The sequence below is a fragment of the Myxine glutinosa genome, chromosome 13, assembly GCF_964187855.1.
Source record: "Myxine glutinosa chromosome 13, kmMyxGlut1.1, whole genome shotgun sequence".
NCBI lineage: Eukaryota > Metazoa > Chordata > Myxini > Myxiniformes > Myxinidae > Myxine > Myxine glutinosa.
The window spans coordinates 34637274-34709362 of NC_136273.1; the positions used below are offsets into that span (position 1 = coordinate 34637274).

General features: G+C 47.4%; 2 protein-coding genes across 2 annotated transcripts; both read right to left on the reverse strand.

The window, feature by feature from the left end:
- Positions 1-3160: 3160 nt before the first annotated feature.
- Positions 3161-37882, reverse strand: LOC137438334 (cilia- and flagella-associated protein 157-like). Its single transcript, XM_068133452.2, has 6 exons — positions 37703-37882; positions 31876-32147; positions 17213-17366; positions 13717-13984; positions 3448-3578; positions 3161-3317 (listed from the first exon to the last, which is right to left on the reverse strand). The coding sequence occupies exons 1-6, from the start codon at positions 37765-37767 to the stop codon at positions 3161-3163; spliced, it is 1047 nt and encodes a 348-aa protein (XP_067989553.1). The 5' UTR covers positions 37768-37882.
- A 2326-nt stretch (positions 37883-40208) lies between these two features.
- On the reverse strand, positions 40209-53397 carry LOC137438336 (fatty acid-binding protein, brain-like). The gene is made up of 4 exons (XM_068133453.2): positions 53323-53397; positions 53038-53210; positions 51423-51524; positions 40209-40259 (listed from the first exon to the last, which is right to left on the reverse strand). The coding sequence occupies exons 1-4, from the start codon at positions 53390-53392 to the stop codon at positions 40209-40211; spliced, it is 396 nt and encodes a 131-aa protein (XP_067989554.1). The 5' UTR covers positions 53393-53397.
- Between the last annotated feature and the right edge of the window lie 18692 nt (positions 53398-72089).

Sequence of the window (72089 nt, forward strand, 5' to 3'; positions counted from 1 at the left end):
GGGAGAACTGGAGCAGTTTGCACAAGAAGAGTGGCCCAAACTGCAGGTAGAGAGGTGGAGGAAGCTCATTCGTGGCTAGAGGAAGCGCTTGACTGCAGATATTTTGTCCAAAGGTTGTGCTACCAAATATTAAGTCCAGGCTGTCAATAATTTTGTCAATGCCATTTCTTTTTATTTTCTGATTTAAACGGATTTATTAAGTTCTGAATCAAAAACAAAGGTTCTGTAATATTAACAGTGAAATAAAGAATTGTGCAGACGAAATACTTTCACAAATTTCTCTAAAAATAAGTTAAAATTGACAAGTTATTTGAAAAAAGTGCAAGGGGTGGCAATATTTTTAGCCACGACTGTACATGACAAATAGCTGACAAAAAGCATGAATTCTAAAATGGCGAAAGTGATGTGGTCATAAACTTCAGTGTGTTATTCTCTTCTGAGCAAACGCACAGTTTGGATGCACCTGCTCCAACAGCAACAAGCAATTCCTTCACGACGGCCTCGTCCAGTTTTCCCTCCAGCTCCTCTAACGTTTCCTTTAGCAGTTGCCCTGCTGTGGGATCCTACATCGAGACAACACACACACACACACACACACACACACACACACACACACACACACACACACACACACACACACACACACACCCATTAGGCAAACTGCAGTTCATTTTATCCAACATTCAAAAATAATTCATTCCCATCACCTCTCTATGCAGCAAACCTCTATGCAGCAAAGACTATTTTATTAAAGTGAAATAAAAGTGACATTCAAACAAAATCTAAAAATTACTCGATTTGAACTTTTTCTATTTTCACTCAGAGGAGTAACCAGCATTGCCTGGTCTATTTTTTGTGGGCGTCTAAAATACTTCCCTACACCCACTAAGGAATGGGGTCCCCACACACTTCCCTACACCCACTAAGAAATGGTGGCCCTACACCCACTAAGGAATGGTGATCCCTACACACTTCCCTACACCCACTAAGGAATGGGGTCCCAACATCCTTCCCTTCACCCACTAAGGAATGGGATCCCAACACACTTCCCTACACCCACTAAGGAATGGGTTCCCTACACACTTCCCGACACCCACTAAGGAATGGGTTCCCTACACACTTCCCTACACCCACTAAGGAATGGTGATCCCTACACACTTCCCTACACCCACTAAGGAATGGGTTCCCTACACACTTCCCGACACCCACTAAGGAATGGGTTCCCTACACACTTCCTTACACCCACGAAGGAATGGGTTCCCTACACACTTCCCTACACCCACGAAGGAATGGGATCCCTACACACTTCCCTACACCCACTTAGGAATGGGATCCCTACACACTTCCCTACACCCACTAAGGAATGGGGTCCCAACACACTTCTTTACACCCACAATAGAGTGATTGAAATATAAAAATCCAACTTTAAACTATTATTTTGCCGAAAACACTCCTCTGCACTCAATGATAAACCTCTGAAAGTTTGACGAAGATCCGTTCAGTCATTCTCTGAGAAAAATGGTGACAGACAAACGGCTCTCTTATGTAGTATAGATTACAGGATCTAAGGCTCGTGGTGTAACTTCTCACACACATCTCACACATGGACATAAAAACGAATACATGAAACACAACACAGGACTGTTAAACAAGACAAACACAGCCACTGAGCTTGGGGGAGATGCTGTCACTTCCCAGGGCACTCCAGGTCGCAGCAACATCACAACAAGGGTGTGGCCTTTGTCACCGCACTCAGCGTGAAACATGGTGGTGGCAGCATCATGCTATGGGGATGCTTTTCAGTGGCAGGAACTGTGATACTTGTAAGGATAGAGAGGAGAATGAATGGAGCCAAATACAGGCAAATCCTTGAGGAAAACCTGGTTCATAGTGCAAAAGATCTTGGACTGTGGTGAAGATCTATGTTCCAACAAGGACAGTGACCCCAAGCATACAGCCAAAGAAATACTGGAATGGCTTCAGAACAAGAACATGAAAGTGCTTGAGTATCCCAGCCAAATCCCAGACTTGAATCCCATTGAGAATCTATGGAAAGACTTGAAGATTGCTGTTCACCGACACTCCCCATCCAACCTGACAGGGCTTGAGCAAATCTGCAAGGAAGACTGGGAGAAACTCCTCAAATCCAGATGTGCAAAGTTGAATACTTATGTAAATAAAATATTTCTGTATTTAATTTTTAACTATTTTCTTTAAAAAATTTAAAATAAAATAAAATAAAATTTACTTTGACATGGAGCATTATGTATAGATCAGTGACAAAATAAATCTCAATTTAAGCCATTTTAAATTCAGACAAGTCAGGAGACGACGATGTTTCATGAGCGAGCGGTATTCAATGACAAAGGACAGACTATAACCGAAACAGGCCAGGCCCGGAAATGTCAAAACGAAGGTTATTGACCTTGAAATGAGATAGAAAATAATGTATAATCAGTTATGAGGTTAGTTAGCTACACAATACCGAAAATTTGGTTCGATTCCGACAACTTTGAAACTTTGACCTTTGTGACCTTCAAAGGTCAAAGGTAGAAGATTCTGAAACTTGTTGGAAAACTTGTATTTCATGATGTATGTGATAATATAAGATCATGTATGACATTTCACCCTATCAGGAAGCGAACAATGTAATAAAATGATAAAAAAATCGATTTTTCTAAATTTTGTGACCTTGTGACCTTGACCTTGGGGCGAAAATGAAAAATCGAGCTCCGTGGGGCTAGACACATGACATTGGCCTAACCAAATACCGAAACCCCTGTCAGATTCCACCAACTACCTCGGAGAAGATGTAGCTTGAACTCAATTACCCCCTAAAAATACATCTTTTTCGGGCGTCGCTCCGCCCACAATGGGCGCAATACGCCCACTCTAGGCGGGACACAACTAGATCATGAAATCAACCTCCCACCCAAGTTTCATCAAGATCGGATGATATCATCGGGTAGTTATGCTGCGGACAGACAGACACACAGACACACACCCATGATGAATATAGTGGTCACTTGATAACTCGTGAACCAACTGTAACAAAACAATGTGAAAAAAGTCAAGGGGTGTGTAGGTGCTGTATTTACATATTGCAAAGTTAGTCTCCCACCTGATCCCCTCCCCTACTCCCCCCTCCGGCTTTTAGCCATCATGCCTTCAATCCAGCTTGCATAGCGGAGGCCGTGGATGCGAGAAAGCACTGCAGCTTCTGCATGTGGCTCCTCTCCTCTTGGAACAAACTGAAAAGTTCCTTCTGCTCCATGTCCAGGTGCTGCACCTTATCCCGCAGCCCTTCCATCTCGAGCCTGTCAGGTACAAACCAAATGCCTGACCAAGAGGAACAATTACATCCATCTGCTTTAACATCTGCTGGGGATTTCAGAAACTGAGGCTAAGACGGAAACTGAAGGGTTGGTGTTTTAAATACATAATAACCTGAATTGTTCATTGGCGTTTGAAAGCTCAGCGTTCCGAATCTCGAGCTTTCTGGTTTCATCGGCATGCTTGAACTTGGTTTCCTGCTCCTTGTCTTGCTTCTTACAGCACTCCAAAAGGGAAGAGAGCACCTGATGCACAATTGCATGGTTAGTTCATTACATGTTCAGGTCCTAATTTGGATGCATTTTGCTCTAGCAGTGCAATCTAACACCCTAAACTCATCATACTAAAACACACAATTCGGCCGGCGTCTGTCTGTCTGTCTGTCTGATTAATTTTTGACCCCAATACATTCCGTCGTTACTTATCCAATCTCAACCAAACTTGGCAGGATGACCAAGGGTTACACAATGAAGGTTGCAGCACATTAATTTGCCGCCCTCCCCAAGGGGGTTTTCTCCCCCGAGTGGGTTTTCCCCGCCATTCCCGTCAATTGGGGTTGTATGTTGAGGTGTATATCAATGTTAAGTTAGCTTTATCGTGGCGTTTTTCCAAGGCCGTTTCTAATAACAAAACGACTGATAATAGTGTAATATTAATGTGTAGACAGGCCGGTTTAGTGTTGTATATTTCTTTTTTTTTTTCCTTTCTTTTAAATAGCTCCCCGGATATGACGTGAAGAGTTCCGCTCCGGGGACAGGAAGTGCTTGACCGGATGGCAGTTGGGCGGTTCGTTGTGGGGCGATTCAAAGAAAGGGGATTAATTCGTTATTTTCCAAACTGCATAGTAAGAGTTTTATTTTTCCCTAATTGTAAATACCAAACGAGTGGAGATGCTGTTGTGGAGGGTATGAATGATCGTTGTTCAGTGATTTATTTGTGGTTGTTCTAGCTAGTTCGCGTTAAAATGTGGTTTCGTCATGGAGGCGTGTGGGCCAGGGTGTACCAACATTGTGTCGTGGGTGTCAGAAGTGGGATGTGAAATGGTTGTCAACTTGCAAGATATACTTGGCAAAAAAAGAAACGCAAGTTTTTATGTCAAAGTATATACTATATATATAGCGAGTAAAATTTACAAAATCGCATGAACATTCAATTACAACAGATTGGTCGGTAGGGGATTTGAAAGTGGGTGTGGTTCTGTGAAAACGGTGGTGTGGTTCTGTTTGGTGTGGTGTGGTGAATGATTTGAAAGTAAAAAGTTCTGTGAAACGAGATTGATATGAAAACATTTATGTTGTCTTTGTTGCTAAATTTATTCTGGTTTCTTCAAACAAATCACGATTTTAGTCCGCGATGTTCTTACGTCATACCAACGAACATCCGAGTGTATGCGCATGCGCTATTCAATAATTACACCTAATTTGTGTCAAGTTCTGTGAAACGAGATTGATATGAAAACATTCATGTTGTCTTTGTTGCTAAATTTATTCTGGTTTCTTCAAACAAATCGCGATTTTAGTCCGCGATGTTCTTACCTAATACCAACGCACGTCCGAATGCATGCGCATGTGCTATTCAATGATTACACCTAATTTGTGTCAAGTTCTGTGAAACGAGATTGATATGAAAACATTCATGTTGTCTTTGTTGCTAAATCTATTCTGGTTTCTTCAAACAAATCGCGATTTTAGTCCGCGATGTTCTTACCTAATACCAACGCACGTCCGAATGCATGCGCATGCGCTATTCAATAATTACACCTAATTTGTGTCAAGTTCTGTGAAACGAGATTGATATGAAAACATTCATGTTGTCTTTGTTGCTAAATTTATTCTGGTTTCTTCAAACAAATCGCGATTTTAGTCCGCGATATTCTTACCTCATACCAGCGCACGTCCGAGTGTATGCGCATGCGCTATTCAAAAAGGCACCCCAACAACAACGCGGTCCTGTCATAGAGCTGCTCATCCCAGCTAAAAATGCATCTTATCAACTTGCGTTTCTTTTTTTACCAAGTATATATACAGCAACACGTAGATGTTAAACCAGATCACCTGTTGTCGTGCTGCCATCACCGTAATTGTGTGTGAAACGCCGTGTTGCTTTCCGAATGGATCAGTAATATAAACTACATGATAGCTTATTAAGACTGTAAACCACTTCCTGTAAGATGCCACTGAGGTGTCCATTTCGTACATTGTTATACCCGATATACATTGTAATATATTGTTGCGGTTTTGAGTTTTGTACAATAAAGGTTAAATTTCCCCCTCATAGTTAGTCACATTACAACATGTAGCCTCACGATAGTGCAGTTATTTCTTAGTATTTGTGAGCATAGTCCTTTTCCTGTGTTAGTTTTGCGTTGAGTAGAATAATGAGAGTAGGTCCTTTCATCGCCTCCATTGCCTTATGCCGCCTACGCCTCCTTGTGCCTCCTTGTGCTGCCTTTGGCTTTTTGGCGTGAATTGACACGAGTCGGGCCTGGCAAATCGAGCAGGGACCGAATGAGGGCGGCAGAGAAGCTGACGGTAAGCGCGAGCCGCCAATCAGGGCTCAGAGGGTGTGGCTGCAGCACTGCGTTACAGGGTGTGGTTGGAACGTTCGAGAGGGCTCAGGGCATGTCCATATAATCCGTTGCGCAAAGCCCCCACCAGAGTCGAGAGTTGGCAGTTGAAGAGTGCGTTGAGTGGAGTTCGGGGAGAGGTGAGCTTGTGCATTGAGCTATTGGAGAGGCGCGTATTGATGAGAGTTACGAGATCGGAGAAAGACGCGCATGAACCAAGTATAAGCGCTCGTATTAAAGTGACGCTTGGTTGAGCTTGAGGTTGAGCCTCTATTGCATTGGGCTATGCGAGTGATAGCGCGCCGGTGACTCAACACGCTGTGGAAAGCCGCCGAGAGACACGTACATTCCCTCCCACCTTCCTGCCTCATCATCTGCCCTTTTGTTCGAGAGACGCGCTCCGAGGATCCTTTCCACCACCTGCTTGCCATCTTCGCGGGACGTGCTTGGACCGTGGAGAGCACGCCAGGCCGCCGATCCTGGATGACCAAGGCAGCGCGTGAACATCATCCTGCCTGCAATTCCCCTGTGTGAGTGTGACCGGGCCCGTGTCTGGGATTTATATAAGACTGACTAAGTTCTGCTCTGTCTGCTTTTTACCGAATTGTACATTGTGTAAATAATAGTAATTGAATCCTGTTATTCCTTTATTCGACCGTCTCGTCCCTTCCATCATTGACAAAGCGTGGTACGAATAGAACCGCTCGAATTGGGTTCCAATACTGGAAAACTGCACGGACCACGTGGTACGCAATCCGCTCGGTGTACTCAAATTACACGTGGCTCATGCGAGGCTTGCTTCCCCGCTTCCGTGGTGGCGCAGGTATTTAGGTACGTGCGAGACTTGGTCCCGAAACCCTACCTTGCATTTGCCCGGAAGGGGCGTTTCAAGTCTCGGTTACGCCGGCCCAGAAAGATCAAGGGGTTTAATCTCCCCTTGGTAAGGGTAGGAAGGGCAGCATAAAACCGTAACAATTGGTAGTCAGGAATGGGGATTTGGAACCCTGGACAAAATTTTTGGACACCAAAATTCTCGAAATTACGAGCGACCGAAATTTAGTTATTAAATCCAAAATTTTGTATTCGTACCTTGGCTAGCCAAGACGGTCGAATGTCGGTGGGGGTAGAAGACGAGGAAGAGGTAGAATTGATGACCCAGGACCCACAGGAAGAGTTGGTAGAAGAGGAGGAAATTTATGAGGGGGCGGTAGCTGGCGAAGAAAATGGCGGCGCCTCGCACGTGGCGGTGGCAGGCCCGGGTTCGACATCGAATTATACCTAATCCAAATGTCCGCAAAGCTAAGTGGGAAAATGGACACCCAGAGAGATGAAGCCAGGTGTAACATGGAAAAATTGGAAAACAAAATGGGTGGTCAATTGGAAAAAATGATGGCAGCGTCAAAGAAGGGCATAAAAAAATTGGGGGAGGACATTGGGCGCAGGCTGAGCAAGGAGGTCGCATTGGTACGCGACGAGGTGACGCGATGTGAGGAACGCGTGGGGAGCGAGCTTGGGCAGAGCGCAGCTAAGTTGACCAAGGGTATGGAAATCGCGACACGGGGTGTAAAAAAGCCGACGGTCGCCGAATTGGAAAAGAAAATTTTATTGGCGCTGGCCATCGTCGAAGAAAAAGAAATAATTCAAATTGAAGAAATGATTGAAACCAAAGAGACAGTAGAATCGGGAAATAAATCGCGGGAGAAAGTAATGGGATGCGCACAAAATTTGTATTTGCACCGTGATGTCGGGCTTGCTAACTCAATAAAAAGGTTGCAGGTGCTGGCGGGAAAGGAGGTCCCCAAGGTGAGTAGAATTAATGGCGCGAATGTGTTTGGCACGAAAAGGGTTTTGGCGCGCTTGGGAAAGAAACGAAACCCGGGTGGTCGTGGAAGGTCCATTGTGCAGTGTACGAGGGCGACTGGCACGCGTGTGAGAGAAAAGTGCACACCAGAGCGTGTTGCAGGGTGTGTAACAAGAGAGTGCACACCCGGGGGTGTTACCGAGTGTGTAACGGAAGAGGGTGTGCGATGATTGGGTGTGCAACAGGAGAGTGCACACCCGTGGGTGTTGCGGAGTATGTAACGAGAGTGTGCACGAGAAGAGTGCATGGAGAAAAAGTGTGCGATGATTGGGTGTGTAACAGGAGAGCACACCCATGGGTGTTACAGACTGTGTGCGGGAAGAGTGTGTAACGGATTGTGTGGAAGGTATGAGTCCGCCTAGGTGTGCAGGTGCGAGTACGTACGGTGTGCGAGGGAGAATGCACACCAGAGAATGTGGAAGGAGAGTGTGCAGTAGAAGAGTGCGTACTGAAGTGTGTGAGGGGCGTGAGTGCGCCTAGGTGTGCGGTAACATAATGTATGGGAGGCACAGGGCTGGGTGTGCGAGTGCGGAGTGGGTCACGAGTGGTGAGAACGCGGCTCAAGCATCGACACCGACCGGGGTAGCGTTTAGCACGACGGATAGCCGACGTGAGCCCTTGGTGAGTTGTGAGCAGCAGGGACCGGCGGGGTTCGATGCCGCGGCGGTTTCACAAGGACCGCCGTGCACGACCCGTGCCGGCCCCCGCCCTGTATGGTTGGTGCCGCGCCGTGGCGGTAAAGGCAATCGGCAAGGTTCAAGGGGAGGTAGGAGAGTTCGGAGCCGCGCGCGCTGGCGGGTGCGGTGCTCCGACCGTGGGCGGTTGGGCCATCGTGCGTGGGACCGCGAGGCACCGCGTAGAGATGGGCCCCTGCACCTCGGCCCATCCATGCCTCCTCCCCTGGATCAAAAATGCCGGACGGACACCCCATACAGTGGAGAAACCACCCGCATGGATCGCTCGGCCTTTCGAAGCCGAGCCGTAATGACAACGTATTCCCACACGGAGAGGCTCAACTGTAGCGGACTGATGGAAATAGTGTACCCTACGTGGGGGAATGGTAGTTTAACCATTCCTCACACGATCAGGGCCCATGAGCATTAGATTAGGGGGATGGCAGTGATCGGCACATGGGGGGCCAGCGATGAATACCTCCATGGGGCACCGAAGCTAGCCGAGGGAGGGCTAGGATAATGTTAGGGAACTAGAGGACTTTAGAGACAAAATATTTAAGTAGTGACACTGTACTGTAGTGCGGACGTAGGTTGCTTAGGTGGATGTTAATGACGAAGGGAGTGCATAGTGTAAAGGGAAGACGGGGAAGCACGAGTTTTAGGGGAAAAGCAGTTAGATAGATGATGCTGTGTGTTTGAGGAATTGTGTGAGAATAAACAGAGTTGTGTGTGGAAGACAAATGGAATTGTGTTGGAGGTATGAGAGTGCAAATGGTGTGCGAGATGAAAGGTGTGTGAGAAAAGAGGTGTGTGAGAATATTTGGTGTGGAATAAAAGGTGTGGAATGCATGGTGCGAAGGAGTGGGTGGGGGAAGAGTGGAACCCGTGGGGGAAGAGTGGAACCCATTCGCGAAAGCCGGGGGGGGGGGGGGCAGTGTAAAGCCAGGTCGAGGGTATAGGCAAAATTTGTATGGATATTGACACCTGTGGTGCAGGTAGTGGCAAGTAGTGCTTTGGAGGGTGCATGAGTCAGTGAAATGGCTGGGCGTGTGGCTTAATTGGGGCGTATGGTTATTGCGGCACTCCGCCACTTGTAGTTTGTCAGCCAGGTGAGGCCGCAGGTAGGCTCTGAGAGCCAGTTAGGGTGGTTGTGAGTTGTTGAGTGGGGATCCGAGGATCCAAAGGAAGGACCCGGGTTGCCCAATGCCAAGGTGGGCATCAGGGGGTAAAGAGCCAGGAGGGGCCTTCCCCAGTTTAGGTAGTCGCAGGAGCAGGTAAGCTCGGGTTGCGACTTCAGTGGCGGAGGTGCGCAGGTAGGTAGACCTGCTCGTGGAGCCACACGACCCAGCCCCGAAATTGTGCAAGGGCACAGTATGAAAATTTGTGGAAGTGAGACCCAAATTTCAAGGGCACCGCAGAGTGGGCAATGGGAATTCGGTTTTTAGAACCACATAGTTTAAAGATGGCCGATTGGCAGGGTACCACCCCGGGTAGTTTAAAAGTAAATGTCATTAAAGTAGTTAGGATGAGAAACCCCTTTGCGCCATCCACAGCCATTCACCAAGGAGGACGAAGCTCCACACCAGGACCAAGTGAACTGTTTGAGTGTAAGACGCATCATGATGTAATGGGACATTGTGTTTGTTCCATTCCTTCTTTCCTGGGAGGGATTGGGAGACGAATTTGGAATTAGAGGGGGATATGGGAGACAAGACGTAGAGACGAATTTGTAAATACAAGGAAGGGCTAGGGTAGTGTAAGCCAACGATGGGGGGTATGGACGGCTAGGGACGCGCCTGCTCTGCTCGCTCCTCCGCACCCGTCATGCTGCATTACCTTGTTTTGCTGTGTACCTTTGTGCCATTTCCGCTTTGCTGGTCGTGCTTTGTCTCTCCCCCCACCCCAGGACCATTTTGGAGGTGGAACTGTGCAGCACCATCGATCTGTGCAGCACCCCTGCTGCACTTTGCTACATCTGTGCAGCTGAACGGCGCAGCATTTGCTGCCATGTCCTTGTGTTATAACTTTGCTGCACCTGTGCAATACTTTGCTGCCACAAACACTTTGCTGCACATTACACACACTATGGACCACAAGTTTTGTGGCCTTGCACCTCTGCTGTGCAGTACCTTGCTGCAGGATCACCTTGCATCTTCGGACCACTTGTTTTGAGTGGCATAAATGTCACGCAGTCGGACCACGTCAGGTTGGCCCTGCTGTGCAAAATAAAAGCATTTGTTGTGCATTTTTTATTATGGTGTGCTAGGGATGAGAAGATTTGTAAGTTTAGTTAGCCCTGAAGAGCAGGAATGGCCTGTATGCCGATCCGGGGGCTAGCCGGTTTGATATATGCACACAGAAGATGCAAGAAGCAAGCAGCAAATGTGAATTTATGAGTGTTTTTGTGATTTTGCTGTGCTTTCTCTCCCCTAAAATCTTCTTTCCAAAAAGTCAGTCATGGGTCCTGGGTTAGGTCCTGGGTCATAGAACTGTAAATAAGGTTAAGTTTTTTGTGCTTGTATATAAAAATGCTGCCCACCGGCTATGTGTTTAGTTTGACAAATTCCAGATTCGGTTAATTGTGGGCGTGATTCTGTTAGAGTAGCTACTCAACACAATAGGGGGGAGATATTTAGTGTTTTACAACTGTCGCACCCACGGGTTAGAGTAAATGTTAGAGGGAACCACATCTATATATCACATGTAAAAGTAAAAGTAATTTTCCAGCTCATTCTCAAAACCGGTCGTTCCATTTTTGTTGGGTTTGACTCAGGGACGAGTCTGACGAGGGAGAGGAGTAGTGTTGCGGTTTTGAGTTTTGTACAATAAAGGTTAAATTTCCCCCTCATAGTTAGTCACATTACAACATGTAGCCTCGCGATAGTGCAGTTATTTCTTAGTACTGTATTTGTGAGCATCGTCCTTTTCCTGTGTTAGTCTTGCGTTGAGTAGAATAATGAGACTAGGTCTTTTCATCGCCTCCATTGCCATATGCCGCCTACGCCTCCTGGTGCTGCCTTTGGCTTTTTGGCGCGAATTGACACGAGGCGGGCCTGGCAAATCGAGCAGGGACCGAATGAGGGCGGCAGAGAAGCTGACGGTAAACGCGAGCCGCCAATCAGGGCTCAGAGGGTGTGGCTGCAGCACTGCGTCACAGGGTGTGGTTGGAACGTTCGAGAGGGCTCAGGGTGTGTCCATATAACCCGTTGCGCAAAGCCCCCACCAGAGTCGAGAGTTGGCAGTTGAAGTGTGCGTTGAGTGGAGTTCGGGGAGAGGTCAGCTTGTGCATTGAGCTATTGGAGAGGCGCGTATTGATGAGAGTTACGAGATCGGAGAAAGACGCGCATGAACCAAGTATAAGCGCTCGTATTAAAGTGACGCTCGGTTGAGGTTGAGCCTCTATTGCATTGGGTTACGCGAGTGATAGCGCCAGTGACTCAACGCACCGTGGAAAGCCGCCGAGAGACGCGTACATTCCCTCCCACCTTCCTGCCTCATCATCTGCCCTTTTGTTCGAGAGACGCGCTACGAGGATCCTTTCCACCACCTGCTTGCCATCTTCGCGGGACGTGCTGGGACGCCGGGCCGCCGATCCTGGACGACCAAGGCAGCGCGTGAACATCATCCTGCCTGCAATTCCCCTGTGTGAGTGTGACCGGGCCCATGTCTGGGGTTTATATAAGACTGTCTAAGTTCTGCTCTGTGTCTGCTTTCTACCGACTTGTACATTGTGTAAATAATAGTAATTAAATCCTGTTATTCCTTTATTTGACCGTCTCGTCCCTTCCATCATTGACTAAGCGTGGTACGAATAGAACCGCTCGAATCGGGTTCCAATACTGGAAAACTGCATGGACCACGTGGTACGCAATCCGCTCAGTGTACTCAAATTACACGTGGCTCGTGCAAGGCTTGCTTCCCCGCTTCCGTGGCGGCGCAGGTATTTAGGTACGTGCGAGACTTGGTCCCGAAACCCTACCTTGCGTTTGCCCGGAAGGGGCGTTTCAAGTCTGGGTTACGCCGGCCCAGAAAGAACAAGGGGTTTAATCTCCCCTTGGTAAGGGTAGGAAGGGCGGTGGAAAACCGTAACAATATTATATAGAATGAAGTGACATTACACGTCAAATTGTGGGAATGCCAGACAGCCCCGTTTTTGATGCACTTGTTTTACCTCGAGAATCGGCATCAAATGTTCGTAGCTAAACCGCGATCAGTAATAAAGCATCACTGTGTGTGCATCAGTGATGGGTGATGGTGATTGATTAGTTTAGGCTTTGTGTGCATAACAGATTAGAAACGCTGTACCTGTTGTGTGGTTTATATAGGTTGATATCCACACCACAGAGATACTACGGTCATTTGGAGGTACTACGGTCATTTCATCCTTTGGAGCCTGGTGTTGGCTTAGTGGTTCGGGTGCCGGCTTGGGATCCTAGGATCCTGAGTTCGAATCCTGGTCGATCACTGAATTAACATCAGGGGGGTTGACTCAGCCTGTCATCCTTAAGAGATCGGCAAATTGAGTACCAGCTTGCTGGGATGAATGATCCCGGTGTGTACCCCGGTTTAGAATAGGTACACCGTATCCCTGCTCATCGTAAGAGGTGACTAAGGGTTGGCGTCAGGAAGGGCATCCGGCCATAAAAACTGCCTCAAAAAGGGAACCATGAGGTCATGGGGCCCGCAAGGCTAACCCCCGCCTTAGCGGGGAAAAATGGCCTCAAAACGATCATTCATTCATTCATTCAGTGTGAGTCTTTCATTCACCTGATCTAACATGTTATAATATCATGCACGTTCTGATCCTTTCAATAACCTGATCTAACATGTTTTCATATCGTGCACAATCTGATCTTTTCAATAACCTGATCTAACATGTTTTCATATCATGCACAATCTGATCTTTTCAATAACCTGATCTAACATGTTTTCATATCGTGCACAATCTGATCTTTTCAATAACCTGATCTAACATGTTTTCATATCATGCACAATCTGATCTTTTCAATGACCTGATCTAACATGTTTTCATATCATGCACAATCTGATCTTTTCAATAACCTGATCTAGCATGTTTTCATATCATGCATGGTCTGATCCTTCAATGACCGGATGGGAGTTTATCGCTGGGTCGGGATTCCAACCCTGGCTTTTTCAATATCGAATTGTATTTTGCTGTGAGTCATGCATGAACAAAATGATATTGCATATGTAAATGTTCAGACAACAGTGAATAATTGCTATGGCTGTATTTTACAGCATGGTGTTACATGAAAACGTACTCTTTCTTGGTGGACGGTCTTCTGTGCCATCTCCTTTTTGATCTTCTCCGACGAGCCAAGTTGGAGACGCATTTCCTGGTTCCTTGAGCGCATGTCGTCATTCTCACGTGCCAGCTCAGCTGCCCTCTTGGCCGCGTGTGTTAGCTGTACTGAAATGACCACGCGCTCCTTCATTGAGCGTTTCACCGTTCCCGCCATTTGGTGCTCGAAGGCCTTACGAAACTCGCTCATCGAGGTATTAACCTGTGCTGCCGTGTCCTTCTGCAGTCTGAGGAGCATGGTTGTTGGTTGACTCATTAATGACGTGCATCATTAGCCCGCCCCCTGCACAGCAGGGGTGTGTGTGGTGTGTGTGTGTGTCCGTCCGTCCGTCCGTCACGTAACGTCTTTACCATTTGAGATCAAATTTTCAACAAAGCTTTATTATGACAACAAAGAGAGGGCAAATTAATAATTTGGTCACAAGGTCGAAGGTCAGCATCACATAAAATCATTAATTTTCATCCAATTGACCTGAAATATATATTTACCATTTGAGTTTTGTCATCAAATTTTCAACAAAGCTTTAATTATGAGAATACTAGCAGAAGTACCCGGCATTGCCGGGCGGGGGAGGGGGAAGGGGAGGGGAGGGGGGGAGGGGAGAAGAGGGGGGGAGGGGAGAAGAGGGGCGGAGGGGGGAGGGGGAGGAGAGGGGGGGAGGGATGGGAGAGGGGTGGAAGGGGGAGGTGTGGGGGGTGTGGGGGGGAGGGGGAAGCGGGAGGGTGAAGGCAAATTAATAATTTGGTTAAAAGGTCAAAGGTCAGCGTCACATAGAATTGTCAACTTTCATCTGACTTGACCTGAAATTTTAAGAATTTGCATATTAGGTCACTGAATTGGTTCACTAATCAAAAGATAGGAGTCGATTGTTTTTTGTTTTTTAGATCAAAAGGTCAATGGTCAAGGTTTTTTTTGTTTTTGTTTTTTTGTTTTTTTTGGTATACTGAATCGAGGCTTGTGAAAGAGCTAACATTTACTTCACAAACAAATCAACCAGACAAACAAAATATATAAAAAGAGGGAGCGGGAAACAAGATAGGGAGAGAAGGGGAAGCACACAAACACAACATTTGAGAGCAGGGAGATGTGTGGAAGGGAGAGGGCTTGGGGGGAGGAGGCGTGGGAAGGGGGGGGGAGAGGGAGGGAGAAGTATAAAACACAGGGACACCAAGGACTTCCAGGACAGAAGTTGGTATTTCAAAAAAGTGGAATTGGGGTGAAATTAGCGGGGGTAGAAAAGATCAAGGTTTTGGATGGGGGAAGATAAGAGATGGTGGTGAACAGCTGTTTTAAAGACGTGGAGGGTAGAGTGGGATTGAAGAGAGTGAGGGAGTTTGTTCCAGAGGCGGGAGAAAAGAGGAATGAAGGAGTGAAGGTGAGCAGAGAGTCTTGATTTTGGCAGTTTGACCATAAGAGGGTTGCAGGCAGATCTTGTGCGACCTGTAGGAATATTTGCGGGACAGAGCCCAGAGAGAGCTGGGGGGGGCAAGGCCAGAGAGGAGTCGGTAGAAGACGGAAAGACCACCAACCTGCCTGCGGTGAGTGAGTGAGAGGCCCTTGGAGTTAGCTTCATCGCGGGAGATTCCAATGATTCTGAATGCTTTGGTTTCAACAGCGTGAAGACGAGCTAGGTGTGAGGCAGGAGCACCAGCCCAGAGGGGAGAGCAGTATTCCATTGAGCTGCGGATGAAAGCCTTGTATGTGGTGAGGAGCTCAGGTGTACCAAGGAAGGACTTCGCACGACGGAGGATGCCCAGTCGGCGACTGGCTTTGGAGGCCAGATTTGAAATGTGGTTTTCCCAGGAAAGATCGTGGCAGATAGCGAGACCCAAAAGCTTGAGTGACAGAACTTCTTGGAGAGGATTATTCAGAAAGTGGATGGGGGGGTTGTCCAGTCAGTCTTTTCGGAGAGACATCGTAAGAGTGTGAGATTTGTCAGGATTGAAAGACATGTTCCACTTGTTTGCCCAGTCTGTGATTTTGTCCAGGTCTGCAGAGAGTGAGGAGGCTGCAGACTGCCGATCTGAGGGATGAAGAATGGAGCGACAGAGAGTAGAGTCATCAGCAAAGAGATACAGAGGATTTTCAAGAGAGTCAGAGAGATCAATTGATGAAGACCAGAAAAAGCACAGGGCCCAGAACACTGCCTTGTGGAACTCCAGCCTGAACAGGAAGAGGAGATGAGAGAAACCCATTCAGGGCCACACATTGACTACGACTAGAGAGGAAGTCCGCCAGCCATGCGTGGAGATTTCCATGGATACCAAAAGAGGAGAGTTTGGTGAGCAGAGTGGGGTGCCAGACCGTATCGAAGGCACGTGATATGTCAAGGGAGACTGCTCTAATTTCCTGTTTGGCATTGAGGACCTCCATCCATTGTTGAGAAAGCAGAAGCAGCATGTCCAGAGTAGAGTGTCCAGGTCTGAAACCAAATTGATGATCAGAGATCAAGCCATTGGAGAAGAGGAAAGATTTCATATCTGAAGCAATGATGGATTCCATGACTTTGCTGATAATTGGGAGAAGGCTGATTGGTCTGTAGTTGCTGGGATCTGTTTTTGCACCTTTTTTGTGCAAAGCGGTGATGTTGGCATATTTCCAAGCAGATGGAAGATGACCTTGAGCAAAAGAGAGGGTGAAGAGAACAGAGAGAGGGAGTGAAAGAGCGGAAGAACAGGATTTTCGGACCCGTGGGCTGATGCCGTCAGGTCCAGTTGCAGAATCCGAGTCGAGGGTTGACAGAAACTTTTCCACCTTGTTAGGAGGAAAGGACACAGAGTCCAGGAGCAGCTGGGTACGGTGGGTACAGAGAGGGATGGGTTTGGGACACAAGATTTAGAGGCAAACACAGAGTTGAGGCATTCAGCTTTTTCACGTGCGGAGTCAGCCGTGTGGCCATTTGAGGTGAGGGAGGGGATGGAGGGGGAACAAACACCAGAAACAGATTTGACCAGATGCCACCAGGATTTGGAAGAGGGAGACAGATAAGAGAGTTCGGTCCATAAATCATCAATTGCATTGAATCATCATAAAATTGCATTGGTTGCATAAAATCATCAATTTTTGTCCAATTGACCTGAAATATAAAGAATTTGCATATTGAGTCACATAATTGGTTCACCAATTAAAAGCTAGAAGCTGATTTGTTTTGTTTTTTTTAGATCGAAAGCTGAAAGATCAAGGCTGCATGAAATCACAATTTTCATTTTGTATTTCCTGTTAAACTGTTTTCGTTGTTTTGGGAATATGGAAGAAGAAGAAGAAGAATGTCTTAACACAAACGGATACAGACAGGCTTTGCATTTTCAGATGCTTTCTCGTTATTAACTCAGAGTTGAGAAGCTTCATTCATAATTTGGTACGTGTATGCTGTAGATCTTTCCATGCAGGGATATGCAGAATGAAGGTGTATATAATGTGCCGTGCAGATGTCTGGTGAGGATTGGCCTTTTACCTCTCTTTATCCATAATGGACTTCACTTCAAGGTTGTGCAGTGCATTTCTATGCTCCTGTTGCTGCTCTTCTTTGTTCTTCTCCAGCATAGCCATGTGAGCCATAATATGCTCCCTCTGATCATTAAAGTCACTCAACATGGCCAGCTTACCACCTAAGAGACCAATAACGAACAATGGGACAAGAAAATGTTAGATCATAGGAGAGGTGAGAGTTAAAATACACATACATCATCATACTAAAATACGCCATTTTGTGTCTGTCTGTCTATCTGTCTGATGAATTTTTGACGCCAATACATTCTGTCGTTACTTATCCAATCTCAACCAAACTTGACAGGATGACGAAGGGTTACAAAATGAAGTTTGTAGCGCATTCATTTGTGCCCCTCCCCAAGGGGGTTTTCCCTCCCAATTGGGTTTTCCCTGCCATCGCCGTCAATGGCGTTGCGTGTTGAGGTGTATATCATTGTTAAATTAGCTTTATCGTGGCGTTTGTCCAAAGAAGGAGATTTATCATGCCGTTTTTCCAAAGATGCATTTAATAACAAAATTAATGATAATCCCATATTGTTGATGTTATTACAAAACAATATTGATACTAATAATGTCCCACTTCCCCAAGGCGTTTTTCCTGCAGTGATGACATGTATAAATAGCTTATAGCCGGCAGAGCCGGTGTTGTGAATAAACGCGTACGTATTATGTTGAAAACCAGATTATGCTGGATCCCTTGGCTTGAGAATTCCGAAGCTGTGACGCACCAAATCGCTCAATGGAGGCCACCATCTTGTGGATGCGGAAGTATGCATAACAAATTGAAAAAGTTCAATAGGAGTTTGTTTCACCCATCTTTGTTTGATTCACAATCTTATGCACCTCTAATGTGTAATTAAAATACTTTGAGACCAACCTCGTTATCTTCAACGAAAATCGTCACCAAACACCGGAACCAATGAGATTCGAGCATTTGAAAAAATATTTCTAAAACCAAATAACTCAATGGAGGCCGCCATCGTCCGGATGCGGAAGTATGCATAAAAAAATTGAGAAAAAGTTCAATAGGAGTTTGTTTCACCCGTCTTTGTTTGATTCACAATCTGATGCACCTCTAATGTGTAATTAAAATACTTTAAGACCAACCTCGTTATCTTCAACGAAAATCGTCACCAAACACCGGAACAAATGAGATTCGAGCATTTCAAAAATTATTTCAAAAAAGCTTATTACGCGTTTCGGAGGGTGAAAACGGCGTCAAATATTCTAAAATTGACGAAGAATTATTTTTTAGAAATCTCGCGGCCGTAGGGGATAGTTTTTCACGGCCGGAAATATCCGAAGTTGAGACGGAATTCACCGAATTAATCAAGAAATAAATTTTATCAATTTTAATCTCATCCAGAATGCAAATGGTGTCATTTTAGGTCTGAATTAGCGAAATTTTGTGAGCTGACCAATCAGCGATCGCTTAGGTCAGCCAATCAGTGCCATCGACACGGTTTGATTAACGACAGACACATTGCCGTTGAAACGGCGCTATCGTCTGATCTGTCGGCACTGATCTTACTGCAAGCTAACTTCTTCTGGTGGGGGAAGCCGCAGTGCCCACAGAGAACCAGTCCTGACCGACTGAAGTTAGAAGACTACACACATACTGTGAAAACGTATGTTAAGCCCAGTTAAAATTTCTTAAAATAGGCCTTAAGCTAGCACATCGTATAGTTACTTCCTTAAGCTTCTTGTGACATTTATTGTATGTAGGTATTGGGGAGGACTCTGCTCTTCTCTTTTACCAAGTCTTACCAGGTACGGTACCTACTACACCTACCTACTACCAACTACCTAACCTACTGATGCCATAGTGATGGGTAAAATAGTGGCAAGAGGCTTTGGCTTCGCCGGCTCATTGCGGCTTTGCAGTCGGGTACTAGTCGTAATAATAGCGTTTCCGTGGGAGCAACGGCTTCTACAGGAAGTAAAAATATTATAAACCACAAACACGTATGCTTAGCTTTTTAAACAGTCGCTAATGCTCTTTATAACAGTAAATGAAGAAATTTGGAGGAATCCCGACATCCATGAAGTAAACTTTATTTACAGAACTGAGCGAAGATCTACTGTACTCGAAATAACCCACAATGTTGGGTTAATAACATTGCCCTTTCTGCCGCTACCGTGGCATTTTTCGTAGCGAACTTTTGAAACTCGCTCCTGCTGTTTGAGACAAAACTGTAAGGGAGAAGCTCGGGTTGTGCTCATTTACCAAGCAGCTAGCTAGCGCTTGCCAAGCCAGGCGTTCTTTAAGGGTTTTGAATGGAGTGTTTGCTCGAATGCTTAAACCACTTGGTGATCTCTCCACAAGAAACTTGGTAAATGAACACACACCCAATGTTCTTGAGATCCGACCTTAGATCGATTGTAATCTACATACCCCAAAGAGGAATGACCCTTTTTCTGCTCCCGTATTGAGCGGGTGTACTAGTTCATTAAACCCCCTAACTTGGTGAAGCGGCATCCCATATCAGCTATTGCCACACGATTTGTGAACAGCGATGGTTGTCCACCACATGAGCGCATTGTCTCTGCTCTGCTGCTCACCAGATAGGAGGTTTAGTTGCAGCCGGGTGTGATAATAACCTAAAAACGGTCCCTCCGACCCAAAAGTGTCATGTCACGAAACATCATGCGGATGTGCACCATCACTTCATCTCCAATTCCGGATGGCTTCCTTGGGACGACTGATGTCTTGATCGACATTTAAAAGTCACAAGTAAAAGAAAGCAGAGCCATTGACCCTAATTTCACTCTTATTTGGGCTCGTCAAGATGGCATACCACATAAACGTTTGCTTGTGACCAAAGACCAAAATGGTGAAATTATGAAATGAATCCCCAAACTTGGTGAAGCAGCAAGGCACAGATCTATTCTCGGAGTTTTAAATCTTGGACTTTTGAAAGACCTGAGTTCCCAAGATATGGAACTACCCAGACTCTTCCTAGAGCTGGCCATCTGACCAGACTGAGCAACCGAGCAAGAAGGACCTTGGTCAGGGAAGTGACCAAGAACCCAATGACCACTCTGACTTCAGAGTTCCTTGGCTGAGATGGGTGAACCTGCCGGAACGGCAACAGTCTCTGCAGCACTTCGCAAATCCCGGCTTTATGGGAGAGACGCAAGTCCCTCCTGAGAAAAAGGCAGATGACAGCATGCCTGGAGTTTGCAAAGAGGCATGCGATAGACTCAGAGAATGAGACAAAATATTGTTACAGACACGACTTTGATGTTAAGGTGGGCCGAGCGGAATGGCCGTCGTGTCCGCACAAATTACCCGACTATACTCGACGTTGACGAAGTCGCGCTACGCTGGCTCAATAAGAAAAAGAAGACACCCGGCTGGATTACAATAACACAATACGACACCAATGTTTCAATTCTCAAGTATATTCGTACGGAAAAGGTTAGATTACAGGGGCTAGAGGTATATTACAGGAAGACAGGCACTTAGACACACTCTTATATTAACCCCGGACAGACGACAGACACACGGGACAACGGCTGACTCACACGGGGGTTTGATGGCTAGGAAAGGCAGGCAGTCGATGGCTCAAGGTGCACTCTTGGCTCAAGGCAGAATCGACTCGGTCCGGTCCAGAGATGCGGGGAGGTATCGTCGCGCTGGGGGTGGCGGTGGCTTCTCTCTCCAGTCTGGGGGCGCATCTGACGTCACATCCGGCGCGGGGCCACGTATATCCGGCGGGGAGTGACACGCCCTCGGCTCGTTAGCTCCGCCTCGTGGAATCGGCACGTTGCTTCTCATTGGGTGCGTGGGGGGGTTACTGGCTCCGCCCCTGACGAGGAGCTGACAGCCAGCCCCTTCGGGGTAACCCCGTGGAGCGCATGGTCTGGAGCTAATCGAGCCGGTGTGAGGACGCATCCTCCCCCGCTCCGCCGCCATCTCCTCTGTTGTTGTTGTAATTGTTGTTGTAGTTGTTGTTATTGTTGTTGTTTGGGGAAGAAGATGGGAGGAGGTATGGGAAAGGTCCTAAACTCACTACTGATGCCATATAATCACATTCTGGTGCAACGAAGAGTCATAATTAATGGAAACGAGGCCTTAACTGACATAGATTAAGAATAACTAGGAAGATGTCCGAAAGTTGTCTACGTGTGGTGCGGTGGACCTGGGCACGACATTTAATGGGGGAATAAGGGGAAGGTCGGCTCTACTGATTGTTATTTACATGCAATGGGACTAGGGAATGGGGGACTGGGGAAAGTTGGGGAGTATTGGAGAAAATAGGGGAATATTTACAAGCGGATATGGAGGCCAAATTCCATATTCGCAACATTGCACCCTTCTCTACCCTCGGGGCGTCCCGACCCGATAAATTTTTACCTACTTTAGTGTGGCACGCAATGTAGTTCCCTCTACTATTAACTCTACCCTGAGTGCGACAGTTTTACAGATATTCACAAATGAGTAAATATGTCCCCCTGCGACGTTGCACCCTTCTCCTCACAGAAACACACCCACAGGATAACCGAATCCGGAAAGAATTCTCAAACTAAACATACAGCCGGTAGGGAGCATTATTTACAAGACTACGCTGCTATTTACACTACGATCCAGGACCTGTTTTTGGAGGAACACATGCAGATGTTATGCATAGAGAGAGCGCGCTTGCCAACATCGATACACCAACCCACGAGTGCTCTGTGGCCGACGGCCTTTAATAACGTGCAGAGCACCCTTCCCGAGCATCAACAGCACCACCCCACCACCAATCGGTGCAGTCACCATTGTTCATTGGAATAAAAATAAATTCGACAACCCCTAACCCTGCAGGTGTCTCTTGCTCTTCTTGTGGTGCACTTGGTGGTGTTAACTATTAGTGGTTCACCTGTATGGCATAGGTGCCACGTTGATCCATAGGTCCATCCCCGGGTGGTGCTTGGCCGCAAACGAACTGCGGTCCATTGTGGGTGGCCACAAACATTGCGGTCCATATGGTGTATCGATCCCGGCAGCAAACAGCGAAAGTGCAGGCCCACAACTGCGCAGCCAGCACCTCTCTCTCCTCTCTCTCTACCCCAAAGCCAGATCCTCGGAGGTGGGAGACAAAAGAAGAAACAAGTGAGTAAGGTGGTAAGGGCGCAAAAGTGCACGCAATGTAAGGTGATGCACACTGGGGGCACATGGGAACCAGGTGAGACAGGTACGTTCCTATCGTACGCCCCCCCCCCCCCCCCCCACCAGGTAACCTACATGGCCCCTCCCTTACCCCTTACTGTATCCACACAACACAACACTACCCATAAACATCTACTTTACAAATCAACAAACATCCCTACTGTCTTCCCCGTTCCTCCCATATACCAAATTCGTCTTCTCTCCCTCCTAACCAATCAAATTTGCCATTTTCAACTCTCATCAAAATTTGCCATCTCCAACTCAACATCAAAATTTGCCATCACCAATTCATCATCAGTCCCTCCTAAGGAGGGAGAGATGGAATCACCCCAATGTCTCATCCACGTCGTGATGCGTCTCACAAATCCACAGCAATCTCATTTCCTGCACAAAACAAAGAAAACACAGGTGTGGAGTCATCATCATCACCACAGGTAAGTGGCTGCGTATGGTGCGACAGGTTCATCAATCCTAACTATCTCCTAAATGACTTTAACAACTTTACACTACCCGGGGTCTTTCTCCGGCCAAACCATTGGCCCTCTTACACTATGGGTTCTGAAAACCAATTCCCATTGGCCAAACTGTGGTGCTCTTCAATTTGGGGTCTCACTCCCCCGATTCATCTCCCGGTGCCCTCGTACAATTTCTGGGCTGCGACGTGCACCTCTCCCAGTGGGTCTACCCACCTGCACACCTCCACCACTGCAGTTGCCTCCGAGCTTACCTGCTCCTTACCCTAACCTAACTACCAGGGGAAGGCCCTCTGGCTCTCTCCCCACTCCGTGCCCTCTCTGGCACTGGGCTGCCCGATCCACACCCGGGATCCTCAGGCACCCACTCACAACTACCGGCTCCCAGAGCCCACCTGCGGCCTCACCTGGCCGACATCCTCACAGTGGTGGAGTGCCCAACCAACTACACACACTAACAGGCTACACGCCCAGCCATTTCCACAACACTAATGCACCCATTCACAACACCATTCTGCAACCGCACCACAAATGCCAATATCCAACCACAATTTACCTGCACCCTCTACCTAACACTTACACTACCCGCCCCGGGTGCTCGTGAAAGGGGTCCACTCTTCCCCCATCCACACCTTCGCACCATGCACACCACTCCGTACCACTCACTCCAACTCTCTCCACACACCTGTACCTGCACACCTGTGCTCTCACACCTGGTGCCACCTGCACCCTTCTCTCCCCAAGCGCATTCGCGCTGATCCACACACTCACTACTCATACACTGCTCCACACACCTGTCCAGTTGCACACCTGTGCAATCACACCTGTTCAATTCTCACAAACACGGCATCATCTCAGCTAACTACTCCCTTCTGAAACTTGCGCTTCCCAGTCGTCCCTTTAAACTATTGCGCTCCCTCGTCATTATCATCCATACTAATCTACCTGTGTCCCCACTACAGGTATCAGTCACTAACTAATCTTAACGTTACCTAATGTCATCTTCTAGATCCCTACACACAATATCCTAACCCACCCGGGCTAGTTTTCACTGCCATACACCCCATAAACTATTGCTCCTTTGCCCCCCCTGTGAGGGATGGTGGATTTGCCATCCCACCACATCGGGGGTCTCTCACTACCAATTTTGCACATCAAATTTCAACAAATTAAAAATTTGCCAATCACTGCCCATCATCTGCCAATCACTACTGCCAATCCCTTGCCAATCATCAAATTTTGTTTTTCTCTAATTTTGGGTCCAAAACACTAACCTCATCACCCAGTCGACTCACTAATACCTCTCGGTGCGCCACTCCCTGTCCAAAGCCCGGCTTCGTGAAGCCAAGCAATGGATGCTGGTTGTTTTGTGCCAGCGGCTGGATGCGTCCAGCACTCGGTGCAGGGAAGGAGGTTTACCCGGGCCGAGATCCCACGCACCATCTCGGCACGGAACCATCCAATGTCCCGATCTCGACCTGCCGGCACGTCTCAACAAAACGTGGTCGCCATAACGACCCTTCCTATCGGGCTGCCAGCTCCGCCTAGTGGAGCCTGGACGCGGCCGTTCAAAGCGAGGCCCGGCACGCACCGAGGGCCTGCTTCGGCTAAAAGTCGCTCTAACCTCTAACCCGTGTAACGTCGATGCTTCACCTGGACGCTTACACCCCGCAGCCCGTTCCTTGCTCACACATCCAGCTGTGCCCATGCTCCTCGTACCCTTCCTTACACACCCAGGTACACCCATTCCACTCACAGCCTTGGTCACACACCTGACCACCGAACACTTTGGCACACATTCGTTGGTCGCACACCTCACCAATACACCTCTTCGCGCCCCCTCCTCTGTCACCTCCTCTGTGACAATCACAGGTGTGCCCTCATTCGCACACCCATCCACGTGCCTCACCACCAACTCCAGCGTGCATTCCCACTCACGCTCTACCATTCCAGGTGTGCATCCTTCCATCCCAGGTGTACATCCTCGCTCACCTGTCACAACCAACTCACGCTCCTTGTCACTCTCACTACTCTCACTACTCTCACCTCCACTCGTGACAACGCACTCACCCTTACTCTTGACAGCACACTCTTTCTCCATGCACCTGTCCGTCACACACCTTTCTCGCGCACACTCTCCCGTTACACCCTCTGTAACACTCACCACAGGTGGACACTCTTCCTTACTTCTGACAGCGCACTCTTTCCTCATGCACCTGTCGGTCACACACCTTTCTCGCGCACACTCTCCCGTTACACCCTCTGTAACACTCACCACAGGTGGACACTCTTCCTTACTTCTGACAGCGCACTCTTTCCTCATGCACCTGTCCGTCACACACCTTTCTCGCGCACACTCTCCCGTTACACCCTCTGTAACACTCACCACACCACGCTTCCATGTGCTCCCTCGCACACGCGCTACGACCGACTCACTCTCGCCTGCACACTCACTCCTTGGTACACACTTTTTCCTCACACACCCCAGAGTCGGACTTTCTTGCACACCTCCTCTTTCGCACACCAGACCTGTCGCACACTTCACCCACGGCCTCTCACGAACACCCGGGTCCATCTCGACCCCCAAGCTTCTTAAATCCCCTGGCGCATCATACGCACGACCATATTGGTCACCACTTACACCGGGTCCTCTTCCTCTTCGCTTCTCCTCCATCACCTGCGAATCCCTCATCCGGTTAATGAGCACATCACGATCCAAACACAGACTTTGGACCAATTCTTTTATCTCCTCTTTTATCTCCTTGTTATCCCCTCTCCGTCGCTTCTTAATTTCGCTCATCCCTTCTTCCACTTCTTCTAATTTGTGCTTCACCTCTTTTATTCCCCGGTACGTCTCCTCAAGCTCATCCTCTAAGGCTACCTTGACCGTTTCCAGGTGCGTCCTCACCTGCCGGTCCTTCGTCTCCATTACCTCTATCACCTCGTCCAACCTCGTTGTCAGTCCCTCACGTACCATCTGACATTCCCTCTTTGTCGCTATCAAGTCGTTTTTAATTTCTTTTTGTGTCGCCTTTAAACCTCCTAATACCGCAGTGTTCCTTTGAACCTGCTCCACTAACTCCGTTTGTCCCACCGTCAGCTGCTCCACCTCCTGCGTCAGGTCCTCTATGCCCCCTTGTAACTTTACAGTCCCCTTTCTCACCTCCTTCTCCATGTGCTCCTTACAGTGCCTCACCTCCTCGCGCACTCCTCCGACCTCCTCACTCACTCCTCTTCTGATCTCCTCTCCCATCACTTGCATCTCCTGCCCAGATGCCACCCTCATCTGCTCCATTTCCTCCCTGTGAGCATCCAGTTTGGTTTCTACCCCCATTCTGACCCCCTCTATCTGCTGCTCCATTTGTTTAACTTCCCTTTCCGCTTGGTCCCTCATGTCCCTCAATTTGCCTTCCATACTGTTTTCTAACCCCTCTAACCCATTTTTCACTCCCTCTATCTGATTCTCCTGGGCAGCCATTCTATTTTCTACCCCCATTAACCCATTTTTCACTTCTTTTATCCCGTTGTCTAACCCCTCAAAATTATTGTCTAACTTCCCAATTTTCTTGTCTAACTCCTCAAAGTTATTGTCTAACTTCTCACCGGTACCCCTCGCTTCGTCCCTCATTACCCCCATTTGGTTTCCCAAGTCATTCCTCAGGTCTTCACTTGTCTGGACCATGAGCGCCTTTATTTGTTCCATAAATAGGCCCCAATCCATCGGCGGCGCTGCTACGGTCGCGGGCGCGGTGACCAGCGAGGCGCCATTTTGTGCGTTTGCTACCCTCGCTGCTTCGCTCTCCTCATGTCCCTCATGTCCCTCAATTTGGTCCTGGACCGACCCTGCTTCACTCTCCCCTACCGGACCCCAGCCGTCTTGATCCGCCATAGCGCGACTTGCAAAATTCGAGTTTCGTAAAACAAAACAAATTTCGGCCGCTCCAAATTTTGACCAAATTTTTTTTTTTTTCCTCTATTCGTTTTTTTTTTTTTTCTTCAAAATTTGGTCGGGCCTCGAATCTCACTCCCGACACCAATTGTTACAGACACGACTTTGATGTTAAGGTGGGCCGAGCGGAATGGCCGTCGTGTCCGCACAAATTACCCGACTATACTCGACGTTGACGAAGTCGCGCTACGCTGGCTCAATAAGAAAAAGAAGACACCCGGCTGGATTACAATAACACAATACGACACCAATGTTTCAATTCTCAAGTATATTCGTACGGAAAAGGTTAGATTACAGGGGCTAGAGGTATATTACAGGAAGACAGGCACTTAGACACACTCTTATATTAACCCCGGACAGACGACAGACACACGGGACAACGGCTGACTCACACGGGGGTTTGATGGCTAGGAAAGGCAGGCAGTCGATGGCTCAAGGTGCACTCTTGGCTCAAGGCAGAATCGACTCGGTCCGGTCCAGAGATGCGGGGAGGTATCGTCGCGCTGGGGGTGGCGGTGGCTTCTCTCTCCAGTCTGGGGGCGCATCTGACGTCACATCCGGCGCGGGGCCACGTATATCCGGCGGGGAGTGACACGCCCTCGGCTCGTTAGCTCCGCCTCGTGGAATCGGCACGTTGCTTCTCATTGGGTGCGTGGGGGGGTTACTGGCTCCGCCCCTGACGAGGAGCTGACAGCCAGCCCCTTCGGGGCAACCCCGTGGAGCGCATGGTCTGGAGCTAATCGAGCCGGTGTGAGGACGCATCCTCCCCCGCTCCGCCGCCATCTCCTCTGTTGTTGTTGTAATTGTTGTTGTAGTTGTTGTTATTGTTGTTGTTTGGAGAAGAAGATGGGAGGAGGTATGGGAAAGGTCCTAAACTCACTACTGATGCCATATAATCACATTCTGGTGCAACGAAGAGTCATAATTAATGGAAACGAGGCCTTAACTGACATAGATTAAGAATAACTAGGAAGATGTCCGAAAGTTGTCTACGTGTGGTGCGGTGGACCTGGGCACGACATTTAATGGGGGAATAAGGGGAAGGTCGGCTCTACTGATTGTTATTTACATGCAATGGGACTAGGGAATGGGGGACTGGGGAAAGTTGGGGAGTATTGGAGAAAATAGGGGAATATTTACAAGCGGATATGGAGGCCAAATTCCATATTCGCAACAATATTATATAGTCTGATGAGATGAAAATTGAACTCTTTGGTCTGAATGCAAAGCTCTACATCTGGAGGAAGCTGAGCACAGCTCATCACCCATCTATCACAATCCCTACTGTGAAGCATGGTGGTGGCAGCATTATGCTATGGGAATGGTTTTCAGTGGCAGGGACTGGGAGACTTGTAATGATAGAGGGAACAATGAATGGAGCCAAATACAGGCAAATCCTTTCGGAGAACCTGCTTCAGAGTGCAAAAGATCTGACACTGCAGTGGAGATTTACGTTCCAACAGGACAATGACCCCAAGCATAAAGCCAAAGCAACATTGGAATGGCTTCAGAACAAGAACGTGAAAGTCCTTGAGTGGCCCAGTCAAATCCCAGACAGGAAACCCATTGCGAATATGTGGAAAGACTTGAAGATTGCTGTTCACCGACACTCCTCATCCAACTTCACAGAGCTTGAGCAAATCTACAACGAAGAGTGGGAGAAACTCCCCAAATCCAGATGTGCAAAGCTGATACAGACATACCGAAGAAGACTCAAAGCTGTAACGAGTGCCAAAGGCACTTCTACGAAGTATTGACTCAGGGGGTTGAATACTTATGTAAATTAGACATTTTGGTATTTCATTTTTAATTCTTACTTTCAATACTTACTTTAAACTTACTTACTTACTTTCAACTAAGAGTTGAGAAAGGCCCGCTTGAGAAAGTACACAAACGGCCAGTTTGTGTACTAAAAAAAATTGCATATATTCCATGTGTGTGTGTGTGTGTGTGTGTGTGTGTGTGTGTGTGTGTGTGTGTGTGTGTGTGTGTGTGTGTGTGTGTGTGTGTGTGTGTGTGTGTGTGTGTGTGTGTGTGTGTGTGTGTGTGTGTGTGTGTTTATATATACAGGGTTTTTTCAAAAGTAACAGTGCACTGGCCGAAATACTTGGTGTATGCTTCTTTACTTGCAGGCAACATTGACTTGCTCAGTTAGATACCCACCAAGTCTTTGTTGTATTTGACAATAAATACTTTTCTCTGAAAGACTTGTCTTTTTGCACAATAGTTGTTCAGTTTCTACTGCATTGTTTATTTTGAAACAATATACCGGTGTATAAGACGCACTTTTTTTTATCGGAAAAAGTCAAAAGTTGGGGGTGCGTACTATACACGGGGATAGAAAAAAAACTTGGCTTCAAAACAAGTCAATTTTCCAATACATTTACGGAAAAAAGTATTTTACAAAAAGCGATCTCGGTTGCACGTTTTCCCCGTTGCATCATGCACAATTGCGCCGACATGCATGGCCGCCATTGCTGCTCGTTCGCCCCGGATGGCAAGCGGGTTTTGTACCATTACGTGCTTTCTATGGATTTGCCGCTCAAAGCAACGCCGCTTCCGGAATGTGAATAGAACGACTTTTCCCGCTCTGAAAAGCCACATCGGTCTTTTATTTTGACGGTCTTTTGTTTTACGACTGCAATTGCGTAGCAATCCGAAATTATAGGGCAGATTACCGTAAACGTCAGCTCGGACTGAAACGTCTTCATACGTTCTATCCGGTTCCAGAGAAGAGAAGAGAAGATCAAGATGTCAAGGCGGTCGTACACTTCAGCGTTCAAACTCTCCGTCTGCCAGTCTGCAGAAGAGTTTGGGAACCGAGAGGCTGGGAGGAAGCACGGCGTGAATGAGTCTGTCATCCGGCGCTGGAGAATAAAGGCTTCCATAGAGGATATGCCGAGGAAGAAGAAGGCGAACAGGGGAAAATCGGTGAAGTGGCCTCAGCTGGAGGAGCGTGTCATCGCCTGGGTTCGGGAGAAGAGGGCAGAGGGTCACGCCATCTCTACACTTGCTCTCAGGCTGAAGGCAAGGAGCTTCGCTTTGGACGGAGACATCGAAGACTTCATGGCCAGCACATCGTGGGCCTACAGATTTATGGAACGCCATAATCTGTCGGTACGACGCCGCACGCACATCGCACAGCATCTTCCCAACGATACGGCCGACAAAACGACACGCTTCCAGGCGTTCATAATCAAGCTTCGCTGGGAGCACAACTACCCGCTCAGCAGGATCGGAAACGCCGACCAGACCGCTCTAACCTTCGACATTCCAAAAGGGACCAGCATCGGAGTGAAGGGGGAGCGGACCGTCACAGTCAAGACCACCGGCCATGAAAAAGACCGTTTCACCATTATGCTCGCTTGCACCGCTGACGGGGCCAAGCTTCCACTGTATGTCGTCTTCAAGCGGAAAACTCTACCCAAGATAAAATTTCCAGCGGGTGTCATCATTCGAGCCCAACAGAAGGGTTGGATGGATCTGGCCCTGGTCCAGGCCTGGCTACGAGTGGTGTGGGGTAGGCGGGATGGTGGCCTTTCTCGACGACGGAGTATGCTGGTCCTGAATGCGTTTCGCTATCACAAGACAGAAGAAACCAAAGAGCTACTCCGGCGTTCCAACACGGACCTCGTCATCATCCCGGGCGGGATGACTTCCCTACTCCAACCCCTCGAAGTGGCCATCAATAAGCCCTTCAAAGAAGGTATGCGGCGATGCTGGGCGAATTGGATGTTGGAGGGGGACAAGAGTTACACAAACGACAAAGAGCGGGCGAATGAGGAAGGTGGACCTCCCGACGATCTGTGGCTGGATTGTGAAGGTGTGGGAGGAGATGCTGCCAGCGATCATAAAGCGGGCCTTTCTCGAGTGCTGTATTTCTAACAGCATGGACGGTACCGAAGATGATATAATCTGGCAGGAGGGAGCTTCCAGTGGCGGCGACAGCGACAACGAGAGCCATGGTGACCTGTACTACCCAGACGAGGACTTGCATGCCGTGGACTTGCACCCAGACGAGGACTTGCACTCTTCGAAGAGGAGAGTGACGATGAGGATTTCCTTGGCTTTAGCTGAGAAGCCCATCACACACCCAAACGGCCATTTGCAGGGCCACAACTCCACAATAAAGAATGTTTTAATAATCTCTCTACTCTCTCCTTTCTTCTATGAAGCAAAGAAGCTCCTGCGATTACATGTACATCTGGACACTGACGCGTGTGTAACAGAATACTGACTACATATAGCTAAATATTTTGAGGTTTTTTTCCCTTTCAAAATGTTCATTTGTGCTACTTAAAGTTTGTGTACAAATGCATAGATTCACGCTACTGTAATCTGAAAATGAATGATTTTTTTTTTTTTTTTTTTGAGGGTGGAATTTGGGGGTGCGTACTATACACGGGTATATACGGTATATATACAATATATGAAACAATATGCATGTATATATATATACACACACACACAGTACACATGTCGTGGTTGAACAAGATGGAGTGATTGGAGATCTTGAATTTATGAATACGATGTACTGTAAATCAACAAATATGTATCGAAAGAAGTAGGAGACAGACAATGTGTACAGACGAGCAGGAATATTGTTCTTCATTCATATGCAGCGCAAGGCTGTGGGGTATTATCATTGGCTGAGGGTACGGTTGTGCCACTGTTGCAATGCCCTCTGCTGGTTCGGGCAGGAATTTAGAATTTGGCCATGGTGCCCGTGATAGCTCACCTTCTCTTTACGAATGACACCATGTGATGTTGACCATCCACCAACGAATGCTGACAGATGGGACAACCATTTAACGTCCATTCGAGGCGGCACCCGCAATGATAAATCACCTTGACTATGAAACACCGAGATAACCCTTGCTAGATAACTCCAGGTCATTCTGTCAGCCCATAGCAGGAATTGAAAGCTCGGATAAAAGTGAAAGATAAAGCAGAAATATAAACTTAGGCATTGGAGGGTGTAGTGAATAGCTAGATTAGGGAAACTTAAAATCCTTTTCACAGATTGATTAACTCCAACATTCGGCACGTACTCAGTTTATCGTTCTCTGTAGTGAGGTGATCTGAAGTTTCCTGCAGCTCCTCGTGGAGCTGAGACAGCTCGGCACAATGCACTTGCTGCTCCTCCTCATACTGGCTCTGCAGATCTGATAGCTGGGTCGACAGTTGGCACAGCTTAGCTTCTCGCTCCTTCAACGTCTTGTTCAGAAAAGCCACGATGTCCTTTTTGTCAGCTCTCAACTGCTCACACTCACTCTCGTGCCTCTCACGTTCCACCTCGAGTTCGTCACATCTCCGTTGGTACCTGCATTTGTGGAGCAAGCATGATGTGGAAAGTCACCCATGACCTCATCATGTACTATTTAGCTATTCATGTCCTTAATTTGGAAATAAATGTCCACAGATTTACGTCAAGATTTATATTTATTCACTATCCATATGCAGTGTATTAGAACAATCAAGATCATATTGAACACATTCCGTGAATACAAGCCGTCCACACTTTTGGGACACCCTGTTTTTATGCACATAGACACAAACAGGATACGTAAATGCCATTTTCTTCTTCCGTATCCTCGACATGATGAAAACAGCTGAAAATAAACAACAAAAAGTTGACGATTTTAGGCAACCGTGACACAAGTAATGAGCTTCAGTGATCCACAATATGCAAACTCTTTTCAAATTTCAAGTCTATCAGATGAAAATTGACTATTTTATGCCATATTGACCTCTGATCTTTTGATTTAAAAAAAACAACAACAAATCAGCTTCTAGCTTTTGATTAGTGAACCAATTCGATGAACCAATATGCAAACACTTAAAATTTGAGGTCAATTGGATAAAAATTGACCTTTTAAATACTACGTTGACCTTTGACCTTTTGTGTAAATTATCAATTTGCCTTCTCCATATTCTCAAAATAATAAAGCTTTGTTGAAAATTTGATGATAAAACTCAAATAGTAAAATTAAATTTCAGGTCAATTGGATGAATTTTTTTGTTTTTTTTGTTTTTTTTGTATACTGAATCGAGGCTCGTGAAAGAGCTAACATTTATTCCACAAACAAATCAACGAGACAAACAAAACATACAAAAAGAGGGAGCGGAAGATATGATGGGGAGAGGAGGGGAAGCACACAAACACAACACCTGAGAGCAGGGAGAAGCGCGGGAGGGAGAGGGCCTGGGGGGAGGAGGCGTGGGAAGGGGGGGGGGGGGGGGGGAGAGGTATAAAACACAAGGAGACCAAGGACCTCCAGGACAGAATAAATTTATTATTTTATGTGATGCTGACCTTGAACCTTTTGACCAAATTAAATTTCTATGTTCACAGAAAACAAAATGAAGCCTTCAAAGAAAAGAACACCTTCCCTACAGTCAAACATGGACGAGGTTCTGTGATGTTTGGGGTTGCTGTGCTGCCTCTGGCACTGAGTACCTTGAATGCGTGCATGGCATCATGAAATCAGGAGATTACCAAGGCATTTTGGAGTGCAATGTTCAACCCAGTGTCAGAAAGCTGGGTCTCCGTAGAAGGTCAGGGGTCTTGCAGCAGGATAATGACCCCAAACACACTTCAAAAAGCACCCAGGGATGGTTCAAGACAAAACGCTGGACTGTTCTGAAGGGGACAGCAATGAGTCCACATCTACTGTGCATTCAGAAAGTATTCTGACCCCTTCACTTTTTTCTCATTTTGTTATGTTGCAGCCTTATGCTGAAATCGTTAAAATTCATTTTTTACCTCATCAATCTACACTCAATACCCCATAATGACAAAGAGAAAACAGGATTTTAGAAAGTTTTGTAAATTTATTAAAAAGAAAAAACTGAAATATTACATTTACATAAATATTCATACCCTTTGCAGTGACACATGAAATTTACGGTCTGGAGATGGTGGCACCCACAGAGACAACAACAGAGGCTGCAGATTTGCAAGAACAACTGGGCCAAGTGGATTGTGAGCCAAACAGTTCAATCTCGGTTCCATCAGACCACAGAATCTTGTTTCTCACAGTCTGAGAGTCCTTTAGGTGCATTCACTTCCGTAAGCTAAACGCTCTTTCACCTACCTCATTCTCATCCACCCTCTCTGAAAAAATGTCCACTTCTCCCTTCATTGATCCCCACACCCCTTCCGACCTCACTGACTACTACAACCACACTCTCTCCTCCTGCCTTGACCAGCTTGCGCCTGTAAAAACCAAAACAGTTTCTTTCACCCATTCTGCTCCCTGGTTTACCCCTGAACTCCGCCTGATGAAAACTCGTGCTCGCCAACTTGAAAGACTCCGCAATAAAACGGGTCTCACAGTTCACTCCCAAGCCTACAAGGACCACCTACAACACTACAAAGATGCCCTCTCCAGCGCCCGCTCCGCCTACTACTCTCAAATTATCCACTCTGGCACCGGAAACCCAAAAGCACTGTTCTCGACAATAAAAAAACTCCTCCGCCCCCTGAACACCACCACCCAGTCATTCACAGTAGACAACTGCATCTCCTTCCTCTCTTTCTTCCAACGCAAAATTGACAACATCTACAACAGCTTGACCACCGCCGCACCTGCTCCTCCTCCAACCACCTGCCCCCCCCTTGTCCTGCCATCCCCTGTCTCGGTTCTACCCAATCTCCCCTACTGACCTCTCTGAACTCCTCATAGGAATGAAAACTGCCACCTGCACTCTTGACCCCATCCCCTCCAGCTTTGTCAAGGCCTCCCTCCCTGCTCTCTCTCCACTTATCATTGCAACAATAAACTCCTCCCTGTCTACAGGCATCGTCCCACCTTTCCTCAAAATTGCTGCTGTTACCCCCATTCTAAAAAAACCTGGTCTAAACCCTGACACCCTAAACAACTTCAGACCCATCTCCAACCTACCCTTTCTGTCAAAAGTTTTGGAACGCGCTGTAGCCACTCAACTCAAACATCATCTCTCTGCCAATAACCTGTATGAAACATTCCAATCCGGATTGCGCTCCAACCACAGTACTGAAACTGCTCTCCTCAAAATCACCAACGACCTTCTCCTCTCCTCTGACGCTGGCAACCTCAACATTCTCGTCCTCCTCGACCTCAGCGCTGCCTTTGACACCATCGATCACACCATCCTCCTCACCCGACTTGAATCCACCTTTAACGTTACCGGCACTGCCCTCTCTTGGATTAAATCATACCTCTCTGACAGACGCCAGTTCATCTCCATCAATAACTGCAAATCCCCCACTGCTCCCCTCCCCCAAGGTGTCCCCCAAGGTTCGGTTCTTGGCCCCCTCCTCTTCATCCTTTACCTGTCCCCCCTCGGTCACTTAATCCGCCGTCATGGTCTCCAATTCCACTGCTTCGCCGATGACATCCAGCTTTTCATCTCCACCAAGTCCATCTCCACCGACACCCACTCTATCCTGACAAACTGCATCACTGAAATAAAATCCTGGCTTCAAATCAACTTCCTCAAGCTTAACTGTGATAAATCTGAAATAATCATCATTGGCCCAAAAACGCTCACAAAATCCACCCATAACTTTGCCCTCAACATCGACGGTATCCCAGTATCCACCTCCCCTCACATCCGGAATCTTGGCGTCATCTTTGACCAAACCCTTTCCTTCGACAAATACACTAAACAGATCACAAAGTCAGCCTTCTTTCACCTGAAAAACATTGCCCGTCTCCGCTCATCCCTCTCCTCCACGGCTGCAGAAACCCTCATCCACGCCTTCATCACCTCCCGTCTGGACTACTGCAATAGCCTCCTCTATGGTTCACCCTCAAAAATCACCAATAAACTCCAATACATTCAGAACTCCGCTGCCCGTCTACTCACCCATTCCCGGACCCGTGACCACATCACCCCCATCCTTTACAAGCTTCACTGGCTCCCCATCCCCCAGAGAATCTAGTACAAAATCCTCCTCTTGACATACAAAGCCCTCCATAACCTTGCCCCATCCTACCTGGCTGACCTCCTCTCCAGACACACTCCCACCCGCAACCTCCGCTCTGCTGGTACCAACCTCCTGACCCCCTCCATCCGGACCAAATTCAGATCCTGGGGGGACAGGGCCTTCTCCATCGCTGCTCCCACCCTCTGGAACTCACTACCTCACACCATCAGAGACTCCTCCTCACTCACCACATTCAAAACATCACTAAAGACCCACCTGTTCAACACTGCATTCAACATTCAACCCACAGCATTTAACCCCTGACTATCTCTTCTCCTTCTCCCTCCTTTTGCTTTAAATATTTCCCTATTGATTCTTGTCTTTTTGCAATTGTTGTTTTCATGTATTGTTATGCGTTATGTTTTCCACTCTGTCAAAGCGCCTTTGGGCTTCTGGAAAAGCGCTATACAAAATAAATGAATTATTATTATTATTATTATTATTATTATTATTTTTGCAAACTCCAAGCGGGCTTTCATGTGTCTTTCACTGAGGAGAGGCTTCCGTCTGGCCACTCTGCCATAAAGCCCAGAGCGGTGGAGTGTTGCAGTGATGGTTGTCCTTCTGGAAGTTTCTCCCATCTCCACACAGGATCTCTGGAGCTCAGCCAGAGTGACCATCGGGTTCTTGGTCACCTCTATTACCAAGGCCCTTCTCCCCCGATTGCTCAGTTTGGCCGGGTGACCAGCTCTCGGAAGACTCCTGGTTGTTCCAAACTTCTTCCATTGAAGAATTATGGAGGCCACTGTGCTCGTGGGAACCTTCAATGCAGCAGAATTTTTTTTGTAGGTTCCCCAGATCTGTGCCTCGACACAATCCTGTCTCTGAGCTCTGCAGGCATTTCCTTCGACCTCATGGCTTGGTTTTTGCTCCGATATGCATTGTCAGCTGTGAGACCTTATATAGACAGGTGTGTGCCTTTCCAAATCATGTCCAATCAATTGAATTTACCACAGGTGTACTCCAATCAAGGTGTAGAAACATCTCAAAGATGATCAAGAGAAATGGGAGGCACCTGAGCTAAATTTCAAGTGTCATAGCAAAGGGTATGAATACTTATGTAAATGTGATATTTCAGTTTTTTCCTTTTAATAAATTTGCAAAACTTTCTAAAATCCTGTTTTCTCTTTGTCATTATGGGGTATCGAGTGTGGATTGATGAGGGAAAAAATGAATTTAAACGATTTCAGCATAAGGCTGCAACATAACAAAATGTGAAAAAAGTGAAGGGGTCTGAATACTTTCTGAATGCACTGTACATCCCATTGAACACCTGTGGGGAGATCTGAAAACAGCAGTTGGGAGAAGGCACCCTTCGTATCTGGGAGAACTGGAGCAGTTTGCACAAGAAGAGTGGGACAAACTGCAGGTAGAGAGGTGGAGGAAGCTCATTCATGGCCATAGGAAAGTCTTGACTGCAGTTATTTTGTCCAAAGGTTGTGCGACCAAATATTAAGTCTCGGGTGTCAATCATTTTTGTCAATGCCATTTCTTTTTATTTTCTGATTTAAAAGGATATTTTAAGTTTTGAATCAAAAACAAAGGTTCTGTAATATCAACAGTGAAATAAAGAATTGTGGAGACCAAATACTTTCGTCAATTTCAACTTATTTTTAGGGAAAATTATGAGTTATTTGAAAAAAGTACAAGAGTTGCAATATTTTTGGCCACGACTGTACGTACACATACATATACACATTTGTACACACACACACACACACACACACAGGAGTGATTTAAAAACCCCGTCTCCTGCTGCGTGGGGGAGATGGGATGATTACACCGAAGTACCATAACCAAACGCCTTACACATGGCCAAACTACACACATATTCACATCGTAATTAACCAAACTGCACGTGCACAAGCGTTATGTTATATACCCTATAGATTAAAGGTACATACCTGGCCAACCTGCTTTCTAAGCTGCGCAACTGCACGTACAAGGCCTTCTCCCGGTTTTCGTCCATCACTCTTTACCAGCACTCAAGGTGAGCGAAATTGCATCATTGGATCCCAGTGCTGTTGTTCCTCCATTCGGATCCCGAAAAAATTCCAATATTACAGAAATGTTTCTTTTTTCACAAACCGCGCCTCATTGTGCGTCCAATTGCCATGGATACGGACAACATTGCACGTTCGGTTTCCCCGGTTACACAACGCAGCGCGTCCAGTTGCCATGGATACGGAGAGCATTATGCCAGCGTGGTTTAGCCTGAAGCATTCAACATGTACAACATGTATGCGTGTGGTGTGTGGGATAATGCAGATATAACATACGCACGGACATGCATGATGTGGAAGAGCGAGGTGACAGGAGGTTATAACAAGACATACCGACACCCAACGTAATGCAAAAAAAGGTCTAAAGAGTTACTGCAATGAAAGGGGTAACATTTGACCATTCCGAGTTGGGATGCCTATCTCCCCCACCCGGCCCTTTCTCTCTCCCTCTCACCCACCCTCCCTCCCCCTCCCCACCCTTTCTCTCTTCCTCTCACCACCGTCTCTCTTTCTCTCTCCCTCTCCCCACCCTTTCTCTCTCCCTCTCACCCATCCTCTCGCCCTCTCACCCATCCTCTTTCCCTCTCACCCACCCTCCCTCCCTCTCCCCACCCTTTCTCTCTCCCTCTCACCCATCCTCTCTCCCTCTCACCCACCCTCCCTCTCCCCACCCTTTCTCTCTCCCTCTCACCACCCTCTCTCTTTCTCTCTTCCTCTCACCACCCTCTCACTCCCCACCCTCTCTCTTTCTCTCTTCCTCTCACCACCCTCTCTCTTTCTCTCTTCCTCTCACCACCCTCTCTTTCTCTCTTCCTCTCACCACCCTCTCTCTTTCTCTCTTCCTCTCACCACCGTCCCTCTCCCCACCCTCTCTCTTTCTCTATCCCCACCCTCTCTCTCCCTCTCACCACCCTCTCCTCCCCACCCTCTCTCTTTCTGTCTCTCTCTCGCTCTCTGCTGGCACATTGTGATTTGAGTGTGGCATCATGGCCACCGTGTGCAGCTTCCCTGTATTGTGGTGAATCGTCAGTGTATTGTTTTTGTCCCGACAGCTCCCCTCCCTTCTTTCTTTTCCTTTTACGTCATATGTGTCTTTGGAGTTTGGATTTTCGTTTTTCTACTCCTTTGTTGTTCAAGAAAGAGAAAGCTTGAGAGTGATGGAGCGATGAGATGGCACTCGCTGATTGGGGCATGCGCAGACGTCATCATGGAACGTTCGAGACCGAGGGTAAAAAAAGGACGTCCCGGAATTTTCCCTCCCTCTTGCTTCGTGGATGTGGTCGCAAGCGGTCACAGTTCGTTCTCTCTCTCTCTCTCTTTTTCTTTCTTTTTCTTTCTTTCTTTCTTCTTCTTTCTTTTTTCTTTCTTTTTCTTTCTTTCTTTCTTTCTTTCTTTCCCCAATTCGTTGGTGCTGACTTCGAGACGGCTGTGTGTGCCTGAGAGACCTCGGTGCTTTGTGGAGCATAGGATGAGGATGGAACGAGGGCCTACTCGCTTCACGTTAGGTGGCTGGCGGAAGAACAGACTTCGCGCCAAGGCCTGCTTTCCCGCGCATGGACTCGGGGACCTGTTCGAGGGCCGCTGAAAGCTGAATACACACCACACAAACACATTTATTTATCCCCTTGTGCTGTTTTACGAGTCAGTGTGGGGGCGCCCCAAATAGGAATTTTAGTACCGTGCATTTCTTGTTCCCTGGCATTATTTATTAAATACTTTATTTGTTGAACTTTCATTTCTTGTCCTGTCCCGTTTAAATGTTGGTGGATCGGAGAAACCCCGTTCCGCGTCCGTCCGTGCAGGTAAGCGCTCGCTGCCCTCCATCCCTGCGCGTATTAACACCGCCATAGGTTGACTGAACGCCTCGGAGGTAAGCCCGATCGGTCATACGTCTGAGGCTGGTCTTTATTGGCACGGACGCGACAATATTTTACAGCTGGGTGCTTATCTGTCTGGATGGAAATAACTAGGATAACGAACAGAACTACCAAGACTATTCGAGTTCAACTGGTCACAAGCACACCACTTACTGGTCACAAGCACACCACTTTCTGGTCACAAGCACACCACTTTCTGGTCACAAGCACACCACTTTCTGGTCACAAGCACACCACTTTCTGGTCACAAGCACACCACTTTCTGGTCACAAGCACACCACTTTCTGGTCACAAGCACACCACTTTCTGATTACAAGCACACCACTCATTCAGGACTTGTCATCGGTTTCCATTTAAGATTCATGATCTGTCCCAACAAAAGACCCCTCTACATGTACCATGAAAACAACAGCTCAGTGCACAGCGACACCAAAAGGTTTATTTCCCACAAAATCAAAACTTTCCCTCTTCGGAACTCTTCGAACGATCTATGATGCAAGTTGTGGAAAGTTCCTTGGGGATGGACACCGTCAAGCCTTCTGGTACTTCCTGATGCACACCACATCATCCAACGTGCACGTCTGCACCACAAGGGACACAGAGAGATTGAGTAGTGACATCATCACACATCATCACCCACCCGATTTAGAGCATAAAATGTACTCAAAATGTGGCTAATGAGCGACAATGTTGGTTAATTTGAGAATAATGAGACATGGACGATGTGGTTAATGTGTGGTTCAGTTACGATGGATGATGTGGTTAATGTGCGGCTAATGAGACACGATAAATAATGTGGTTAATGTGTGGCTACTGAGACACGATAAATGATGTGGTTAATGTGCGGCTAATGAGACATGATAGATGATGTGGTTAATGTGTGGCTAATGAGAAACGATAAATGTGCGGCTAATGAGACACGATAAATGATGTGGTTAATGTGCGGCTAATGAGACACGATAAATGATGTGGTTAATGTGCGGATAATGAGACATGATGGATGATGTGGTTAATGTGCGGCTAATGAGACACGATAAATGTGCGGCTAATGAGAAACGATAAATGTGCGGCTAATGAGACAAGATAAATGATGTGGTTAATGTGCGGCTAATGAGACACGATAAATGTGCGGCTAATGAGACACGATAAATGATGTGGTTAATGTGCGGATAATGAGACATGATGGATGATGTGGTTAATGTGCGGCTAATGAGACACGATAAATGTGCGGCTAATGAGAAACGATAAATGTGCGGCTAATGAGACAAGATAAATGATGTGGTTAATGTGCGGCTAATGAGACACGATAAGTGCGGCTAATGAGACACGATAAATGTGCGGATAATGAGACATGATGAATGATGTGGTTAATGTGTGGCTAATGAGACACGATAAATGATGTGGTTAATGTGCGGCTAATGAGACATGATGGATGATGTGGTTAATGTGTGGCTAATGAGACACGATAAATGATGTGGTTAATGTGCGGCTAATGAGACACGATGGATGATGTGGTTAATGTGCGGATAATGAGACACGATGGACGATGTGGTTAATGTGCGGATAATGAGACACGATAAATGATGTGGTTAATGTGTGGCTAATGAGACACGATAAATGATGTGGTTAATGTGTGGCTAATGAGACACGATGAATGATGTGGTTAATGTGCAGCTAATGAGACACGATGGATGATGTGGTTAATGTGCGGCTAATGAGACACGATGAATGATGCGGTTAATGTGTGGATAATGAGACACGATGGGTGATGTGGTTAATGTGTGGCTAATGAGACACGATGAATGATGCGGTTAATGTGTGGCTAATGAGACACGATGGATGATGTGGTTAATGTGCGGCTAATGAGACACGATGGATGATGTGGTTAATGTGTGGCTAATGAGACATGATGGATGATGTGGTTAATGTGCGGCTAATGAGACACGATGGATGATGTGGTTAATGTGTGGCTAATGACACGATGGATGATGTGGTTAATGTGCGGCTAATGAGACACGATAAATGATGTGGTTAATGTGTGGCTAATGAGACACGATAAATGATGTGGTTAATGTGTGGCTAATGAGACACGATGAATGATGTGGTTAATGTGCGGCTAATGAGACACGATGGATGATGTGGTTAATGTGCGGCTAATGAGACACGATGAATGATGTGGTTAATGTGTGGCTAATGAGACACGATGGATGATGTGGTTAATGTGTGGCTAATGAGACACGATAAATGATGTGGTTAATGTGCGGCTAATGAGACACGATAAATGATGTGGTTAATGTGTGGCTAATGAGACACGACGAATGATGTGGTTAATGTGCGGCTAATGAGACACGATGGATGATGTGGTTAATGTGCGGCTAATGAGACACGATGAATGATGTGGTTAATGTGTGGATAATGAGACACAATGAATGATGTGGTTAATGTGTGGATAATGAGACACGATGGATGATGTGGTTAATGTGTGGCTAATGAGACACGATGGATGATGTGGTTAATGTGCAGATAATGAGACACGATGGATGATGTGGTTAATGTGTGGCTAATGAGACACGATGGATGATGTGGTTAATGTGCGGCTAATGAGACACGATGAATGATGTGGTTAATGTGTGGCTAATGAGACACGATAAATGTGCGGCTAATGTGTGGATAATGAGACACGATGAATGATGTGGTTAATGTGTGGCTAATGAGACACGATGGATGATGTGGTTAATGTGCGGATAATGAGACACGATGGATGATGTGGTTAATGTGTGACTAATGAGACACGATGGATGATGTGGTTAATGTGTGGCTAATGAGACACGATGGATGATGTGGTTAATGTGTGGATAATGAGACACGATGGATGATGTGGTTAATGTGCGGCTAATGAGACGCGATGGATGATGTGGTTAATGTGTGGCTAATGAGACACGATGGATGTTGTGGTTAATGTGTGGATAATGAGACAGGGTGGATGATGTGGTTAATGTGTGGCTAATGAGACATGATGGATGAAGTGGTTAATGTGTGGCTAATGAGACATGATGGATGATGTGGTTAATGTGTGGCTAATGAGACGCGATGGATGATGTGGTTAATGTGTGGATAATGAGACATGATGGATGATGTGGTTAATGTGTGGCTAATGAGACGCGATGGATGATGTGGTTAATGTGTGGATAATGAGACATGATGGATGATGTGGTTAATGTGCGGATAATGAGACAAGATGGATGATGTGGTTAATGTGTGGCTAATGAGACACGATAAATGATGTGGTTAATGTGCGGATAATGAGACATGATGGATGATGTGGCTAATGTCCGGATAGTGAGACATGATGGATGATGTGGTTAATGTGTGGCTGATGAGACACGATGGATGATGTGGTTAATGTGTGGATAATGAGACTTGGTGGATGATGTGGTTAATGTGTGGCTCGTGAGACACGATGGATGATGTGGCTAATGTGCGGATAATGAGACACGATGGATGATGTGGTTAATGTGCGGATAATGAGACACGATGGATGATGTGGTTAATGTGTGGCTAATGAGACACGATGGATGATGTGGTTAATGTGCGGCTAATGAGACATGATGGATGATGTGGTTAATGTGCGGCTAATGAGACACGATGGATGATGTGGTTAATGTGCGGATAATGAGACACGGTGGATGATGTGGTTAATGTGTGGCTAATGAGACACGATGGATGATGTGGTTAATGTGCGGATAATGAGACATGATGGATGATGTGGTTAATCATTAATGTGTGGCTAATGAGACACGATGGATGATGTGGTTTAATTTGTGGATAATGAGCCACGATGGACGATGTGGTTCATATGTGGCTAATGAGACTCAATGGATGATGTGGTTAATGTGCGGCTAATGAGACACGATAAATGATGTGGTTAACGTGTGGCTAATGAGACATGGTGGATGATGTGGTTAATGTGCAGGTAATGACACATGATGAATGATGTGGTTAATGTGCGGATAATGAGACACGATGGATGATGTGGCTAATGTGCGGATAATGAGACACGATGGATGATGTGGCTAATGTGCGGCTAATGAGACATGATGGATGATGTGGTTAATGTGCGGATAATGAGACACGATAAATGATGTGGTTAATGTGCGGATAATGAGACATGATGGATGATGTGGTTAATGTGCGGATAATGAGACATGATGAATGATGTGGTTAATGTGCGGCTAATGAGACACGATAAATGATGTGGTTAATGTGTGGCTAATAAGACATGATGGATGATGTGGTTTAATTTGTGGCTAATGAGCCACGATGGACGATGTGGTTCATGTGTGGCTAATGAGACTCAATGGATGATGTGGTTAATGTGCGGCTAATGAGCCACGATGGATGATGTGGTTAATGTGCGGCTAATGAGACACGATAAATGATGTGGTTAATGTGTGGCTAATGAGACACGATAAATGATGTGGTTAATGTGTGGATAATAAGACATGATGGATGATGTGGTTTAATTTGTGGCTAATGAGCCACGATGGACGATGTGGTTCATGTGTGGCTCATGAGACTCAATGGATGATGTGGTTAATGTGCGGCTAATGAGACACGATAAATGATGTGGTTAATGTGCGGCTAATGAGACACGATAAATGATGTGGTTAATGTGTGGCTAATGAGACATGGTGGATGATGTGGTTAATGTGCGGCTAATGAGACATGATGGATAATGTGGTTAATGTGCGGATAATGAGACATGATGGATGATGTGGTTAATGTGCGGATAATGAGATATGATGAATGATGTGGCTAATGTGCGGATAAATGAGACACGATGGATGATGTGGTTAATGTGCGGATAATGAGACATGATTGATGATGTGGTTAATGTGCGGATAATGAGACATGATGAATGATGTGGTTAATGTGTGGCTAATGTGACACGATAAATGATGTGGTTAATGTGCGGCCAATGAGACACGATAAATGATGTGGTTAATGTGCGGCTAATGAGACACGATAAATGATGTGGTTAATGTGTGGCTAATGAGACATGGTGGATGATGTGGTTAATGTGTGGATAATGAGACACGATAAATGATGTGGTTAATGTGTGGCTAATGAGACATGATGAATGATGTGGTTAATGTGCGGATAATGAGACACGATGGATGATGTGGCTAATGTGCGGATAAATGAGACACGATGGATGATGTGGTTAATGTGCGGATAATGAGACATGATGGATGATGTGGTTAATGTGCGGATAATGAGACATGATGAATGATGTGGTTAATGTGTGGCTAATGAGACACGATGGATGATGTGGTTAATGTGCGGATAATGAGACATGATGAATGATGTGGTTAATGTGTGGCTAATTTGACACGATAAATGATGTGGTTAATGTGTGGCTAATGAGACATGGTGGATGATGTGGTTAATGTGCGGATAATGAGACATGATGGATGATGTGGTTAATGTGCGGATGAGACATGATGGATGATGTGGTTAATGTGCGGATAATGAGACATGATGAATGATGTGGCTAATGTGCGGATAAATGAGACACGATGGATGATGTGGTTAATGTGCGGCTACTGAGACATGATGGATGATGTGGGTAATGTGCGGATAATGAGACATGATGAATGATGTGGTTAATGTGTGGCTAATGAGGCACGATGAATGATGTGGTTAATGTGCGGATAATGAGACATGATGAATGATGTGGTTAATGTGTGGCTAATGTGACACGATAAATGATGTGGTTAATGTGCGGATAATGAGACACGATAAATGATGTGGTTAATGTGTGGCTAATGAGACATGGTGGATGATGTGGTTAATGTGCGGATAATGAGACATGATGAATGATGCGGTTAATGTGCGGATAATGAGACACGATGGATGATGTGGTTAATGTGCGGATAATGAGACATGATGGATGATGTGGTTAATGTGCGGATAATGAGACATGATGAATGATGTGGTTAATGTGCGGATAATGAGACACGATGAATGATGTGGTTAATGTGCGGATAATGAGACACGATGGATGATGTGGTTAATGTGCGGATAATGAGACATGATGAATGATGTGGTTAATGTGTGGCTAATGAGACATGGTGGATGATGTGGTTAATGTGCGGATAATGAGACATGATGAATGATGTGGTTAATGTGCGGATAATGAGACATGATGAATGATGTGGTTAATGTGCGGATAATGAGACATGATGAATGATGTGGTTAATGTGCGGATAATGAGACACGATGGATGATGTGGTTAATGTGCGGATAATGAGACCTGATGAATGATGTGGTTAATGTGCGGATAATGAGACACGATGGATGATGTGGTTAATGTGCGGATAATGAGACACGATGAATGATGTGGTTAATGTGTGGCTAATGAGACATGATGAATGATGTGGTTAATGTGTGGCTAATGAGACATGATGAATGATGTGGTTAATGTGTGGCTAATGAGACATGATGGATGATGTGGTTAATGTGTGGCTCATGAGATTTCGCTGATTTGCTGCTTGATGTTCACATTATTAGAAGACTATTTAAAGGTAAATCTTTGTGGTTGCCGTTTTTGTGTTTGTGTACTTCATCTGTGCTGTCCACCTGGAGACGTCCGTAGACACCCGCAGAACAAATTAATGCTTTTTCGCAGTCAGAACTGCTGCTTCACTCAATTCCGCAGCTTAAATTTTTAAATTTGGCTCAGGTTGAGAATCTGCCGCCATCAATACCTATCATTCTCTTTGCTAACTGTCCCTCTCCCCCTCTACCCTTTTTACCCACCCCCTCTCTCTCTCTCTCTCTCTCTCTGTCCACTCTTCACTCTTCCCTCCTTATAAAGTGCCGCGCACTCCTTCCACACACCTCTACCTCTCGCTCCTGCCCTTCTCCTCGCTACCCCTCCCTTCCGGAATTTATTACATAGCGACGTGTGGTGAGGCATCACTAGCCCCCTCCCCTCCCCCCACCCACGCTTCCTCACTCCACCCTCCTTCCCTTCTCTCTCTCCCTCTCCTCCCTGCTCCTCACCCTCCTCGCTCCCCCACCCCTCCTGGCCCCCCTTCCTCCTCTCTCCCCCTAACCCTCCCCTCCTGTCTCTCCCTTCCCCCCCTCCCTCTTCCTTCCCTCCTCCCCTTTCCTGCCTCCCTCCTATCCCTTCCCCCCTCCCCTTTCCCTCTCTCTGCCTCCTCCTCTTCCCTTCACCTCCTCCTCTATCCTCTCCTCCCCCTTGTCCCTCCCTTCTCTCCTCCCCTCTCTTCATATTCCCATCAGGAAGTGACTCATTGTTACCCGGCAACGCCGGATACTTTTGCTAGTTATAAAATAAGAGGCGGGAGTCCCTTGGTGCCAGTGCCTCACTTATGATCGCCTCTCAACTGTGGCCTCCATCAGTCTTAATCTCAATCTTTCAATCTAATGCTCCAATGAGGCTCCGAGAACCTTGTCTCCTTCAATCAGTCCAAGACTCAAACCCTCCTTATATCCAGCAAGATCAACACAGCTTCTCCAGCTCTAAACTCCAGCAGTCCTAAATCTAGCAATTATCCTGACAACCTCACAACCTCAATATCACCTAATCTTCCTCCAAGAAACTTTGTTTCCTCTTCAGAGCTCACAAATCAACTCCCATCAGATTCTCACCCTCTACAAATCCCAAGTCAGGTTGGTGATGGAATACTGCTCCCATATTTGGAGCAGCGCTCCTCCGTCCAAGCCTAGGTTTGCCGACTGATGAACAATCTTACTTTGTCTTGCAATCTCTCACCTTTGGCCCACAGTCAAGCAGTCTCTTCTCTGTGGCTTTTCTACTGCTATTACCAAAGTCAATGTTCTGTCTAACTCTGTTTCTGTCCTTCCTCCTTTTCACCATGTTCGTAACACCCGGCTACCTTACACTCGTTACCGTTTCTATATTACCGTAACGCTTCCCTCTCTTTGGGACAGCCTCTTCAGCAGTGTTCCCAATTTCTATCAACTTGCAATGCCATGACATGTGAAACAATTCAAATCACTGAATATCTGGCATTTGGGGCCATTCACAAGGTGACCCCAAAAAAGCAGGCCGTTGGTAAAGTCTAATAACTTTAATATTATCCAATCAAACTTTTTTAAATTTGCATATCATATTCCTCACTCAGTCGAGATATCACTGAAAGTTTCAGTTGTCCACAAACAAATTTAACAATCCTGAAATGATTTAACCAATGAGATTTCTGACGACATCGATGTTTGATGATGTGCACCAAATGGGCACCATTTTACTCCATGCAGAGGGCCGCACGTCCAGCAAAGTTATTGATGACTTTTTGTGCACTGAATTATCCTCAATATTTATTTGCTGATGTTGAGCTCTTGACGGTGGTGCCGAAGAAATTTGTTGTGACTGCGAGCGACTGAGTCAGAAATATTCTCAGGTGACTTTGCTTTCGGAGAAATGTGAATGTTAGGTGCATTTTTGGGTAAAAGTAGGGAACCTCACTCTTTAACATAATTAGGGTATGCTGAATTCGATTAACCCGGTTCCCAAGCCGAATGTTGAGGTTTTGACCTTCTAATTAGCATCAACAAAATGGCTGCCAAATTGCCATTTTTGGACAATTTCTTTGAACAAGCATTTATATATCATGTATACTAGCAACGGTACCCGCCCTATGGGCGGGGCTTCAATTGGGAGGCCCAAATGAAAAGGCAAAATATCAGAAATTGAAGGCTTTTTATTTTAAACGATTCATATAAACATCCGTTAAATCTTATTACACGCACATCATCAAAATCTAAACAGTACATGGCGCCCATTTTGAAAAAAGATTGAATTCTGCAAAACGGAAGCGGCCGCTACACGTCTTTCTCAGTCGCACGTTTATGTGTGGAGAGTGCACGCCGAATCTTTAACACGGAAGCGGCCGCTACACCTGTTTCTCAGTCGCTTTGCACACGCTGCCATGTTACTTCAGAGCCGCACGTTTATATAGGAAGAGTTCGTCACTCTCCTGTTACGTAGTATAAACAGTATTTGTAGAATTTCAACAAAAGCCACATCACTGTTCACATCGGTAAATATTATTCCATCATGTTTGGAAAAACTGGAAGATTGGAAAAACAATATAGCCTATTTTACTCCTAGGGGTCCCAGGAATACCCACCCAAAATATCGTTGTGATCGGTTGAGCCGTTTTTGCGATACCTTCGAACTGACGGACGGACATTTGGTGAATTATAGTAAGATACACGCAGCTCTTTTACTTTAACTTTACAACTTTTACCCCAAAATGCGCCTATAAGCTTATTGTTACGGATTCGGCCCTAATTATTGTTGGTATTATTCTTATTGTTGGTTCTTAGTAAGGGTTATTGTGGTTAAAAGGTTTAAAAGCACTCGTGGTAAAATGTGGCCGGAAATCGGATGGTGACCCGGAAGGCAAAAGGGAGCGAGGAAGAAGGCGGAGAAAAAAGGAGGCGTTTGGGAACAGCTCCGCACCCAGCGTGGTCGAGCGTCCATGGAGAGGGAACTTTGAGTCCTGGAAAGGAATCTCGTGCGATCGTTGATACCGCTGGTGTCGTGGAAAAGCCTGTGAAGCCAGGTACAGGTGGGAGATTCCGGAGAATCTTCGCCTAGCGGCTGCGACCCGAGGAAGAAGATACCGCCATTTTGGGGACCTCGCGCGTCGTTCGCGGGCCCTTGATTAGTCGCGTCCGCTGGTCCAGCCCTCCGGTGGTTTGCCGAGGATGTGGGTGCTCGACAGCGGCCTTTGAGGAATACGGTGCGGTTCGCGACTGCACGGTGTAGGTGCATGTTTGGATAGCGTCTTTGGGGATTCCTCTTTCCACCGCCAATTGGGGTTGGCTGGGACCACGTGACGGTCCCCGCCTTACCTACATCTCTGTTCCCGCCTCATCGCCATTGCCTCTACGCCGGGAGCACCGTTGTGTGCTAGAGACATTGAGAAGGTCTCTGCTTCAGTCCCTGGGGGTGCCGTGAGTCTGAGCTGGGGTACCATCTTAAGATTGGATTGCAGGGGTGATTGCCCCCATTGTTGTAGGGTGCTTTTTGGTGTGCTTTTAATATAATATTTGTTCATAATATAATATTTGTTTGTTCATAATATAATATTTGTTAATATAATAAATATTATTCCATCGTGTTTGGAAAAACTGGAAAATTGGATTTCATTATTGATTTGATTGATTGGGTTTCATTATTGATTTGATTGTTTCATTTGATGGTTTCATTGAGAGTTTCATTATTGATAAATTTCAACAAAGGATAACATATTTTTCTGCCGGGGACCCTCTCGGGATTCGGAGGTTTACCGAGACCAGGGGATAGGGGAGGACCCCGTAACAATCATAACATTATACATGGCCTTTTTTCATAAATCAGTCTAGTCTAAATTATGGTTGGCGACATATTGAAAGAGACATTCAAAATGATATTGAAATTGGACATGATAAAATGGGAAAGGTTTTAATAAGACAATGTTTCATACAACCATTTATTCTAAAATTAAGTATACATGACCATGAAGCACAAACATTCAGGAATGTCACACATGTTGTTTTGCCAACTACATCAAATTCATACAAGGGGTCTGATCATCACTCTGTTGCTGACAGGCACACATTGATGTGCACCTCAACTCTGAATAGCGACATTTGCAGCGTCGAGTCTTGCATTGCTTCTGGAATGCACAACAAATCATCTCGAGGCAACTTCCTGGGATTGGACTCGGTGACATCAGAATAGGCTCTAGTCCTGAATCACCACATTTCCATCCCATTTCCACAGGTGCAGGAGGTCAGGTATGGCACAATGAGCATTTCTCCATACCATGGCTTGATAGTGTACTCGCATCAAATGGAAATGAAGAGCATCACTTGTCGGTGACATTGCTTCTGGTTTACCAGTCTTGGAGAACAACATATGTCGTGCTGAATCAACAGAGGTTGTTCTGTGTACATTATATATTCTGCAGACGAACACTTCTGCAGATTTGATTGTCTCCTCTGTAAGTTCACCAATGCCCAAGTACTTCAGCAGTTTATTCAAAACAAAAAACTCAAAATTCGGCTTGGGAACCGGGTTAATCGAATTCACCATACCCTAATTATGTTAAAAAGTGAGGTTCCCAACCTTTACCCAAAAATGCACCGAGAAGCTTATACATGGCTTATTTCCATAAATCCGTCTAGTCTATTATTTTGGTCGGCCAGAGTGGCCTCCTCTGTTTGGTGAATTGATATTCAAGACTGTGCCATGCTGTCTGGAGGTCTTCACAAACCTTTGAATTTGAGACTTTCCCGGTGCTTTGCTTGTTGCAAAATGTGCGCAGAACAGGCGCCTTGTCCAAGAACGAATTTGTCTGCAGATAGTTTTCTTCCAAAAATGACTTTCTTCAGGTGTCCACGACATTGCGTGTGAATGTCACACATTCAAGAAACTTGGTAGATACACTTTCCCTTAACTCAGTTCAGACCTCCTGAAAAATGAAAGAGATTGAATTAAAACTGTGAAGGTTGTTAAACTTTTCCCGGGGTCCACTTTTTTCGGGTCACCCTGTATATACAGACAGCAGAATATTTCACCTAGCAGTCGTCGTCCCCCCACCCCCCTCCATCATCACTCCCATGCACCATGTACATATTGGTCTGAACGTGCGTACGTAATTAATAGATGATTCTTTATGTCATATGCGAGTGGCTCTTACCAACACCATTTGATCGTCCACAATTTCTCGGACTATCTTGGTTTCCTTTCCGTCCCATTTCTGCAGCTGGACCAGTTTACCTCCGTCCAGCATGAAGGTAGTCTGTATGGGAAAAGGAGGGGCAATCCTGACCTAGGTGACAGGCTTTAACAAATTACTGAACAAGCCTTTAGCAACATGACGACAATTTACAAAACTAGCATTGAACATTCCTGATAGCATTCCACAGTTTATTGGGCTTCATTAGAATGTCCAACATGTAGAAGAAGAAGAAGAAGAAGAAGAAGAAGAAGAAGAAGAGGGAAACAAAGCTTAGGTGGAGGTCATTGAATTAGTGAGCGTGGACCTTCCCCTCTTTTGTTCTTCCAACAACACTTAGTTTGAAGTGAGATAACTCCATTGTAATCACCGCAGCACAACCACAATGTGTGTTGTACCGCACAAAAATTGCCATCCACATTACCGTATCACGACAAGCAACCCCATAGACGGATATCTTTGGAAGTACATCAACAACCTGCTGTGTGTTCCACACACCTTGTGTGAAGTCACAGTCCGCAGCAAGGTAATCTGAAGTGTTCTTGAGATTTTAGTGTACATGGAGGAGATATAAAATCCTCACGGCTAGTAGAACCACAAATATGATGATGCACAGCCCAATTATTGAGACAACCAATGCCCAATTATTGAGACAACCAATGCCCAATTATTGAGACAACCAATGCCCAATTATTGAGACAACCAATGCCCAATTATTGAGACAACGAATGGTGACGAGGTTCATCTGTGGCCTTGTACCATAACCAAGCACCTAAAGAACTCAAGAACAGAACCAACTCGAGGTCAAAAAGGATAAAGGTTCAGAAAATACAATGTGCTGGTAAAAAAAATTATATATATATATATATATATATAATTATATATATATATATATATATAACAGCTCCAAGGTAAGTGGTAAGATGTCAGGACTTGAGGCAGTTCCCTTATATCTAGATATTGCAAAGACCATGATGGAGGGCAGAGGAGAACCACGTCCACAGCATTGCAGATCGTGGTCTCCACCAAATGATATGATAACCTGAAGTGGTCTCCACCAAATGATATGATAACCTGAAGTGGTCTCCACCAAATGATATGATAACCTGAAGTGGTCTCCACCAAATGATATGATAACCTGAAGTGGTCTCCACCAAATTATATGATAACCTGAAGTGGTCTTCACCAAATGATATGATAACCTGAAGTGGTCTTCACCAAAATGATATGATAACCTGAAGTGGTCTCCACCAAATGATATGATAACCTGAAGTGGTCTTCACCAAAATGATATGATAACCTGAAGTGGTCTCCACCAAATGATATGATAACCTGAAGTGGTCTTCACCAAAATGATATGATAACCTGAAGTGGTCTTCACCAAATGATATGATAACCTGAAGTGGTCTCCACCAAATTATATGATAACCTGAAGTGGTCTCCACCAACGATGACATCTGAAGTTTAGTGGGACATTATAACGAATCAATAAACTAAGAGCTAAGTCCATATACACAATCCATTTATCGATGGGTGTTTGTGCGCCAAAGGATGAAAAGGTCGTGGGTGAACCTGCCTTGGCATGTCGGTCGTCCAACGTCTTTTCGTCGAACTCCTCCCCGAGGACGAAAGAGACCTCGGCGTTCTTAAACGAGCTCTTGGTCTGTATGGTGGCATGCTCACCTTCTGCGCTGATCACCACGGTGGGTTTGGTGAGGTTACCAACTTGCCGCATGGCAGCGTTCACACCTGCGAACGATGCACACCATCATTCCACCTGGACCATTGGTCATTTCAATAAAAAAAAAAATGTTTTAGTATACCAGGACATACGACACCTCCACGATCTAGTCCCACTCACCAATAGCCTTCATGTACTCATCAAAGTTTTGACTTTCCACGATGGACCACGTCCCGCAGAATGAATCCATGGTGCGCTCGGTGCTGGAGGACAGTGTGGATCGGTCTTCGGGACAAGCCTCGACTTTTAAAAACATCAAGTGAGCGACCACGTGGCTAGCAAGGAATTAGAATCATAAAGGGACCGCGATTGGTGTCCTAATTGGGATTCTGGACGGGATGCGGCTTCGGTGGGGACGTTAGAGGGGGAATGCTCCGACACAGCAGCCATTGATCTCCCGCCATTGTTCGCGCAGAGAAAAGCTTTGAATCTCAATCCGTAGAGCGACAGTGTCGCCTGTGTGTGCGGAGTCGTGCTCACCGTCTCCACCACTCGTCACGGGCGGGGCCGGCATGACCACGAGCCATTCAGAGCGGCCACTGGCTCGACCTTTCAATCTGGAGAGGGTCGTGCGCCGTGGGAAAAACCACAAATGAAACCCCTGGGGGATAAAATAATAATGGGTTAAACAATAGGATGGAGAACAACGGATACTTTCACCAACCTGTGATGGAGATGAAATTGAATGATCGGGTGGGTCTTGAGGACCATGATTTGGCAACAAGAAAACAGTATGTGAAGCTCAATTATGAGGGAGGAGGGGGCGAGGGAGGAGGAGGCAAGGGGGGCAGCCCCCCCCCCCTGGGAAATCTTTTCATTTTGAATCCAACACATGGACCGCCTCTAGTAGGTGGTACCCCTTATGTCTGCAACTCGAAATAACAATAAAACAACTCTTAATGACGTCACAGTACAAAAACCATGCACCTATAAACCAACAGCGATTAGAATCGGTTTATTTAAAAGACAAAAACATCAAAACAGGCAGAGACGTTTCTTGGTGTGAAACTGAGTGAAGAGGGTCCTTAGGGGCACAGAAGACAACAAGAAAGGCATCTGAAAATGCAAAGCCCGTCGATCCGTTTGTATTCAGACATCTTCCTGCATATGCTAAAAATAACGAAAACAGTTTTAAAAAAATACAAACTGAAAATTGATGATTTTATGCAGCCCTGAACTTTGAGCTTTAGATCTAAAAAAAACAAGACCGAAAGTCTAATAGTGGCGTAGCAGGGCTTGTAAAATATTATAAACCACAAACATATTGATACAAACATATCAAACATATTGATACGGTTTTGAGATTTGTACATATGACATCATTAAAGGTTAAAAGGTTTGCCCCCCATAGTTAGTCCACAAGCAACTCGTAGGCCCACTTAGAGTATTAGTTATGTCATAGTATCTGTAAAAGTAGGCCATTTCCCGAGTAACATCTGCGTTGTGCAAAGAAATGAGCTTAGGTCCTTTTCATTTTGCGGCCACCCTCTAATTCCACCGATGGGCAAACTCGATCCCGGGCTCCATTTGGCTGAATCCCTCCGTGTGGTACGCTTTGGCTGCCAGCAGCATTCGCTGCCCTTGGTTTGCTCGGAACTAGTCCAGTGACACGAGGTAGGCCTGAAAAGAGGGAGGAGCGTGGGGTCGGGGTGTGGCAGAGTCGAGGAGCACGTCAGAGGCGGTGACGGTAAGGGCTACCAGCCAACCAGGGCTCTGAAGGCATGGCATGATAGGGCGTGGTAAGGGCGCGTCTGGTGAGTTCCAGAGGGTTCCAAGGGCGTGGCAATAAAACCCTTTGCACGAGGCCCCCACCAGAGATGAGAAGGGATGCGCGGTGTTGAATTGAGTTGAGAAGGGAGAGGACTCGGAGCACTCGTATGAAAGGATTTGTCGGAGGACTTGAAGGAATTGAGAAGCGCATTGTTAGCGCCTATTCGCTTATTAAATACGCAGCCTGCGAGTGATTAACCGCCAGAGCCCAGCCCTACCGCTCGCCCCATAATTATCCCGTGCGCGCCAACGACACGCAGAGAGCTCCTGCCGTCTCGAGTCATCTACTTCGCGGTGCGAGCTGGGGACCGGAGGAATAGCTGCCCGGACGCCATCCCTGGACGTGCTGACCTGTTCGTCTGCAAACCCCGTGTGAGTGTGTCTGAGTGTGAACGGGCCCGTTTGTCCAGGGAATAAGTATAAGACTGCTTAAGGACTGCACTGTGTCTTCTTCTGCTGATCCTTGTACATCGTGTAAATAAATCTTGTTATTCCTTTTCTTCTGAATTCGACCGTTTCCGTGATTTCCGTCATTGAGTAAGCGTGGCACGATTAAGAACCGCTTGAATCGGGGTCTAGTCATTGATAACGGCTCGGGTCACGGGTTCGCTACCGCTCGGCGTATCCACCAACACCCGTGATTCGGGTGAGGCTTATCTCCTCGTTTCAGGGTAGCGTTAGTACTTAGGTAATAGCAAATCTGGTCCTACAACCCTATTTAACGCTGCCCGGAAAAGACGTCATAGGCCTCGGGTCCCGTCGGTCAGTCAAAGACAAGGGGACTAATCCCCCCTTGGTAAGGGGAAAAGGCCGGCGCAGAGATCCGCAACAATATGATTGGCTTTTTAAACAGTCGCTAATGCTGTTTATAACATTAAACAAAGAAATATGGAGGAATCCCGACATCCGTGAGGTAAGTTTTACTTACAGAACTGAGCGAATATCTACTGTAATCTATACACCCCACAATGGTTTGAGGTGTGCTAATTTACCAAGCAGCTAGCTAGCGCTTGCCAAGCCAGCCGTTCCTTAACGGTTTTGAATGGAGTGTTTGCTCGAATGCTTTAACCACTTGGCGATCTCTCCCAAGAAACTTGGTAAATGAACACACACCCAATGTTCTTGAGACCCGACCATAGATCGACTGTAATCTACATACCCCAAAGAGGAATGACCTTTCCTGCCGCTCTCAAAGTGAGCAGGTGTTGCCGGGTGAGGGGGGGAGGAGGCTAGGGAGAGAGGGTTGAGGGAGGGAGTGGGGTGGGGAAGGGAGTGGGGTGGGGAAGGGAGTTGGGTGGGGAAAGGAGTGGTGTGGGGAAAGGAGTGGTGTGGAGAAGGGAGTGGGGTGGGGAAAGGAGTGGTGTGGGCAAGGGAGTGGTGTGGAGAAGGGAGTGGGGTGGGGAAGGGAGTGGGGTGGGGAAAGGAGTGGGGGTGGGGAATGGAGTGGTGTGGGGAAAGGAGTGGTGTGGGCAAGGGAGTGGTGTGGAGAAGGGAGTGGGGTGGGGAAGGGATTGGTGTGGAGAAGGGAGTGGGGTGAGGGAAGGGAGTGGGGTGGGGAAAGGAGTGGGGTGGGGAAGGGAGTGGGGTGTGGAAGGGAGTGGGGTGGGGAAAGGAGTGGTGTGGGGAAGGGAGTGGTGTGGAGAAGGGAGTGGGGGTGGGGAAGGGAGAGGGGTGGGGTGGGGAAAGGAGTGATGTGGGGAAAGGAATGGTGTGGGCAAGGGAGTGGTGTGGAGAAGGGAGTGGGGTGGGGAAGGGAGTGGTATGGAGAAGGGAGTGGTGTGGAGAAGGGAGTGGGGTGGGGGAAAGGAGTGGGGTGGGGAAGGGAGTGGGGTGGGGAAGGGAGTGGGGTGGGGAAGGGAGTGGGGTGGGGAAAGGAGTGGGGTGGGGAAGGGAGTGGGGTGGGGAGGGGGAAGGGAGTGGGGTGGGGAAAGGAGTGGGGTGGGGAAGGGAGTGGGGTGGGGAAGGGAGTGGGGTGGGGAAAGGAGTGGGGTGGGGAAGGGGGTGGGGTGGGGAAGGAGGTGGGAGGGAAAATATATACTACATAGACATCTTTTGGGGGGGGGGGGCTTTGACAGGCTCCTCCGTTTTGGGGGAGAGAGTTAGGGAAGGAGGAGAAATTTACCCGTGCAAAGAGTGCTTCAACCTCAGTGTTGCCCAGGTAAAAAAGGAAATTGTAATACCCTCTGCCACCATCACCAGGTGGTGATACACCGTACACAGTTACATAGAGAATTTACGCTCCTCTCCCGGTCCCCCACATCCTCGAATGAGGCCGCGGCCACATAGCCTATGTTACGCCCCCCCCCCCCCCCCAGACAAAGTTGGATTTGTACCCTGAGTAAAGTATATATATAAGTGTTTATAGCTGGAGTACCAGGCGTTGCTCAAGAAAAAAAGAAACATTAACATCTATCTATAATTCCAGTAATCTCTGTGTGTGTGTCTGTGTGTGTGTATGTGTGTCTGTGACCGCTGTTTCTCGACAACCACGGGTCCGATATACTTGAAACTTGCCAGGTATATTGCTGGGGACCTGAGGATGTGCCTTTTCAAGGTTTCATATTAATCGGAGAAGTAGTTACCGAGCTATGTCCAAAAAACGATTCAACCAATCAGAGAGCAGCGAGCTATCACGTGTGCCGAACGTGGCGAACAGACTCTGCCTCGGACGGCACATTTGAGAGCGTATTCATTTATTTCACGTTGGCAAACTATGTTGGCGCTATGTTGGCGTTAAACTATGTTTTAAAACTAATTAAAACTAATTTGCGATTCATCGTAACTGCGATATGCGACCTTCCGGACAGTCAAATGAGGACGTCACTTCCGGACTTACGGATAGTCATAGTGACGACGTACTGATGCTGAACGTGGCGAGCAGACGCTGCCTCTGACGGCACATTTGAGAGCGTATTCATTTATTTGACGTTGCAATCTGTGTTGATTGTTGTAAGGTACGATCGATTGTAGTACACGTTTATAATAACTCTGCCGATACAGGCCCGATTAACTGCAGCGCCATCCGAGCTGCGGCGTCGGGACGATACATTCATTGTACGGTCACATCACGCACTTACGGGCACGCCCATGGGCCCATGGGCACGCCCAGATTTTTTTTTTTTTTTTTTTGGCAAGGAACGGGCACCCACGTACGGGCACGTCCTAGTATTTTAAATGAGGGCAAATATAATGGAAAAGCAATTACATCCAAATCAGAATCCATCACAAATGTCAAATCATCATTTTACATTTTTGTTGAGTATCTGCTGGTGAATGTGCCGTTCATCACGTTTCTGAGTTAAGTATGATGATGTTCAGGAAGAAGAAGAAGAAGAAGCCTTACTTCCAACTTCGTACACTTCCGGCATTGTTTGATTTTTTTGTTCAAATGTTGTGTTTTGTATTTATTTATGTGAATGTGTACTTGTATACAATTATAAGTGTCATTAATCAAAAAGGCTTCAGCACTATAGAGAAATTTTTTTTAAACCCCAAAAAACGAACTTTTTTTTTTTCAATTCTTCTTTTTTTGCCGAAAACACTCCGAGGCTCTCACTGATGAACCTCAAAGTTTGACGAAGATCCATTCAGCCAACTCTGAGAAAAATGGCGACACACACACACACACACACACACACACACACACACACACTTATATAGTAGATATATATTTAACCTCCAGTAACGTTGCAGTCACTACAAAGGGATTAGTGTTACGATTAGATTTACAATAATAATAACGTGCCGTTATTACGAAAATTATATTATTTTTTTTAAACCGAGGTGAATTCCTTACTTCCGCGGTTACACCACTTCAATCCATCAACTTTCCATTCACGACATTGGGATTAAAGTGTTATGGTTATATTTACTATAATATTATGATTACCGGAACTACGAAAACGATACTACTGAAATGATACCACTGTATTAAGAAACCTGGGTTTAATTTGTCTGAAGTGGAAGGTGAGGCATAAAGCCTAAGGCCCATACGTACCGTATTGTTGGAAGAGACGAAACGCCGATGCTTTCGGTTTGATGGTCATTTTAACAATCGGTTTGTTTGTGTTTCACACATAAAGGTAGAGCATGGCGATTGTGATATATGACAGGGTCGACAATTTGTTCGGCATTGTAATGGGATTACATTAGTTGTGTGGAACCGGAAGTGCTTGCTCGCGTTTTGGAGTATGAAGGTGGAGTTCCGGGTAGGGTGCAGGCGGTGTGTGTACGGGGTTGTTGCACATCAACATGATTCCGGGTGCTGCAATAAATGATTGTTCTCTTTGACATCGCCTCGTGATCTATTCTACATCAGAACTTTACATGGTGACAGCGGTGGGATACTTGGGTCCACAACAAGCTTGTGCATCTTACTATAATTCACCAAATGTCCATCCGTCCGTCTGTCCGTCCGTTCAAAAGTACCGCTAAAACGGCTGAACCGATCCCAACGATATTTTGGGTGGGTAATCCTGGGATCTCCTGGACTAAAATAGGCTATATTGTTTTTAACAATTTCAGCTTTGACCTCCAGCATTTTCAGGTTTGGTCTCCCGCATAACGTTATTTTCCTGGGTACTGCACAAACGGCTGCACCGATCGCTTCACAGCTGCACCGATCGCACTCGGTGACCTCGGACAAAGACCTTTTATAAGGACATGGGTTGAATCCCTGCTTGAGAGAATGCCAACCCCCTCCCCGCCATCACGGTCGTCTCTCCAACTCACAATCCCATGAGATATGCGGAAAGGACGACCCAAAACCAATTATCTTCTTTTTGATTCGTATATAAACATCATTAAAAGTAAATAATGACCTCGGCCAAAGTTCAAACGACGTGGGTTTAATCTCTACATGAGAGAATTCCACATAGCTATTTGGGCGGTGTATAAGCTAACAGATCGCTGTATCCATCGATCTTGCCAAGGCCGTAACACCTATCGGCTCAAAATCCTTTTAACTGTTGACTTGGTAGTTTTTACAATGAAGGAAACATTAACAATGTTGTTAAAAGTTTATTTTATGATTAATTTCTGATTGGAGTTATGTTGTTTGGAATGAAAAAAGAGATATCGAGTTGAAGTAAATGACGACATGCCGTGATGGTTTCTACTGTCTGAACGTGAAGTTCGCAGATCGCCATATGCAAAGTCGCCACGGACCCACGATCGATGTTTCTATACGTGAACGTACCCATTTGTTTGCGAACGGGTACGTTTTTCATGGAAGTCCTTCACGAACTTGCTGTCCATGTCTGATGTGCGACTGAAGGTGCTACAGGAATGTGGAATTTATTGGTTTCATGCTTTAGCATTCGCCGTATCTGCATTGCCTGTTTGCTTCTGGCCTCCCACCCATGCGTAGCACGGGTATCTCACTAGTAACGTTAACAAGGACATTGATCGGCTAGTGGAATGCTGTCTGACCTGCCAACGACACCGGAAATCTCAGCTGCCTGAACCACTACAGCAATATGCCATCCTGCTCAGGCCATGGAGCAAAATCGGATGTGACCTGTTCTATTTTGATGCAGCTCAGTGGCCAGCTCAGTGATGCAGCTCAGTGGCTCAGTGGTTCTATTTTGATGCAGATGCAGATTATTATTCCAAATTTCGTATTGTTCGCAAACTGCCCGAGTCTGCTCCCAGTCGCACGATTATTGCGACCTTGGGACAGATTTTTTCTGAGTTCTGAATTCCTGATACGTTTATGAATGATAATGGTCCTCATTTCTCCAATGCAGAATTTCGTTCATTTGCTGGGAAATGGAATTTTGACCACGTCACTTCATCCCCAACATACCCAAAATCTAATGGATTCATTGAGCGCCAAGTCGAGACAGTGAAATCTATCCTCCGCAAATCAAAAAGTGCGGGAAACGATTTTTATCTGGAACTGCTAGCTTGGCTTAGCGCAGAACAGCGAACCCTGGTGAGCTACAGCTTGGCAAGTCCTGCTCAACTGCTAATGGGCAGGAAAATCAAATCGCTGGTACCAACCAGAATCACCAACGTGCACGACGATGACAACCTCATCCATGAGGAGCTGGAGAGGCGCCGCTACTTACAAAAGCTCTACCATGATAGGCATGCTCGAACACACAATGTCGGGCCTATACCCTGGACATCGAGTTCGCGTTCAGAACCACAACACCCATTGTTGGGAGCCGGCCACGGTTCTCTCCTCAGGACCACAACACCCATTGTTGGGAGCCGGCCACGGTTCTCTCCTCAGGGCCACAACACCCATTGTTGGGAGCCGGCCACGGTTCTCGGCATGTGTGAAGAGTCGCAGTCATATTTGCTCGCATCACCAAATGGTCAAACACTCCGACGCGACCGAATTCACATTCAGAAGCTCCCGGTATGTGCTGCGGTGCCCCATCAATCTTCGAGCCAAAACAAGAGTTCTGAAGCCACAGTGAGTGGGAACAGCGAACCATCTGCAAGGTCTGGTAATGAACCTGTGAATCATGACTGTGACGTCACTTGTGCTACCAGAGCAGAGATGGTTCATCAATCTCCCCAGCGTTCTGCCAGTTTTAGTCACATGTTGCCTCCGTCCAGGGGCGCCGTAAGGGGGGGAAAAGTTAGGATGATTCCAAGGGCCCTGCACTGACAGGGGCCTAAAAATTATTGGAACATTCGGTAAAAATTCTCAATATTAAATTATTAACCTATCATCTTTAATAGAATAATGACCAATAAAATTGACAGTTCTTTTTCTTTGCTTGTTTTTGGCAAAAAGTGAACATCCAGAGAGGCTCTGTGTTGCCCAACACCCCCCCCCCCCCCCCTCTATTTACATGAAATGGTTTGGTCCTGCCCCCAAACCAGACGCGAACGGCTTGCTGGCAGACAGTGAATTGAGCGTGAGAGGTGCCGGTTCAGGAGCGTCAGGTCTCAGCTAAAAAACAAATCTGGGTGTCAAAAAAGAAAAGAAAGCCAGGAGAGAGAAAACGATTTATATAAACGATTATATTATTTAAACGATTTATATAAACGATTATATTATTTAAACGATTTATATAAACGATTATATTATTTAAACGATTTATATAAACGATTATATTATTTAAACGATTTCTATAAACGATTATATTATTTAAACGATTTCTATAAACGATTATATTATTTAAACGATTTCTATAACCGATTATATTATTTAAACGATTTATATAAACGATTATATTATTTAAACGATTTATATAAACGATTATATTATTTAAACGATTTATATAAACGATTATATTATTTAAACGATTTATATAAACGACTATATTATTTAAACGATTTATATAAACGATTATATTATTTAAACGATTTATATAAACGATTATATTATTTAAACGATTTCTATAAACGATTATATTATTTAAACGATTTATATAAACGATTATATTATTTAAACGATTTATATAAACGATTATATTATTTAAACGATTTATATAAACGATTATATTATTTAAACGATTTCTATAAACGATTATATTATTTAAACGATTTATATAAACGATTATATTATTTAAACGATTTATATAAACGATTATATTATTTAAACGATTTATATAAACGATTATATTATTTAAACGATTTCTATAAACGATTATATTATTTAAACGATTTATATAAACGATTATATTATTTAAACGATTTATATAAACGATTATATTATTTAAACGATTTATATAAACGATTTTATTATTTAAACGATTTATATAAACGATTATATTATTTAAACGATTTATATAAACATCCGTTCATTCATATCACACACAAATCATCAAAATCTAAACAGTATCTTTGAAATTTCAATAAAAGCCACATCACTGTGCTGGTGTGCAGCTGTGTCACGTCCACCAGATCTGTATTCCTCGGACTGCCTCCGAGACTGGTGTGCAGCTGTGTCACATCCTTGTTCACCAGACCTGTATTCCTCGGACTGCCTCCGAGACTGGTGTGCAGCTGTGTTACGTCCTTGTTCACCACATCTGTATTCCTCGGACTGCCTCCGAGACTGGTGTGCAGCTGTGTCACGTCCTTGTTCACCAGATCTGTATTCCTCGGACTGCTTCCGAGACTGGTGTGCAGCTGTGTTACGTCCTTGTTCACCAGATCTGTATTCCTCACACTGCCTCCGAGACTGGTGTGCAGCTGTGTTACGTCCTTGTTCACCAGATCTGTATTCTTTGGACTGCCTCCGAGACTGGTGTGCAGCTGTGTCAAGTCCTTGTTCACCAGATCTGTATTCCTTGGACTGCCTCCGAGACTGGTGTGCAGCTGTGTTACGTCCTTGTTCACCAGATCTGTATTCTTTGGACTGCCTCCGAGACTGGTGTGCAGCTGTGTCAAGTCCTTGTTCACCAGATCTGTATTCCTTGGACTGCCTCCGAGACTGGTGTGTAGCTGTGTCAAGTCCTTGTTCACCAGATCTGTATTCCTCGGACTGCCTCCGAGACTGGTGTGCAGCTCTGTGTCAAGTCCTTGTTCACCAGATCTGTATTCCTTGGACTGCCTCCGAGACTGGTGTGCAGCTGTGTTACGTCCTTGTTCACCAGATCTGTATTCCTCGGACTGCCTCCGAGACTGGTGTGCAGCTCTGTGTCAAGTCCTTGTTCACCAGATCTGTATTCCTTGGACTGCCTCCGAGACTGGTGTGCAGCTGTGTCACGTCCTTGTTCACCAGATCTGTATTCCTCGCACTGCCTCCGAGACTGGTGTGCAGCTGTGTTACGTCCTTGTTCACCAGATCTGTATTCTTTGGACTGCCTCCGAGACTGGTGTGCAGCTGTGTCAAGTCCTTGTTCACCAGATCTGTATTCCTTGGACTGCCTCCGAGACTGGTGTGCAGCTGTGTCACGTCCTTGTTCACCAGATCTGTATTCCTTGGACTGCCTCCGAGACTGGTGTGCAGCTGTGTTACGTCCTTGTTCACCAGATCTGTATTCTTTGGACTGCCTCCGAGACTGGTGTGCAGCTGTGTTACGTCCTTGTTCACCAGATCTGTATTCCTTGGACTGCCTCCGAGACTGGTGTGCAGCTGTGTTACGTCCTTGTTCACCAGATCTGTATTCCTTGGACTGCCTCCGAGACTGGTGTGCAGCTGTGTCAAGTCCTTGTTCACCAGATCTGTATTCCTTGGACTGCCTCCGAGACTGGTGTGCAGCTGTGTTACGTCCTTGTTCACCATATCTGTATTCTTTGGACTGCCTCCGAGACTGGTGTGCAGCTGTGTCAAGTCCTTGTTCACCAGATCTGTATTCCTTGGACTGCCTCCGAGACTGGTGTGTAGCTGTGTCAAGTCCTTGTTCACCAGATCTGTATTCCTCGGACTGCCTCCGAGACTGGTGTGCAGCTGTGTCAAGTCCTTGTTCACCAGATCTGTATTCCTTGGACTGCCTCCGAGACTGGTGTGTAGCTGTGTCAAGTCCTTGTTCACCAGATCTGTATTCCTTGGACTGCCTCCGAGACTGGTGTGCAGCTGTGTTACGTCCTTGTTCACCAGATCTGTATTCCTCGGACTGCCTCCGAGACTGGTGTGCAGCTCTGTGTCAAGTCCTTGTTCACCAGATCTGTATTCCTTGGACTGCCTCCGAGACTGGTGTGCAGCTGTGTCACGTCCTTGTTCACCAGATCTGTATTCCTCGCACTGCCTCCGAGACTGGTGTGCAGCTGTGTTACGTCCTTGTTCACCAGATCTGTATTCTTTGGACTGCCTCCGAGACTGGTGTGCAGCTGTGTCAAGTCCTTGTTCACCAGATCTGTATTCCTTGGACTGCCTCCGAGACTGGTGTGCAGCTGTGTCACGTCCTTGTTCACCAGGTCTGTATTCCTGGGACTGCCTCCGAGACTGGTGTGCAGCTGTGTCACGTCCTTGTTCACCAGATCTGTATTCCTTGGACTGCCTCCGAGACTGGTGTGCAGCTGTGTCACGTCCTTGTTCACCAGATCTGTATTCCTTGGACTGCCTCCGAGACTGGTGTGCAACTTTGTCACGTAGGCCTACTTGTTCCTGCCTCTGATAGTCCTCGTCTCGGCGAGCCTTCTTTCTTGCAACAGCTTCCTTGGACGTTTTCTTTGATGAGGCTTTCCGTTTGGGAGGCATTTTACCGGTTCCTCTGAAACGGTACCCGCCCAGAAACACGTACCAGAGAAAACAAATCGTTTGCGCAATGGGCTCTCCGATATTCGATGTGTTCACGGTTTTAATTACGTAACGTAACGTTTGTGACGATGTTTGTGTTCACGGTAATGTTTGACGTGACGGTGTGAACGTAATTTCGTAATGTTTTTCGTTTTTATTTTCGTAATCGTTTAATGAACGTTTAACGTTTAATGAACGTTTAATGAGCGTAAGAATGATGTTTAATGATCATTAAATGAATGAATGAATGAATGTAATGAATAATGCCATGGCGTCGCATTGGCAGCAGTGACAATATAAAAATGTTTGCCAAGAACTTCAAAGAGAGAAAAGGAACTTTTATCAGCAATGTCGTCGATCCTGAAGTTCGAAGCTGAAGAAGAGGTATAAAATCATTCAATTTTTTCCCTAAAGAAAAGCGTACAGTTGATATGACTAATCACGATTTGAAACACGATGGAACAATATTGTTGCGGATATGGGATTTGCATCCATCCATATCCGCTTGTAAATATTCCCCTATTTCCTCAATACTTCCCAACTATCCCCAATCCCCCATTCCCTAGTCCCATTTTCTGTAAACAACACTCTGTAGACCCGACCTCCCCCTATTTCCCCCATTAAATGTCGTGCCCAGGTTCACCGCATCTCATGTAAGACAACTATAGGACATCTTGCTAGTTATTCTTAGTCTATGTCAGTTAAGGACTCGTTTCCATTAATTCTGACCCTTCGTTGCACCAGAATGTGATTGTATGGCACCGTTAGGAAGTTTAGGACCTCCCGATACCTCCCCGCAGCTCTTCCTCACGGTTCAGCAACAACAACAACAACAACAGCAACGGCAGCGGCGGGCGCGGGAAGTGCGCGTCCTCACTCCGGCTTGGTTGGTAGGGGGTGTTGGGAGGGCATCAGGCCTTCCCAACGAGCCGCCATCGAACATGTGCTCGACGGGGTTACCAAATAGGGGCTCCCTGTCAGCTCCTCGTCAAGGGCGGAGCCCGGTAACCCCCACACCCAATGGAAGCGGCGGACCGGCCCCAGTGGGGCAGAGCCAACCAGCCGAGGGCGTGTGACTCCCCGCTGAGCATGCGCAGGGAGAGGGAGGTGACGTCAGATGCGCGCTGAGCTTGGAGCAAGCAAGACCACCTCCGAGTGCTGTGAGGCCTCCCCGCATCTTCTGGACTGGACCGTGCTTTATCCTGTCCCCGAGCCAAGGTGCACCTTGTGCCATCGAACTACCTGTCCCTCCCTGCCATCAATCCCTGTGTAAGTCAGCCTTGTTCCATTTGTCTGTGGTCTGTCCGGGAATAGATAAGATTGTATTTAAGTGCCCATCTCTTCTGTGTCTTTTACCTCACTCTGCCGTGTAATCTACCCCCTTTTCTCCACCACTGTAATTATACCCTCCTCCGGAGGTCTTGAGAACTGTACCCCTTGCGTCGTTTCCTCTTTCCCAGTCGTCGTGTCCTTTCCATCATTGATTTGGCATAGCGCGATTTGGTCAACGTCTGGGTGAATCGGGTGAGTTGGGAAAGAATCGGGGGAACTGTTAGGTCGCGGCAATACCACCGCTCGGTAAATAACATCTAAACCGCGTCCGTAACAATATTTACCGATATGAACAGTGATGTGGTTTTTAAAATTGAAATTCTAAAAATACTGTTTAGATTTTGATGATTTGCGTGTGATATTTAACGGATGTTTATATAAATCGCGCCTCCCAATTGAAGCCCCACCCTTAGGGCGGGTACCGTTGCTCGTAATATATAATGGCGATACAACAATTTTTACCGCTTTGCTTTGAAGAACGGGAATGAAGGGGGAGGAGCGTGTTAATGTCTGGTTGAAGGCTTTGGGTGGTGAGGGGGCTTTAAGCCAGATTTTAGTCTTACAGCCGCCATGTTGGTGCTCGTCGTCACTGTGATGCGAAGCGAAAGACGCCTCAGAGCTGTCACATTCACAATCGTTATGTCGTATGTACTCACGATACGTGTTTCCTTCATTGTAAAAACTACCAAATCAACAGTTAAAAGCATTTTGAGCCGATAGGCCTAGTAAGTTTAGATAGGTCTACTGACTACTGATCTGGTATTGATAACAATGTCGCGAACTGACTTACGATGCTAAATTGGACACTATTGTGTAAATTGGTACAACCGAATAGTGGACACTATTGTGAGCAGCGTTGAGCAGCGGTTTGACAGATCAGCAACATCAACATTGTATGCTGATCTCTTACTTCTTCACCCAAGGAACTTTGATCAATCAAGTGCCATCGGGAGCTATGGAAGAGCTGCATAAACATTTGCTGAGATTTGATGATGGTGTCACTGCGGAACAACTACGAAAAGAACTGCGAAGCCTTGGAGAACAATGGTCAACACTGAAACAATCAGTAGCAGATGCTTATACAGTGCAGGAGGACAGTGAGTCTGAACAGGACAGGAAGACTCTGTCAAGTACATGTAAGTCATGTAAAGCCTGTCCTCTCTGCTGCTACAAGGTGCTCCTCAAGTTAAACCTCTTCACTGATGCCTTCAAGAGCATTTGGCTTGTCTACAAGCTGCTGCTAACACTGCCTGTGTCACAAGTGGCATGTGAACGGTGTGATATTTAACGGATGTTTATATAAATCGTGCCTCCCAATTGAAGCCCCGCCCTTAGGGCGGGTACCGTTGCTCGTAATATATAATGGCGATACTGTGGCGGACACAAAAGCCCACTGGCGTGGTGACATCATTCCGCGCACCAAGTGGGCGAGGGCCACGCCCGAGGGGTAGGTGTGGCCTGAGGATATACACGGGGTGCGCAGCCCAGAGCGGGCTAGTGTTACAGTGAGCTCCTGAAATAAAGACGCTTATAAGTTACCGCTTGTCCGCTTCCTCCATGCTCGCAAGCAGCGCGCGTAACGGTGACCCCCTCGACGTTGGATCTGCCGGAGCGATCCTTCCACACACGACGCCATTGCCATGGCCAACTTCATCAAACTTCCCGAATTTTGGGAGGCTCAGGCCGAAGTCTGGTTCGTCCAGGCCGAAGCCCAATTTCAGCTCCGGCGCCTCACCGGCGATGACACGCGCTATTGCCACGTCGTCGCCTCCCTCGGGCCCGGCACGGCCGCTCGAGTTGTGTCCGTCCTTCGCCACCCACCGGACGGCCACAAGTACGAGGCACTCAAGCGGCTACTCCTAGCCACGTTCGGCCTCACGGACGACGCACGGGCCGACCGCCTCCTGGATCTCCCCGAGCTCGGTGACACGCGCCCGTCGGTCCGAATGGACCATATGCTGTCACTGTTGGGCGACGAAGCCCCCGGTTCTCTATTCCGGGCGCTTTTCCATCGCCAACTTCCAGCGCAGGTTCGCCTCGCGTTGGCCGGGACCGGGCTAACGGAACCCCGAGCATTGGCAGCCGAGGCGGACAAGTACTTCGCCGCTTCGGACACGCGGGCGAGATTCGGCGTGGCCGTCACGGCCCTCGTGGCTGATGCTGCTGATGCTGCTGATCCACAGCATCAGCTTATACAGCATACGCAGCATGCTGATACGCACCTCGTGACCGCCGCCACGCCCCGCCCACCGCCGCGGCGAAAACCGCCACCGCGGGGAAACCCGCCAACTCCACCGGCCTGGCGGAGCCAGCCACGCTCCTCCAGCTCCACCACCTGGTGCTGGTTCCACGCCAAGTTCGGCCACGAAGCTCGGCAGTGTCATCCGCCATGCTCCTTCAACAGGTCAGGAAACGCCCGGGCCGGCGCTCAATCGTGGCGATGAGCGGCGGCCGTTCGAGCAGCCTGCTGTTCATAACGGACACCTTCTCCGGGCGCCGTTACCTGTGCGACACGGGAGCGCAGGTGAGTGTCGTTCCCGCCGGCACGTCAGACAAGCATGCCGCGGGTGGGGGCCCCGCGCTGCTTGCCGCGAACGGGACGCCCATCCGTACGTACGGAAAACGCTGCCTCTCTCTGCGGTTCGGAGGGCAGGTTTTCCGATGGACGTTCGTCACCGCCGACGTGCCCATGGCACTGCTTGGCGCGGACTTCCTGTGCGCTAATGGGCTCCTGGTCGATGTCAAGCGCAGACGTCTTGTCCAGGCCGAGAGGTTCAGCTCGCTCGCTTGTGCGTTGCCCAGCTCGTCGAGCAGCTCAACGAGCGGCTTGCCAAGTGGCTTGCCAAACGGTTCGGTTCCGGCCACGTTGGTCTGTATGCTTCCGGCAGCGGACGCATTCACCCGCCTCCTCACCGGCTTCCCGGCCCTCACGCGGCCCACCTTCTCGGCGGGGGCCGTCAAGCACGGGGTGGCCCATCACATCCCCACCGTCAGGCCACCGGTCTATGCCCGGGCACGCCGCCTCGAGCCGACGAAGCTGGCGGTGGCAAAAGCGGGGTTCGCTACCCTGGAGCGACTCGGCATTGTTCGGCGCTCAGAGAGCGCTTGGGCGTCGCCGCTGCACATCGTGCCGAAGCCCGGCGGGGGATGGCGACCGTGCGGGGACTATCGCCGTCTCAATGACGCCACGACTCCCGTCCGCTACCCCGTCCCCCACATTCAGGACTTTTCCACCCGTTTGGCGGGCATGTCCTTCTTCTCGAAGGTGGACCTCATACGCGGCTACCATCGGGGCCCCGTCAGGCCGGAGGACGTCCCGAAGACGGCGGTCATCACGCCATTCGGACTCTTCGAGTTCCTGCGCATGCCCTTCGGTCTGAAGAATGCGGCTCAGGCGTTCCAGCGACTGATGGACAGCGTCCTGTGCGACTTGGATTTTGTCTACGTCTACCTGGACGATATCCTCGTCGCCAGCGTGTCCCGCAAAGAGCACATACGCCACCTCCGCACGCTTTTCGAACGCCTGGGCCAGCATGGCCTGATTGTGAACCCCGCAAAGTGCCGGTTCGGCGCCGCCATAATCGATTTTCTGGGGCACCGTGTCACCAGGCACGTAGCCGTCCCCCTGCCGGCCAAGGTGGAGGCGGTGAAGGGGTTTCCGCGCCCCCGCACGATCAGAGGGCTGCAGGAGTTCCTGGGCATGGTGAACTTTTACCATCGGTTCCTGCCCCGTATCGCCCAGCTCCTGCGCCCCCTGCACGAAGCTCTCCGAGGTAAGCCGGGCAAAGGCGACGTTACCTGGACCGAGCAGATGGACACGGCATTCATGGGCGCGAAGCTCGCCTTGGCGAACGCCACCATGCTCGCGCACCCGGCGCCCGATGCACCGATCGCCCTCACCACCGATGCCTCGTACTACGCGGTGGGCGCGGTGCACGAGCAATGGGTGCGTGGAGCTTGGCAACCGCTGGCGTTCTTTAGCCGGCAGCTTCGCCTGCCCGAACGCCGTTACAGTACCTTCGACTGCGAGTTGCTCGGGCTTCACTTGGCGGTCAGGCACTTCCGCCATCTGCTCGAGGGCCGTGCGTTCACGGCCTTCGTCGACCACAAGCCGCTGATCTTCGCGATGGGCAAGGTCACCGAGCCGTGGTCGGCCCGGCAGCAGCGTCACCTCTCGGCCGTGTCCGAGTACACGACGGACATCCAGCACGTCGTGGGGAAGGACAACCCGGTGGCGGATTGCCTTTCCCGGGCCGTCGCCCATGCAGTCCACCTCGGCATCGACTATGCCCGGATGGCAGCGGACCAGGCTGCTGACCCCGACGTCCAGGCCTTGCGGACCGCCGTCACGGGCCTCCGCATCACCGAGGTGCCGTTCGACGGCGCGGGCACGGCCCTCTTGTGCGACGTCTCCCTCGGGCGTCCTCGCCCCATCGTGCCCGCGGGCTGGCAGCGCCAGGTGTTTGACGCCATCCACGGCCTGTCCCACCCGGGCGCGAGGGTCTCCCAAAGGCTGATCGCCGACAAGTTCGTCTGGCATGGCCTCCGGAAGGCCGTCCGCGGCTGGGCCAGCCAGGACGTGCCTCGCGTGCCAGCGCGCCAAGGTGCACCGGCACACCCAGGCCCCGTTGGCCCCGTTCACGGTGCCGGAACGCCGGTTTGACCACGTCCACGTGGACCTGGTGGGACCTCTGCCCCCCTCGCGGGGTTTCACCCACGTCCTCACCATGGTGGACCGCACCACCCGGTGGCCGGAGGCCGTGCCCTTGGCGTCGACAACGGCGGCCGATGTCGCGCAGGCTTTCATCGCCACCTGGGTCGCCCGGTTCGGCGCCCCCTCAGACATCTCGTCCGACCGCGGCCCCCAGTTCACCTCGGAGCTCTGGGGGGCGGTCGCGCAGGGGCTCGGGGTCCGGCTGCACCGAACCACGGCCTACCACCCCCAGGCTAACGGCCTGTGTGAGCGATTTCACCGCTCATTGAAGGCCGTGCTCCGGGCCACCTTCCGCGACGGTGGCTGGGTCGACAGGCTCCCCTGGGTCCTGCTGGGCCTCCGGACGGCGCCCAAGGAGGACCTGCGCGCATCCGCGGCAGAGTTGGTCGTCGGGCAACCGCTGCGGGTGCCGGGTGAGTTCCTCCCCGACTCCACGGCACCATGGTCCGCGGCACAGCAGCGCTCCGCTCTGCAAGAATTTTTGCAACTGCAACAAGTTTGCTTTTGTTTGTTTGTTTTGTTTGTAAGTTTGCAAGTTTGTTTTGCAACAACAACAAGAATCTGCAACAATTTTTACCGCTTTGCTTTGAAGAACGGGAATGAAGGGGGAGGAGCATGTTAATGTCTGGTTGAAGGCTTTGGGTGGTGAGGGGGCTTTAAGCCAGATTTTAGTCTTACAGCCGCCATGTTGGTGCTCGTCGTCACTGTGATGCGAAGCGAAAGACGCCTCAGAGCTGTCACATTCACAATCGTTATGTCGTATGTACTCACGATACGTGTTTCCTTCATTGTAAAAACTACCAAATCAACAGTTAAAAGGATTTTGAGCCGATAGGCCTCGTAAGTTTAGATAGGTCTACTGACTACTGATCTGGTATTGATAACAATGTCGCGAACTGACTTACGATGCTAAATTGGACACTA

Excerpts from the sequence above, each read along its gene's own strand:
- LOC137438334 (XM_068133452.2), bottom strand. The coding sequence starts at position 37,767 with ATGGACGAAAACCGGGAGAAGGCCTTGTACGTGCAGTTGCGCAGCTTA. Across the intron at positions 17,367-31,875 it reads TACAGAGAACGATAAACTGA|GTGGTAAGCTGGCCATGTTG; the intron begins GTACGTGCCGAA and ends TTGGTCTCTTAG. Across the intron at positions 13,985-17,212 it reads TCCATTATGGATAAAGAGAG|ACTGCAGAAGGACACGGCAG; the intron begins GTAAAAGGCCAA and ends CATGCTCCTCAG.
- LOC137438336 (XM_068133453.2), bottom strand. The coding sequence starts at position 53,392 with ATGGATTCATTCTGCGGGACGTGGTCCATCGTGGAAAGTCAAAACTTT. Across the intron at positions 53,211-53,322 it reads TGAGTACATGAAGGCTATTG|GTGTGAACGCTGCCATGCGG; the intron begins GTGAGTGGGACT and ends CATCGTTCGCAG. Across the intron at positions 40,260-51,422 it reads TGGACGATCAAATGGTGTTG|ACGTGCACGTTGGATGATGT; the intron begins GTAAGAGCCACT and ends CTTGTGGTGCAG.